The sequence below is a fragment of the Citrus sinensis genome, chromosome 1 (genome assembly GCF_022201045.2).
Source record: "Citrus sinensis cultivar Valencia sweet orange chromosome 1, DVS_A1.0, whole genome shotgun sequence".
Lineage (NCBI taxonomy): Eukaryota > Viridiplantae > Streptophyta > Magnoliopsida > Sapindales > Rutaceae > Citrus > Citrus sinensis.
Window position 1 is genome coordinate 12,624,231 of NC_068556.1, and position 72,089 is coordinate 12,696,319.

Consider the following 72,089-nt stretch of genomic DNA (forward strand, 5'->3'; position numbering starts at 1 on the left):
TAGACCTTTTCTGACACTTCACTTGCGAATATATTCCAATATAGACATTTTGGTCGGCATGATCATTTTTTTTTTTTTATTGAGCCTTAATTTTGATTTAGAATTTATCAATTTCAATTTTTTTTGGTGCTTTTATTAAGTGTAGAACTCAAGACTCCAAATAAACTATTGTCCATGTCCACAAGGCTAAACAAATTTAATTATCAAGAAATCATAGTAATAATATATAAAGACTAAAATAACCCATAGTGCTTTTAATTAATTTATTAATTTGAGACATATTAATTGCTTTTAATAAAACAAATAAAAATTAAAAACATACAGATGTACTATAACCTTAATAAGAGTATATTATGCCATCCTCATACAGGCTCGTGCCATGCCCCTTGGGCCCTTGAGCTGATACAACTCAATGACCATCTCTATTCCAATATTTTTTTCAATTAAATAAAACTTCATGTACTCACATTCATTAAATTTATTATAAGTTGTGCTTGTCAATTACCTTTCTTTTTTTCTTTTAAAAAAATTGAAGATAAAAATTTGTAATTTAGTTCTTATAAAAAAAAAATCGTATAATGATACACTAAACTCTTATACAAATTAATTTTTTACAAACTGATGTGGCATAACATGATAGTTGAATAAAACCATCAGAGGGCCTGCATGATTTATCTTTATTATTTTATATTTTCACTCAATCAATAATGCTATGTCATATCAATTTATACAAGAATAATTTATTCTAAGAGTATGTACCTCCATTATTATTTGTTGAAAACTACGTGGGAAGATTAATTGTTTTGACATTAGTTGATATAGAAAACAAACAGAGTTGGGAACTTGTGGTTTCTTTAATAACTTGTGAAATAAAATGTAAAAGTTGATACTGTAAAATAACAACATGAGCAAATTGGCTCCTTTTATAACTTGTGATATTTGTACTTTGGGTTTAATAGAGTAATTTACCAAAACTAATTTTAATGGGAAAAATATATAACATAATTGTGGAATGTAAAATTGGGTCATAGTTTTGACGAGAAGATAGAAAGTTAGGAAAACAAAAACTAAATAAGGATGAAAAAAAAATCTTAATTTTCATAGCAAAAGAAAGAACGAGAGAAATTAGGATTATTAATGTAAGTTGCGGCTTGGTATATTTACAAAAATAGTTGTTAAATAATTTAGGGAAAAGGACACCTATACCATTAAGGTTTAGGAAAATGGTCATGTATAGTTTCAAGTTTTCAATAAGAGACACCAACACTCCCTTTGACTATAATACATTTTGGCTCTATTAAATCAAAAAATTGACTCCAATATTTTATAATAAATAGAAATATAATATTACATAAATGTAACAATAAATACAATTTAAAATAATTTTAATATTTTCAAAAATATTTTAATACTTTACAATCATATATTATATTAAACTAAATTTTATAATAAATAGAAAAATAATATTAAAATAAATATTTAAAATTTAAATTATTTTCAATATTATATAAAATAATTTTAGTATTATTAATACATGAGATAAGTTATATTAATTGTAAAAAAAATTAATCCAAAGATTTATTTAAAATTTTGTAATAAATATAAATATGTTATTAAAATAAACATTAAAATTATTTTATATAATAAAAATATTCTAATATATTAGTCTATTAGACAAATTAACTGTTCGGATTATATCTATATTTGTTAAAAATTTTAAAGTCAATTTTTTTAATTACCATCTACAAAAGGTATTATAGTCCAAATAGGATTTCAGTGTCCTTTATTAAAAAATTAGGAGTCCATATAATTATTTCTCTAAACCTTAAGAGGTATTGGTGTTCTTTTTTTAATAAATTAATCACCAGATAACTAAATATAATTCTTAATTAATTTTACAATATTATCATAATTATCTTCGATTAACAATATATATGAGAAAATTATGTTTTGATGTTATATTAATCTTTTTTTAATGTTATATTAATCATTAGTTTAAAAAATAAAAATCTTTAGTTAAATATACAATTACAAATATTGGGTTGGTTATTTTACAAGAGTTTGTTAAGTTACATATAGCATACATTAACCCAACAATTACTATCAATAACACACATATAATTTTTAGGGTAATTATCCACCGACCATTAGTTTTTTTTTTTTTTCTAAAAATACATAAATTCTTTTTTTTTACCGCGCTCCACCTGAAGTTAACATTTTTTTCACTGTTCCACTCCCGCTATAACACTGTTAGAACTTTGCTAACATCATAAGGGTAAAATTATCATTTCACAACGACATTGTTTGAAGATGGAAGTTGACATATGCAAAACAATATAACTTTAAATGGAGTTCAGTAAAAAAAAATTATGTATTTTTTAAAAAATATGAAAAAAAAGTAGTCGGTGGATAATTACTCTTTTATATTTGGGAGTAAAAAATCATTTATACAATATTTCGTTAGTTCTCTTAACAGTTTGAAGACGGAAGTGGATATGTGTAAAACAATATAACTTTGAGTGAAATTTAATAAAAAAAAATATTTTAAAAAAATATAAAAAAATAAGTAATCGGTAAATAATTATCTTAATTTTTATTATTTATGATCTTATGTTACAGCATCCGTTGAGTTAATGTATATTACATAAGGCAATCTCTATCTTACATGCATGTAAGATACATTCCCCTCACATGAATAGTGTATGTATGGGACCCACACACTATTCATGTGAGAGGAGTGTATCTTACATGCATGTAAGATAGAGGGACCCATTACATAATTATATAACTTACCATCTCCCAATTTTACAATCATTATTGGACGCATTTAATAATTGCATTAACTGCATGTCTGTCTTGTCAAATCGAAGCTTGATGCACCAGATGTACTGTAGTCGGTCTTACATTAACACCAGCCGAGTCAACCTACAGTGCAGCGCTGTATCTCATACAGCGCATGCACGCAACCAGTACAACCGGTTTTTAACCGGTTAACATAATAAATATTACATTTTAATTTGTTTTTAATGCGAAAAAAATATGAAAAAAATAGGGAAAAAAAGATAAAATTGTAATTAAATGAAGCAAAAGAATATAATAATTTTAAATTTATAAATAGCACAAGAAACTATACAAGTATTATAAACAAGTCACAAAATAACTATATTCCCACTTATTTTGTCACATTTCAATATTTATAGTGCATGTTTCGAGTTTACTTTTCAAATTCCTATTTTTTTGTTACGATTTATCTAAATTTTGGTAAGTTATTTCAACTCATTTTTCCACCAGTTTTTGGTTCTATATTTTCACTTTTTTCATTAAATTCCAACTTTTTACGTGGATATTTTAAGTTTACTTTCAACATTCCTACATTCCATTAGCCTTTATCTAATTTCTGGTAAGTTATTCCAACTCATTTTCCCACCACTTTTAAGTCCTAGATTCCAACTATTTTTATAGAGTTTCAACATTTTCGGTAGATATTTCTAGTTTACTTTTAGAGCCCTACTTCGCATTGGAATTTATCAAATTCTTAGTCCATTATTCCAATTTTTGGGTTGAGTTCATCAACTCTTGTTGCCACTACTTTTTGATTCTATATTCCTATTCCTTTTATTGAATTCTAATATTTTGGGTGAGAGTTTCAAGTTCACTTTTTAGATCCCCATTTCCTGTTAAAATTTATCAATTTCTTTGTTAGGTTATTCCGACTTTTAGGTTAAAGTTATCAACTGTTATTACCACCAGTTTTTCCTTTTATGTTTCTACTCTTTTTATGGAATTTCAATATTTTGGATGGATATTTTAAGTTCATTTTTAGATCCCTACTTCTCTTTAAAATATATCGATTTCTTGCTAAGTTATTCCAAGTTTTGGGTTAGGCTCTTCAATTCATATTCCCACTACTTTTTGGTTATTTATTCCTGCTCTTTTTATTAAATTTCAATATTTTGGGTGGATGTTTCAAGTTCACTTCTTATATCCCTACTTCCTGTTGAAATTTATCAAATTCCTGGTAAATTGTTCGTACTTTTCGGTTAAATTCATCAACTCTTTTTCCTACTAGTTTTTTGTTTTATATTTCTACTTTTTTTATTGAATTTTAAAATTTCGGGTGTATGTTTCAATTTCACTTTTTGGATCCCTACTTATAGTTGGAATTTATCAAATTGTGGGTGAGCCGTTTCCAATTTTGCGTTATGTTCTTCAACTCTTGTTCCCACCACTTTTTGGTTCTATATTTCTACTTTTTTTAATGAATTCCAATATTTTGAATAGAAGTTTCAAGTTTATTTTTTAGATTCCAACTTGTCATTAGAATTTATCAAATTCTTAATAAGTTATTCCAACTTTTGTGTTAAGTTCTTCAACTTTTATTTCCAGTACCTTTTAGTTATATATTCCAGGTTTTTTTTAATGAATTCCAACATTTTGGGTGAAAGTTTCAAATTCAATTCTTAGTCCCTATTTCCCATTGGAATTTATCAAATTATCGTTGCGTAATTCCAACTTTCAGGTTAACTCTCCCACTTTTTTCCCACTATTTTTTGGTTCTATATACCAAGACTTTTTATTGAATTCCAACATGTAGGTGTGTGTTTCAAGTTTATTTTTCATGTCTCTAGTTCCCATTGAAATTTACCAAATCATCAGTAAGTCGTTCCAATTTATGGGTTCAGCTCTTTAATAGTTACTTCCACCATTTTTTTGGTTTTATATTCCAAATGTTTTTACTGTATGCCAACATTTTAGGTGGTTGTTACGAGTCGCATTTTATTATAGTAAAACATTAAAATATTGAGGTAAATTACGTTTGACCCCGCTTTTTTTTAATAAATATCAACTTACAATATAATTTTGAAAAATCATTGTTGCAACCCTCAATTTTTTTCAACACTATGAATTTGTATAAGTCCACTCCCCTCCCCCCCGGCTCCCAACGGTCTTTGTTACTTCATGGTATTTCTTGAATTTAATCGTATGTATACTTTAAACTTTTGATCTTTTACATATTAATGCTCATTTTATTATTTTACATAATTGTGCTTAGATTTTTTTAAAAACAATTGTGCAACATATAATTTTCATCATTATATTTAGTTTTAAAAATTATTTCTTTAATCTCTCATCAATCTTTAGCTTAAGATTGACAAAGTAACATTGACTTAAATCCAGTTCTATTAAGTCGCCATTAATTTATCTTTACCAAGTACATTAAACACAATAAAAGTAACTCAAATTAAACAATAATTTTATAAACACATTAGAAAATCATTGCAATCAAGGAAAAAGAAAATATATTAAATATTAAAATTAATTTTCTCTAATAGAAAAATTCAATGCTATAATTTTTAAGAGAAATTATTTCTACACCATCTTTCTTTTGGAGAACAAATTAAAAAAAAAGTTCATTTACAACCAATGCCAATTCTTGTTCACTACTCAACTATGCACCATTAGAGAAAAAAAGATAAAATAATCCCAAGGGATTATAGAAAACTAATTTTATTATTTCTATTTCCCCTTTGATCTGGAGACAGCCAGCTGAAGCTTGGGCTGCTCACCAGCCTTACTTGGATTCAACCACTTGAGAGGATGCCAATAGCAGTTTCTGCGTCAAATGCTTTGCAATATTTTCCCTTGCCAATCATTCTATATTGGAAGCATAAAACATTAAAAAAAAAGACTTATAAAAAAATGAAATGACAATTCAAAATGTTATACAATTTAAGTTAATTACAAAACTTTAACAAGACAAGAAAAAAATTAAGAACATTAATCGTGAAAAAAATTAATAATGATTAAAAAATATATATTTTAATGTATGAAGCGACAAACGAAACCTTAGGCCTAAAGGATATGTTTTTTGATGAAATTTTAAAAAATAAATTTTATATTTTCTTTTTAGGTTTCTGAACAATAAATAAAGTTATTTTGAAAAAAAAAGTATCAAGAATAATAATATAAAATATGAAAATTTAAATAATATACAAAAATTATTAGAATTAAAAATTGTGAAAATGGGTAAATATGTTTTCATTTAGGCAGTAGTTTTCCTGCCTAGATGAAGCAAAATTCTTTTAGTGTTATATCAAAATAAAAAAAATTAATTGAATACTATTTAGAGTAATATATTATATAATATTTTTAAATTTACAATTTATATGTACATTATAAACTATAATTTAATGGTATTTGATAATCTGTATACATGCACTTTATGGTAAAGTCCAACGATCCACCGAATATTAACTCAAAAACCTACTCCCATAAATATACAAAGAGATACATACTTTATTTTAAATAACAATGTAATATTATAGTTACATTATTAATTATTTAGCTTTTATAATATAATGTCGACAATAATTTACAATGATAATTAGCAACATTTCTCAATAAATTATTAAAAAGTTTATTACGATAAAATGTTGTTATATTTAGAACATACGCTCATTTTGATTAAAAGAAAAAGTGATATTGATAAAATTATCATATATGTGTTCAATTTACCAATAATAATAGTAAGGCTAACAAAGATACTTATTAACAACATTAGTAATGGATATTAAGAGTTATAGTATCATTAATCATAATACTAGTAATAAAACAATATCATTAAATATTAACATTACATGTAATCATGTATAAGCTCCTATAACAATTCATAGAATTTTTTGTGACTTCAAATTAGTGAGTAAATGAGACCATAAAAAGTAATTTAATGAATTTCTTAGAAATTTGTGTGAAATATTTTTAATAAGATTTTTCATCTTATAGTTACCCATATCCAGAACTAAATTGTACTATTTATATTAGTCACTAGTACAAATAATATTGAAAACAAAAATATTTTGAGTAATGACAATACTTGGTACTATCAATAATATAGAGTTGACCAAATAGGCAAAAATTTGCAAAAGAAAAAAAATTAAAGAGGTCTCACTAATTTTTATATTGCAAAACATTTGTAGATTTATAATGTCATAATAAACAATGATATAAGTTGTTTATGATCAATTTCATTATTAAAAATGATTGCATTGATTTATAATTAATATAGTTTACACTAATATAAATATTATTCACGTTATTTACAACATTACATGTTTTAAAATATATTATTATGTTAGGGGGTCTTTGATAGTCGTCTAAATTAAATGAAGTCTTTAATATTTAGTTAAAAGATGAGGGAGCAAAGTGATAATTACCAGGATATTTGCCGATTCCAGTGTTCCACCATCTGTTTCGGTGACCTATTTTATGCCTAAAATTACGAAGCCGTTGGATTGCTTATAAAGTAATCTAACGGCCAATAAATTTAGAATAAAAAATTAAACTTCCGCTGTATCTTATGCAGCGCTTTATTACAGGCGGACCCAACACGAGCCTGGCATCCTCCAACTGTAATCAACCCGCACGCGCGGGATTCTGCTTTAAAACTTTTATACAGAGAGCAATTACAGCGTGTGCATCAGCATTACTCACTTCTCAGTTTGCCCTTTTTTTGTTTTTTTCAGACTCTAAAATCAAAAATCAAAATCCAATTCCAACCGTGTCATTCGGTTTTTTTTCTTCTTTATGCTCTGTTTATATTCAGATCCGTACATAATATATATAAAAATAAGCACAAGCCCAAGCACAAAACACAAGCCAGTCGTCCATTAAGAGAAAACTTTTCTCTTCTTTTATACTTCTCTCTCCATTTCTTCTTCTTCTTCGCATGATCAAGTTGCCTAGTAATTAATGTGTCTTTGGCAGCTTTTGACATTCTCTAAGCAGACACAAAAGCTCTTACCTCCATTAAACTAAATCCACCTTGTCTTGTTGTTTTAAATTTAGCTCTTCTTAGTTTAATTGCTTGCTTCCACTATAAATTAATCTTAATCTGTGTGCACTGTGCAGCAAATTAGAGATGTATCAAAGGAGAAGGACCCCTTCTTTTTCTTCTTCTCTTCTTGATGCCATTTACCATTCAATTGATGAATCGAATAATAATAATAAGAGAAAAGAGGAGATGGGTTTTTGTTGTGATAAAGCCCTAATGACGAGACAGAGGAATTCCAGAGTGGAACAAGAAGCTCATACTCTACGAAGAGCCATCATGGTGGAGAACTGGATGGAGAAGCAGAGTAGCCTCGACTCCATTTTGAATTTAAAAAATAATTCAATTTCAAATTCTTCATCAGATTCTACTAGCTCTGCATGCGCAGACTCACGCAGTTTTTATAAAGAGAGATCAAGAAGATCGAAGCCGGTTCAATCCGTTAAATGCATGCAGTTCGATAGGAGAATTATCGATGAAGAAAATCCAAAGCAAAAGCAAAAGCCCGAAGGCGGTTTTACAAAGACTAAACTCAAAGCCTTGAAAATATACGGTGAGCTCAAGAAAGTGAAGCAGCCCATTTCACCGGGCGGTCGCTTCACTAGTTTCTTGAACTCGATTTTCAGTTCGGGAAATGCAAAGAAAGTAAACGTATGCACCGTCAAAGCTATGGAGGATGTGAATTTTGATCGTAAATCAAAATCCACTCGTTCAAGGTCATGTGTGAGCAATGCCAACACACCTCCTCCTTCCAAAGGTAACATTATCAACAACTATGGCATTAAAAGGTCTGTCAGGTTTTATCCTGTTAGTATCGTCGTTGATGAACACTGTAGACCTTGCGGCCATAAATGTATTTATGAAGATGATCCGAGCTTACTGCCTTCATTAAAAGATCGAGTGCTCATGAAGAAGAATGAAATTGGAGTAGGCAGATTTTTATCAAACAAGGAAATCAGTGAATTTGTTTCAAGAGATTTTTCTCCTAATCATGACAATGACGATGATGACGAAGATGAAGATGACGCTTTTAGCTATTCAAGTTCTGATCTCTTTGAACTCGATCACTTGAATGGAATTGGAAGATACAGAGAAGAGTTGCCAGTTTATGAAACTACTAATTTGAAAAAAAATAAAGCCATCGCTAAAGGCCTTCTGTTCTAGTTCATTTGCATTAATCATTGTAATTAATCGTTAATGGAATTGAAAAATTAATAAATTTCTTTATCTTAATTATTAAATTTCTTTAAACTTTTTGCTTGATGTAATTAATAAGATGGCATTTACACAGTGAAAGTTTAGGCAAGAGACAAGGAATAACTAAAAAGTGAAAAAAGTATCCTAAAGCACAACACATCTTCCACAGCCATGATAATGGAGAAAGTAAAAATTCTCTTAACTTTTTTTCTCGGTTAGCACATGGCCTCAACGTCTTAATAAATTAAATAATCTCACTTCGACATCATTAATTTAACAATGAACCATGATGGAAAACACGGTTTATTGTCAACCGCCAAACTGGGTCACTATATATTTTTAGTACAGTTGTAATATTTGGGTTTGTATTCATTTACGGATAGGTCTTTCATTGTATCAATTATTCGGCACCCCATTAATTCGGTGTTCAAATTACAAAAAAACAGGCTAGCTAGGGTATCAATGACATATATTTATGTTGCAGGCGCCAAATAATAGAGATAAATAATGTTAAAGATAATGCAAATAAGTAGGGTCACAAATGAAGAATATTAAAGTCAAAATACAGCAAGATCTGAAATCCAATCTAACTTTTGCACCAAAGTGGAAAATAAATATCCACTTTGTTATCAACAACACATATGGGAATGATATCAGACACGCTGACTAGTGACTGGCTAATGGCCACCATCGTTGACTTGAATACCATCATGCAAAAGAATACAGCACAAACACCATTCAAAACAACAGATAAAGACTGCACTGAACGGGAAATTTTTTTATTTTTTATTTAAAAAAAGAACACATCGCAACTTAATGGAAAATAACTCTTTAAGCCTCTACGGATTTGACCAAATATCTATTTTAACCCGTTGGAAAATATCTCGCAATAATAAAAAAGAAGACCACATACACACCATTTTCAAACAGTATTTTTTGACTGGCTGGTGGAATTCAAATCAAGAAGAAATTAGAAAACAAAAAGTTAATTTAAACTTTACGTACTTAAAAATTAAAAACCTCCAGTGCATACAAATTGCCAGTAAGTAGCTGCGGGTTTGTTTCTCATCAACCAAGTACAAATTCATGCTATATAAATATGGCATAGAAGGATTAACAAATCGTATTGAAGTTTTATAACGAATGCAAGAGACCCGCAAATCATGGTAAATATTAAGCCAAGGACCACATACAAGTTACAACCTGAATGGTCCTAATACTTTATAGATTAGGCTTCTGCATACATTTTGTCTTATATGCATCACAAGAGTGTTAGAATAAGAAATTTTTTGGTGAAAACTATCACCTATAACCTAAGAACATTTATTTTATATTACCAAGAATCAATAATAAATTATACGGAAGCATATTTGAATTTATAATGGTGAATTATTCTCTAGAGTTGTGTGATTGACATTCTAGATTAACACGATCTCCTAGAGAATCCTTTAGGTTTCTCACTGCTCTCTCTCTAATGATGGGATGTCAGAAAGAATAGAAAAATACATGTAACTTGGGTCTTTGCACATTAAAGGCCCACACCCTATTAGATACATTAAAACTCATAATACTGAAAACATTAATAGATCACTTTTAATTGAGCTTAACCTTACATGACAGTCCGCAACACATAATTATTCACATATAAACCCAATGTTGGATTAAGGATCCAACAATGTTAGATTAAAAATCCAAACAATCTCTCGCTTGAGCTATATGTGTAACCTTATAATTATGTATTACAAAAATAATCGTATGAGCTCAACCTTATTGTCATTACTAAAATGTATTTATAACCAATTTGGTCCATCAATCATACCAACATAAGATCAAAGCGGCCTTCATTATAATTATCACAACTCGACTCATCAATGGTCACTATGCCAATATAACTAAATTTCATGAATCATGTAGATGTGCAACATGGAAATTTTATGCAATGTGATCTTACACATGCCTATTTCCAACTGCTCCACCTTAAGCATTAGCGAAATCAAATCATACCAAAATCAGAGTATGAATAAACTAAAACTTTATTTCTGCAGAAAATAACCTAAAATATCCATAAATCGAAATAACTGAAAATGTCTATAATATAAGAGCATATGAAATCACAAACTTCCAATAAAATTGAATATCCTTTAATGACACGACACATATACGAGGAGTGTGCTCATGAAATATTTTGGGTGGCAATCCCTTAGTAAGCGGATCTACAATAATGGAGTTTGTTCCAATGTGCTCGATGGACAATTGTCCACTCTAAACTCTTTCTTTAACAACTAGGAACTTGATGTCTATATACTTGGACTTCATAGAGCTCCTGTTGTTATTGAAATACAACACTGCTAATTTATTGTCACAAAATAATTTGAATGGTCTATCAACACCATTTACCATATGCAGCCCTGTGACAAAATTCTGCAGCCATATTCCATGATTGGATGCCTCATAACATGATATAAACTCTATTGCCATCATAGAAGAGGCTATAAGAGATTGTTTAGCACTCTTCCAGGAGACAGCACCCCCAATTAGCTGATAGATGTAACCGAAAATGGATTTTATACTATCTTGGCATCTAGCAAAATAGGAGTCAGTATACCCAACAATCTCAAGTTGATCCGACCTTCGATATATACACATGTAGTCTTTTGTCCTATGTAAGTACCACAAGACTCGTTTGACTGCTTTCTAATGGTCTACTCCTGAATTACTTAAATACCTGCCCAACATCCTAGTAACGTACACAATATCCGATCGTGTACAAACTTGAGCATACATCAAACTTTCTACTACTGACGTATAAGGAATATTCTCCATTTCTTTTTCCTTGAAATCATTTTTCAGGCACTAGTTGAGACTAAACCTGTCTCCTTTAGCCATAGGGGTATCACCTAGTTTGCAATCTTGCATGCCATATCTCTTGAGCATTGTTTTAATATAGCTCTTTTGTGATAATCCAAGAATACTTGGGAGCGATCCCGATGTATCTATACACCTAAAACAAAAGAGGCGTTACCAAGATCTTTCATCTCAAAATTCTTAACTAGAAATCTATTGGTGTCATGCAATAAACCTATATTGCTGCTGGCAAGCAAAATGTCATCGACATATAAAACCAAAAAAATATATTTGCTCCCACAGAACTTATGGTATATGCAATCATCGATAAAATTCATTTCGAAACCGAATGAGATGATCACTTGATGAAACTTGAAATACCATTGTCGAGATGCTTATTTGAGCCCATAAATGAATTTCTTAATTTTGCAAACCATACTCTTTGGGTCAGTCGGGGGTCAAAGTGTGTGGCGTTGTTATACCAGAACTATAACAGTTAAAATTGTTCTTTGGACCAATAGTCTGCAAGTTCGGGTTTCCAGCCGATATACCCTAATCCTTTAGATATCAAACCAGTGGGAGAAAACCACTGCCCACGATACCACCCAAGGATGAGTCATCTCTTAGACTCTTGAAGAAGGTGAACATTGTGAGAGAATAGTTTTGATAAACTGGTTCGAAGATAAATCAGGACTTTTCTGATACACAGGATCCTTACATAAAGGCAAGTGCAGAGCATACTCAGTATAGAGATTGAGATGAACGCTCTTAGAATAATGGCTTAAGTGTTAACTTGCTTCCTAGAAGAAGAAAAGGGTTTAGAGAGACATCGGAAGATTAAACAAACTTTCAAATGTTTATTGAAGATGTTCTACTTAATACAAAGGCTTGAGAGCTCTTATATAGAGCCTCCAAAAGCAAAAGATAAGACAGGACCCTTATCTTTGAGAGCAAACGACAAAATACTTAAAGAGAAAGCATAAAGAAAAAGTATACACGTGAAAAGCATAAAAACACACTTTAGACAGGACATGACCCCTGTCATCTTTTATTAAAGCCAAAAGATCCAGAAAGCTTCTATAGCCATGTGAAAAGCTTGAAGCTTTATAGAGTGGAGGGAAATCTGGATGGAGCTATGTCTCCTGTCTCTTTCTCATATTGTTTTCGAGCTTTGCATATCTCTTGGTAGATTAGATAATCTTCATCGAGCTCATCTTTTTCTGTAGTGGTCGAAACTAACTGAGAAGATGTTGCAGTGGTCAAATTTTGGGGTTCTTAGGATGGAAGTAGTGAGTGGAAATCTTCCCAAGGATCTTGAGCATATTGAAAAAGGACATTTGTGTAGTCCGGGCGTTATTCTCTGACAAGAATACCATGTGGACTGGAACTCGAACCTGGAGTGTTCTCATGAGATTTTGATAAAACCTCAAGGGAGTGAGATGGCCCTATGGATGTGTGGCAGATGTCTGTGGGAGCTGGTTGGACATTGTTGAGTTCTAAAAGAAAAGCTTTAAGGACTGAGATGATAGTTAGATCATGGCTGAGTAGAAATGGATGTGGAAATGTTTTCCATTCATATGCCTGGTCTTGTGTCCAGTAGTCTTTTGTAACTGGATGCTGGAAATATGGCCTGTGAATGATGAAAACTGAGGTAAACAGATTTGCTTCTTGGTCAGGGAGTCTGTTTAACTGATGATGGGTTGAAATATTTTGGAGTTGTTTACGCTACCAGGTGAGTGGTGAAAACCATTCAAATAATGTCCAGAGAAGGGATGGTGCATGATCAGGAGTTGTGATGTGCCTGAGGGTAGGTTGAACAGGGAGGACAAGTTTTGTAACATACAGAATTGTGGACTGTAAGACACCAAACGTACCATAATTCATCTTCTGAAATTGTTAGGGTTGGGTTGAGAGTGAATCCTATAAGAAATAGGTGTTCTAGGTGAAGGGATGGAAAATAGAGTGGTTGGGTTCTGTAGACATTCATGAAATACCTAAAAAGGAATTTTTTGGCAAAATCTTGGATTTGGAAGATTGAACTGAAAGAGAGATTGAGAGGAAAGGTCTTTTGGGTTAAGGCTTTGAAAGGAAGAGAGCGATTCATGGCTATGATCGGTATAGTCTGGATATAAGTGATGAGGGTAGGTTTATTTATAGATGGACGGGTGAGGAAATCAAGGATCATATTTTTATCACCTTTGATGTGCTGGACTGTGAAGTCATATTTGGCGAACCAAGCTTTTAAACTGAGTAATTACTTGTCTAAAAGCAATTTGTTCTTGAAGTCAAGGATTTTTGGGAAAGAGGAGTTGTCCATTTTGATAAGGAAATTGTGACTAACCAGATGGAATTCAAATTTCTTGATTCCATACTTGACTGCTAAAATCTCCTTGTAAATGACATGATAATTCTTTTCTGCATCCTTGAATTGTCCACTTGCGTGAGCGCAATAAGACTCTGTTTCTCCAATTTTTTCTAGGAGAATGGCACTCCAGTATTCATTACTGGCGTTTGTCTAGAGAATTCTTTGTCCAGTTGTGGGAATCTTGAGTGGTGGTGGTGACTGGGAAATCTTTTTAAGTTGTTTGACAGCTGTTGTCTATTCAGGGCCCCATGGTGGGGGTTGTTTCTTTAGCATACGAGACAATTTGCTGGTGTGGACTGCAACTTTGGGAATAAAGTCTCTCAAATAATTCACAATTCCAAAGAACTGTTGAATTTGCTTTTTATTAAGATCTGTGTCCGGGAACTTTGTCAATTCTTCTGCAATGTGTGGTCCTGGATGGTAGTGACCATCTTTTAACACCATGCCTAAAAAGTCGATAGATTCCTTTCCAATGCTGCTTTTCTTTTCAGAAAGCATTATGCCATATGCTTGCACAATGTCAAAGAAATCTGAAAGCAATTTTTGGTAGGTCTGGTGGTTGGTGGAAAATAACAAAATGTCATCGATGTATACCAAAGCATGATGGAGGATGGGAGAGAATATTTTGACCATGGCTTTTTGGAACAGGGAAGGAGCAACTTTGAGACCAAAGGGCATTACTGTCCATTGATAATAGGCATTGGGAATACAGAAGGTTATTTTGGGTATATCAGAGGGTGAAATGCCGAGTTGCCAAAAACCAGCTTTAAGATCAAATTTGGAAAAGATCCTAGCATCTTGAAGATGGACAAACAAGGACTAGATTTTTGGTAGAGGAAATTTTTCATCTCTGAGAAAAGCATTTAAAGGCTGATAATCAATTACCAACCTCTTTTATCCTCAAACTAACTCTGAACTTTGTTCAACGTAAAAGACTTGACATGCCCAATCTGAAGTTGTTGGCTCAATGAGACATTGCTGAAGCAATTGGTCGCATTCTTGTTTAGCTAAAAGAAGGTCAGAAAGTGGCATTCCTAGATGAGTTACTTTTGTTGGATTGATGTCTTCATTTAACTTAAAGGGGAGTTGAATGAAGAACTTGTCATTTTTCCAAAGAGGAAAAGGATGACTGAACTGAGAATGATTTTCAGGACAGAACTAGAAAAGTTTTTGGGTGATAGAGGCATAAAGAGGAGTTGTATCTGAGAGAGTATACAGACGAAGAATATCTGTATAAGACAAAAATATTTGTTTGAACTTGATTCTAGTTGGTGTAATGTAGAGATTTCTTACCAGATGAAGGATATCAAATCCTATGAGACGATCATTGTCTGGTAAATCTGAACCAACGATTTTTTGCCATATGACGTAATTCGGAAAAAACTGAATCCCAATGGGTTTTTTGGTAATTAGTGAAGTTTTAAAGATTTCACCATTGGCTGCTTTAAAGAATTCAGTATGATTTTCCCAATAAGAATGAGGGAGAACGGTGGGATTGAGCATACTGCGTTGTGCACCAGTATCAAGGAAACCAATAACAGGGATAGGTTTATGAAATTTGGAAGGAAGGACTGAAATTTTTACTGAAGGAGCAGTTGGCTTAGAATTGACCTGGTTAACTTCTTGAACAGTATAAATGACATAAATTTCATCTATCTCAGAATCATCTGTTGATTCTGTGAGGATGAATGTTGCATGATCATCATAATCTGTCTGTTCAGAAAAATTGGACTCAACATCTTTATGATCAGAAAGAATGGAAGATTTTTGTAGATGTTAAATGAGACGAACAACTTTGGCAGACTTGTTTGGACAATTTCTGGCAAAATGACCTCTTTTCTTGCAAATGAAACAACGATTATGTTTCTTTTTGCTGAACTGTGATGGGTCCTTCTTTTTGAAATATCTGTAAGGTTTTTTGCCTTTTCTGGAAGATCTGTGAGGGTGCTTTTGGAAATGACCTTTTTTCTTGGTTGGACAAGTGCATTTTTTGTCATCTTTGCACTGAATTTTAAGGTATGGTTTTTTGCAGGCTGAGGCAAAGGGCTGTTTATTCTCAACGAGGTCTTTAAAGAAGTCTTTTTGTTCACACAATCTGTCAAGACATAACATAGTCAAGTGGAAGATTTTTCCAAGAGAGATGTTGGCTATGTCCAGATTGAAAGCTGTAAGCTGTCTCTGGAGTTCTGGCTGAAGTTTTGGAGGAAGTGAGGCAATGAAAACATGCTTTAAAGTTGGATCATTGAATCCATTTAACTTGTAATAGAGCATGCTCATTCTTTTGTAATGAATCTCCAAGTGGTTGCGCTTAAGAGAGCAACATTTTATCTGATGAAATTCTTTTCTGGAGGCTTCATTTGCTGCAGCTGGTTCTCCAATGAATTGTTCATAAATGATTGTAAGAGCTGTAGCGACTATGGTTTGAATAAGTTGAAGTTGTCTGTATTCTCCCAGACTTTCAAACCAATCTCGCAAAGAACCAGTGAATCTGGAACAGAACTCTTGAAGAACTGTTTAAGATTGTGCATTTGGTCGTGTCATTTGGACATCAACCCAAGCAGCAAATTCCTGGTGTCTAGCTGGCCATTTATGGTGAGGAATGTCATCAAATGTGAACCACGATGTCGAAGATGGTTTGGAAGAGGTTTCAGGTGCTGGAGGATTTGGGGGAATTGGTTCAATTTGTGAACTGCCTTAATCAGCATTTTCATCATCAGATTCATCTACAACTGGTGTAGATGTGCTTGGTTCTTCCGTCTTTGTAGATGGTTGAACCATGAGTAATCCAGAGATATCTGCATATTGAGATTCTGAGTCTGAGGAGGATTGCTCATAAGAATTAGAACTATCTTTAGAAGATGAGTCTAATTCTAGATCACTGCTTTGCATACCAACACTTTGGTAAAAGTATTGGTGTATAGGAGCTTTATCTTTCTTTATTGGCTCGGGAGTTGCTTTTGGAGAGTCGTCAGGTAATGGAGAGCTTTCTTTTGGTTTTGGTTATGAGATTTTGACTTTTGTGGCTGGCTTTTTGGATGTTGATGGTGGTGTGGGGAGTTCTTTGTTTCTGTAAAGGAGATGGGAAAGACCAAAGAACTTGTTATAGTCCATTGGTGGTTTAGATGGATTATAGAAAGGTTGATATGTATCAAATAGAGGGGCAGGAATGGGTAAAGATTGGGTTTTGGTAAAGAGGGATGACTGCTCTTTATCTGCATCAATCCTGGTTAGCTCAGCTTTTAGCTTTCTAATCTTTGTTTCTTTTTTGTTGAATTCTGGACCCCATATGTGATTGTTAATCATCGTTCTGAGATCAACATCTAATTCAGAGATTCTGTTTTGCAAATTCAGATAGATCTGTTCTAACTGAGCATTGAGAGAATCCACATTTGTTTTAGTTTTTGTCACTTGAGTTGTGACTTTGTCAATGTTTCTCCCAAGATTATGAAGTGCTTGATTTTGAGCATTGGCATTTTGAGTTTGCCAATTTAAGATTGATTCATATTGCTTTGGAGCTTCTGGTTGACCATAAGAAATGATAGGTGATTGCACAAAAGGTTGGGAAAGACTAGCTAAAGGAAGAGAACATTAGGCATGACTTGATCTTTGGTGGAGAAGGAATGGGTTTTTCTTCTTTTTCTATCCACTTGAGGGCCTTTTTGTAGATTGGTAAAGGCTGGCTTGAGCTTGGATCATTTGGTGGTTCAGGAGGATAAGATTTGCAAGGAGTCATTGGATAAGAAGGTTTCTTTTTTCTCCTTTGTCGTCTCCTCATGATTTCAAAGTCTTCATCATCGTCATATGGATCTTCAAGGCAAGGGCAATCAGGATTGCACATATGGGCTTCTAGAACATCCCATAAGACTGGTTACTGCTTTGATCATAGCAGAATATGAAAGCCTTGGAGCTTCGAGATCTGAAGATTGTCTTGGAGTCTGGAAGGACATCTTAACTTGGCCATTAGATCTTCTTTCAAAAATGGCCTCAGAAGTCTGAATTGGCTTAGAGTTTTGGTGAAATTGCTCATAGTTGGAAAGCCATTCAAGGGGCATGAGTTGAACCAACTCTTACTTTTGAATCTGTTTGGGGATTTGGATTATTGTTGGGATTGTATCGATGTCTGCAAGGATCATTAATGCATATGTGGTTGTTTGTGAAGTGGGTTGATCTAGGGCATGATTCTGTAATCGATACACTATTTGGTGATAGAGAGTGGCTATTTTTGAAGTTGTGTTTGGTCTGCTCCTTGGAGCTGGATCTGTACTTTTATGGTGGTTGGAAGATTTGGATCTTTGAGGGACATGTTGAAATTGGGGTAGAAGGTTAACAATACACTTCCAGCATGGAGTGTAGTCAAAACGGTTCCAATAACAACATGTTGGTATTCTTTGAATCTAGTATCTAGCAAGGCCATTCTGGCAGTGACTGGCAGGCCTTTTCTTCCATGTAAAGTGAGAATTAGCCTTACACCTCCAAGCTGAAGGTGTGTATACCCTTCTCGTTTCCAAGCAGCTATGAGATCTGTAGATATTTCGAGTGTAACATATTGTTCACTCTGTGAGGCTTGGAGAGTACATTGGTCTAGTCTGGAAGACTGGATGTAGTCTTTAGGTAGAGGCCTTTTGGTAGAAATTAAGGTTCTGATGCTTGGCTCATTACTGGGAACTGTGATTCATTGATATGGGCAGATTTGAGGATATATGAGTATTCAACAAGGTTTTCTATTTTTGAAGCAGCATGTTTTTGACAAGAACAAGGTAAAGAAAGAGTAGAAGAAAGAGAAATATGAGAAGATTCAGAGGAAACTGGATTTGTAGATAAAGATGCCATGTTGATGAGATTTCTTCTAAGTTTACAACTAACACTTGAATACATTAAACTATGATACCACCTATGTCACCATTGAAAAACATTGTCTTAACAATGTAACTCAATATCGAAATGCACCATTAATGCCATTATTATCATGAAAGAGTCTTTCGAAGAAACTGGAGAGAAAGTCTCTTGAAAGTCTATGCTTTCTTTCTACATAAACCTCTTAGTATTGTGATGGAAGAATATGTGGGTTTAGCATGCTACGCTGGGTGCCAGTGTCGATGAGACCAATGGCTGGGACGGGCCTTTGGAATTTTGAGGGCAAGATCTGGAGTTTGATGGAAGGTATAGGAACAGTAGTGTCGAGGGACAGTAACTGTTGGTGGAAAATCACTTGGGACTGATCACTGTCTGAATCATCAGAGGAATTTTGCAGTGCGAACACAGTTTCATCATTGGGTTCATCTTGTTCAGAGAAATAGAATTCTAGTTCATCCTTCTCGGGAGAGTAGTCTGTAGTGGCTTAAAGATGCTCAACTAGCCGAATAGATTTTTCCTGTTTGTTAGGACAATCTTTGGCGTAATGGCCTTTTCTCTTGCAGATGAAACATCTGCTTGATTTTCTCTGTTTAAAGTCTCTGGAAGAAGATGACTTCTTTCTGAAGAATCTGTAAGGCTTTCTAGATCGGCGAGGTCTGAATGAAAATTCTGGATTTTTAAATTTCCTAAAATGCCTTTTCTTCTTAGAACTGCAATCACAATCCTTTTTCTTCTGACATTTGATCTGCAAATAAGGCTTTTTGCAAGCACTCCGAAATGGTTATTTATCTTTCAATAGTTCTTTGAAAAACTGTTTTTACTCACAAAGTTTGTCAAGATAAGTTTTGGTAAGTTGGAAGATTTTGCCAAGGGAGACGTTGTCAAGAGCAAGATTGGATGCGGTGAGTTGTCTCTGTATGTCTGGTTGGAGTTCGTCTGGAAGGGAAGCTAGAAAGACATGCTTTAATATCGGCTCATTGAATCCATTAAGCTTATAGAATAGCAAGGACATTCGTTTATAATGGAAGTCAAGATCTTTAGCATTGAGTGAACAACATTTCATGTTGAGATAGTCTCGGCGTGCAGCTTCAAAAACTGCAGAAGGGTCTCCAAGGAATTGATCATGGATAACCGCAAGGGCACTTGAGACTTCTGGTAATTGAATAAACTGTAATTGTCTGTAGTGGCCTAAAGAATCAAACCAATCTCTTAGAGCACCTGTAAAACGAGTAGCATATTCTCTAAGGACGGATTCAGTTGTGGCTCCTGGCCTTAGCATTTGGAGGTCAATCCAGGCAGACATTTCATTAAGTCGGTCACGCCATTTATGAGATGGAAGATCATCAAATGTGAACCATGGACCATTTGACAATTTCTGACTGGGTGGATTAGGCTGGGCCTGGGCTGGAGGGGGTTGGTTTGTGGCAGAAGATTCAGGCATTTCTTTTTCAACTTCTGAGGGAATATCAACATATGGTTCTGTATGAGAGGTTTGGCCTTGGGCAGCTTGATCAGGTTGAGCCATCAAGATTCTGGTGATATCAGCATAGGACTTTTCAAAGTCACTGGTGGATGCTGAAGATTCTGTGGATGCTGAAGATTCTGTGTTAGTTTCGGTATGGCTATCATAAACAACTAGATTTGAATCAGAAGTTTGGTCATCTAGGGAAGATGAGTGGTCGACTTGGGCACTAAACTGGTGCATAGGTTCTTTATCCTTGGATTGAATAGGAGGTTGGGATAAAGATGGTGATGGAGGTGCGGGCGGTGATGCCGGCGTATAACCAGGAGATTGTTGGCCAGGGATGGAAATGGATGACTGATGAATTGTGACGGGTCGCAGTTGTGGTTTAGGTTTAGGTGGTGGTGGTAATGGATTATCCCGAAAAAAGAGTATGAGTCATACCAAATAACTTGGAAGGATCATACTGTCGGATAGGAGAAAGCATAGAGGCAAATGGATGATAAGTTGGACCGATGGAAGGGAGAGGAGGTGATGTGGTAAAAAGGGTAGGTATTTGTTTGTCAGATTCAATCTGAGCAAGCTCAGCTTTTAAGCGTCTGATTTTCCTTTCTTTTTGATCAAATTCTAGGCCAGAATAGCGCTAGGCCAGCATGGTTCGTAACCCAGAATCAAGTTGAGTAATTATGGACAAGAGATTTTGGTGGATCTGCTGCATCTGTGCAGTGATGGAATTAACTTTTGTCTCAAGTTGTTCAGTTCGTAAACTGATTTTCTCAACTTTTGAATTGATATTTAACAAAGTATCATTCTATGCTCTGGCATTTTGAGTTTGCCAGTTGAGGACTAATTCAAAATGTTTAGGTGGTTCAAGATGACCGATCGAGGTTATGGCTGAAGGGATAAAGGGTTTGGATATAACGTTCCGTTGTGAATCTGTGTGAGTGTCTAAAGGAGGAAAGGAAGAAGAGTAATTTGAAGAAGTAGAGGAAAACATCATACAAGCCAGTGGTTGTACGAGAGGTGGTGAATTTGGGAGAGGAGATGGAACCTCAGGTTTGCAATGCTTTGCAATCCATCGGAGTTCTGCTTTGTAGATGGGTAATGGGGCTGGTGGAGGTGGAGGATCTTTTGGAGATTTGGGTTCACAGGGTTGGTATGAGATTGGAGGTTTTTTCTTTTTGGGTTTCTTTTTCCTTGTGGTTGCATAATCATCGTCTTCGTCCCAATCATCCTAGCAAGGACAATTAGGGTCACACATGCCGGAGCCAGGGGCATCCCATAGGAAATGGCCATTTTGCTTGGCTGGATAAATAGGGTAGCCTTCAGAATTGAACCCTGTAATGGGCAGATCTTCCTGGGCTGTCTGAACAGCTGTGATCATTGAAGAATAGGTAAAGGAGAGCCGAGGAGGCTCTTGTGGAGCACTTGGAGGTGGTTTAAAAGCCATTCTGATTGTGCCATCTTGTCCTCTTTCAAACATACTTTCAGATGTCTGAATTGGAGCGGTATTATTATGGAACTGTTCATAGTTGGAGATCCATTCAAGAGGCATAAGTTTGATGAGTTCATGATGAGGAATTTGTCTTGGGATCTGGATGATTGTGGGAATTTGGTCAGAGTGGTGTTCTGGAGTGGGTAGATCTAAGGCATGACCCGTCCTTGAGACTTTTGTCTTCTAAATTTCAGTTTTCATGACCAAAATGGTATGATTTAATTCTTTGTTCTACTTTGATTTCTAGTCCTTCAGGAGCAGAGAGATTTCTTCTTCATGGCTTCCACTTTCTCTTCAACTTCTTCCAATCCTGTTACTCTTTCTTCTATTCTTTCTTTGCCCAAATCTTGTACTTCTCATACCACCAATAAAATCGAAAACCTTGTAGAATATTCCTACATCCCTGAATCAGCCCAAATCAGTGAGTCCTCCTACCCTCTCATCAGCCCTTACCAGTTATATAAACGCCCCAGTTCCTTTACCCGTAGTATTCGCACCCTGATCTCTACCAGACGGCCACACCCTAAAGAATATATCCAGTCTTCTCGCCTGGATCAATGTGCTCTCCAAGCAACCTCTGCTGACCAATATGTCACTTTGGAAATACCCTTTGAATTGCTTTCTAATTGGAAAAGAGAAGGCTATACCCATCTCCATCTTGGAGGCATCCGATTAATCCTTACCCTTCATGGGAGAAAAGGGTTACCGGTCACAGCTCGCATTGCTATGCTTGATACCCGGTTTAAACAATACCAAGATGCTGTTATAGCCACTGTCCTTACAACTCTCCATGCAGGAAGTGTTTTACTCACCTTTTATCCAAACTTCAACCTTTCTCTTCAAGATCCTAACTTGCCCACAACCTTGAAAGTTCAAGTCCAAATTCAAGGTGCAGAACAAATTTCCTCAGCCAAAATTGCCACTCTCCATCATCAATTGGTCTATAGGCTTCAAAATCATGCCTTAGATCACATATGTCATTGTCCTTCATGACTTCATCTCCACATTACCTTTCGAATCCCTCTTAGTCTTAAATATCGATTTGCAACCAATAGGTTTTTCGCCTTCTAGCAATGGGACAAGATCACATACGTCATGGTCCTTCATGACTTCATCTCCTTATTCATGGCATCTATCCACTTCTGAGAGTTTGAACTTTCCATGGCTTTACGAAAATTGATCGGATCATCTTCCATCACGTTGATGTCTACCTCATGTTCTTGAAGTAATACAATGTAGTCATCTGCCACTACACTTCTCCTTTCTCTAGTGGATCTACTTGATGGTACAAGTTCTTGAGATGGTAGAGTTTGTTCTTCTAGACAACTTCGTGTATGAGGGGTTCTCCAACATTGTCTTGATCTATTGTGTCTTGAACAAAGTCAGAAACAAGACCTTGGTCAATGCTAATAACACCTATGGGAATATCAATTTAAGTTGAAAATTGACTTAGTCATGGGATCATAAAACTTGTAACCCCTGGATCGTTCTGAGTATTCAATTAAATAACAAGTCATTGTCTTTTAGTCCAGTTTCTTCTCATTAGGCCTATAAGGCCTTGCCTCAGCTGGACATCCTCAAACATGCAAGTGCTTTAGACTACACTTCTTACCCGTCCAAAGCTTGTAGGGGGACTTGACAGTCGTAGAACTTTATTAAGGATATACGTTGCAGCCTTAAGTGCTTCTCCCCAAAGTGATTCTGGTAAAGTAAAATGACAAATCATACTTCTCTCAGTACCGGAAGAAAAAATCCAACCGTTGTTTCATTTGCAAGAAACGCGGTCACTTTGCCCGCAATTGTCCCCAAGACGATATCGCATTCCTCTAGGAATTTGGAAAAAAATGTCATGGACATTGTTCACCTGAACCATCATATCTGCCATAGTATTCACCACTATGATCAGATCTGACGCTTTCCATTCTTTTGTCAAGTTGGTTCTCAACTTCAGCCTTAAAGTTTTTGAATATATCCAAGGATTATGACTTTTTATGGAGGAGCTATATAGCGATATCTAGAAAAATTGTCTATGAACATCATAAAATATTGTTGACCATTCCAAATGGCTATAAGAAATGGCCAATAAATGTCCGTATGTATGAGTTCTAAAACATCAAAAGTCCTGATGGTTTTAAATCTCCTTTTATTGGTTTGCTTCCCCTTGATATGGTTAACACAAATATCAAAATCTATTAAATCTAAGGGGTTAAGAATTTCATGTGACACAACTCTCTCTATTCTCTGTCTGGAGATATAACCCAATCTCTTATGCCATAATGCAGCTGAATTCTCTTTGGTTAATTTTTTCTTTAAATCTCGTGTACTTAATTTAAGGGATTCATTAAATAAAGCAATTGTATCAAGTTATATAAAGATTATCATTGCTTGACAAAGAAACTAAAACCAACCAGTTTTGAATCATGAAACAAACTAAATTTTATTCCCAAATGAGCAAGAAGAACCAAATTTGTCCAAAGAAGAAATAGAAATCAAATTCCGTTTAAAAGTCGTAACAACAAATGTTTCATCAAGATCCAAATAAAATATAGTCTTCAACAATAATCTAAAATTTTCAATTGCTTTTACTTCAATTGTCTTGCCATCACCTACAAAAATATATCTTTCACCATCATTAGATTTTTGGCAACTCAGGCAATCCTGCGTAGACACACTGATGTGAGTGGTAGCACCAGAATTTATCCATCACGTGTGTCTAGGTACTAAAGTTAAATTGACCTCAGAACAAACCAAACTAAAAAGCATACATTTCTTACCACGCTATACATGATAATTAGTACAATGCTTCTTCTCCCTTCAACCCTATAGAAAAAACAACCAAGTACATTCTCAATCACTTGTTTTTTTTTCTTTCTTTTAGGTGTTGTAACTACGGCTTCTTTATCCTTCTTTCTTTTCTTGCCCTTAAAGGTAAAGGCTAGGTGAGCACTTTCTACATTATCTTTCTTCAGCCTATCCTCTTCCTAAACATAGTGTGATATGAGCTCATTCAGAGACCAAGTCTCTTTCTGACAATTATAGCTCACCTTAAACTGGTTAAATTGTGTTGGTAAGGATATTAAAAACAAATGCACTAGCAATCCCTTAGAGAGTTCAAGCATAAGTGCTCCTAACTTAGAAGCAAGATGAGACATCTATATAATGTACTCCCTGATATTGCCTTTACCCGTATAAGTCATTGAAATTAGGCTTGTCAAGAGCGTACCAATTTAAATCTTTTCATTCTTGACAAACATTTGTTCAATTTGTGCAAGGAACTCCTAAGCCCCTGAATGCTTCTGGAATGGTCTTCTTCATGGTCATGATACACATGCGATTTGATCTCTCCCACCTTTCAAATTTTCCTTTTATCATCAAGGGTACTCTCATCTATAAGAGGTGGAGGAGAATCAACCCTTAACACAAAATTGGGAGAACTATTAACATGTTCTCTTACCGTGATTTGAAGTTAGACCCATTTAGTATAGGGCTAGAATTGATGTTGGTAGCAATATTAGCAGCAAACATAACTAAATAGAGAACAACAAACAAACAAAACAAGCTCATATTAGTTTTAAAACAAAATTAAATTCAAATAAAGGTAAACCCTATCTCAAGATACCAGACACTCCATTAATATTTCATTTTTGGACAAAATATGGACTTTCCTTAGGTCCAACCGATATTTATAGAAATTACATACACACAACCATTTATATTCCAAAATAAATTAATTTCCACAAGAGAGGTTACTTTGGCGACATGTTGTTTCAATTAATTTATCTCAAAAAAAATATAAACATACCAATATTTAAATTTAAAATTGCACAAAAAATTACCAAAAATTATCTAAAAAGTTGGGTCAAAGTCGAATCAACGGTCAATGGTGAAAGTCAACAATCAATGTTGACCCTTTACTGGTCAACCTTAGACCAGTTCGGGGCTGGACTAGTTCGGTTGACCCGAATAGGATCTTGAACCAGTCTAGAAATCACACCTTAACCCTTATTTTTATTTTATTATTATGGGAAATTATCAATCGTATACCCTATAGTTACTCTGTTATAAAAAATACTACAACACTTTAAGGGTATATTAATCGTCCACCCTAAATTGACAAAAGCTATCTACCGAGCACCAAACCGTTAGCTGCAGTTTGACAGTTGACGGAATTATAGTGGATTGACAATTTTATCCTTGAAACTTAAATTAAAGTAAAAGAAAATTATCACTTGTATACCCTTAAATTCTTTTATTATCACTTGCATACTCTTAAATTATCACTTGTATCATATGAAAAGACCAAATTATCCCTCTGGCGTCATCCTATTTAAATGGAAAATAACGGTTTGGTGGACGGCATATACATTCTGTCAACTTAGGGTGGACGATTGATACACCCTCAAAGTGTTATAGTATTTTTGATAACAGAGCAACTATAGAGTATACGAATGATAATTTTCCTATTATTATTAATTTATATAAGGAGAGTTATTTTGAATAAAAGATCAAGAGGTTTTCGATGATATTTCAAGTTTCAATATTCCACTCTATGAATAACTAAAACCTTCATTTCTATTCTTTAATCCTAAGATTCCTAAGGCATAGAACTCTTATAACCTATACCAACATCTCAGAATTTCGTGTATGGCTCTGATACCAACTAGGGGATTCTAAGTACGTGGCGTTGTTATACCAGAGCAATGATAACAAAGTTATCCTTTGGACCAGTAGTTCGCATGCTCGGGTTTCCAGCCGATATACCTAGAAAACGAGAATTACGTGGTTGTGAGATACCAGACATTCTGTATCTTACGATGAACTAAGAACCTACACAACCCAAAAAGACATAGACTCTCCTTGGTCACTTAGTCTAAAGGCAGGGTTCCGTCTATTATCTCAGAGCAAAGAAAGAATAAGAGCCTGACTAGCTTTCTGATGCACACGATCCTTTTTCAAGGCAAGTGCAGAGCATACTTGCAGAAGATAGGCATTGAACAAGGGTAAGAATTCTAAAGCTAAAGAATCTTAGGATTAAAGAATAGAAACGAAGGTTTTAGTTATTCATAGAGTGGAATATTGAATCTTGAAATATCATCGAAAACCTCTTGATCTTTTATTCAAAATAACTCTCCTTATATAAAGATAAGGAGGAGAAAAGATAAAAACTGGATCAAGATCATTCTAGCTGGACAAGCACACTTATTTTACAAAAGTAGGTAGGGCTCACTAGTATAGTAGTGGCCGACAAAAGCAAAGTGCACGATTACATAAGGACAAACAACTTTTAAAAAGTTAAAGCATAAAGCACACAGTATTTTACATTATTACAAAATGACAAATCTCTTAAAGAGATATGGTTCCATCCTCAGATGATGATTCGGTCTTGTCAGGGTCACGATCAGGGTCCTTGTCTTTTTTTAAGATTCTTTCTGGATGAGAACAACCTGGAACACATGGCCAAGGGCAATCTCGGGCTCTTGGTGATAGAGGGGCTGGCTGAGGAAAAGGCTCAGGTTGAGAGGAAAATGGCGGATACTGAGAGGAGGATGATCTAGGGAAATTAGGGAAATCATATGGTGATGGTGAGGGTACCAGGGTAAAATCTTCATAAGGATCCTGAGAATCTTGGAATAAAAAGTCAGTGTAATCTGGCTTTTTTTCTTTTATGATGAGTCCACGATTGGGAGGTTGGGAATGTAAGGATGGAGTAAGGATCATAAACATTTCATGTGTTGGTCTAAGAGATGTGTGGAGGATTTCTGCCTGGTCTGGAGGTATATGGTTGAGTTCTATAAGAAAGTTCTTTAAGGAAGTCTTGATCTGGAAATCTTGTTCGAGACAGGTAATGTGAGGGACTGTCATCCATTCACAACTCTGATTCTAGGTCAAAAAATCCTTGGTATGAGGATGTTGAAAGTATGGACGACCGATGATAAAAACAGAAGTGAACTGTTTTTCTTCGTAGTCTGGTAGGTCTAGAAGATGATATGTGTCAGTAATTTGTTGTAGCTTTCTGCGCCACCATGGTAATGGCGAAAACCATTAAAAAAGAGTCCAAGTAAGAGAAGTAGAAGACTCTAAATCATTGAGCTTGGTGAGAAGGGGTAAGATTGGGAAAACCATTTTTGTGGCATACAAAACAGTAAGACACCACGTATACCAAAGTTCATCTTCAGTAATATCTCTGTGAGGTGTAATTACTAATCCTGTGAGGAAAAGATGATCAGGATGAAAACTGGGAAGGAACATATGTTCTTTACTCATCTGATAGATGTTCATAAAAAACCTAAAGAGGAATTTTCTAGCAAAGTCTTGAATTGCGTAAGGTGACTGAAAAGTCATGTTGAGTGGGAAAGACTTCTGGGTGAGAGCTGTTTTGGGGAGTGAACTAGCCATGGCAATGATCGGGAAAGAAATCTGAGAAGTGAGACAAAAGAACTGAGGAGGTTTTGATTTTAGAGGTTTGGATAGGAAGTCTGGAATGAGGTTATGATCGCATTTTATATGCTAGACATGGTAATCATATCTTGAAAACCATTCTTTAAGCCGAAGTAAGGTTTTTTATGGAACAGCCTTCTACTTAAAGTTCAAGATATTGGGAAAAGCTGAATTATCTAGTCTAATCAAGAACTTATGACCAATCAAATGAAATTTAAATTTTTTTATACCATTTTTCATAGCTAAGATTTCTTTGTAGACTGTGTGATAATGCTTTTATGCATCAATAAATTTTCCACTTGCATAGGCAATCAAGTGTTCTTTTCCATTGCATTCTTCAAGGAGGATAGCCCCCCATGACTCATCACTGGCGTCTGTTTGCAGGATTCGTTTGCCGTCTGTAATTAGCTTTAAAGGTGGAGGATTCTGGGCAATCTGTTTTAATTGCTTTACAGCATCTGAGTGGATTTTTGACCAGGATGGTGGATTCTTTTTTAGAAGGGCAGACAACTTGCTTGTGTGGTGATTGACATGTGGCAGGAAATCACAGATGTAATTGATGATTCCAAGGAATTGTTGGACTTGCTTTTTGGTAAAGTTACTGTCAGGAAAGTGAAGCAACTCTTGTGCAATGTTGGGTCCAGGCTGATAATGGCCATCTTGGATTTTCATGCCAAGAAAGTCAACAGAGGTTGTCGCAATCGTACTCTTCTTGTCAGAGATCATGATTCCATGATCTTGAATGATCTGGAAAAACTGTTGAAGTAACTTGTGATGTTCATCATGAGTACCTGAAAAAAGAAGTAAATCATCAATGTAAACAAGGGTATGGTGGAGGATTGGCTGAAAGATGGTGGTCATGGCCTTTTGAAAAATGGAAGGGGCAGTTTTGAGACCAAAAGGAAGGACTGTCCATTGGTAATAGGCATTTGGAATACAAAAAGCAGTTTTGTATCGCTCGGAGGGGTGAATGCCAAGTTGCCAAAAATTGGACTTCAAGTCGAATTTTGAAAAAAATTGAGCATTTTTTAGGTGGGCAAAAAGGATGTGTCTGTTGGGTAGTGGAAATTTTTTATCTTGGAAAAAATTATTGAGTGGCTGATAGTCTATGACCAATCGTTTTTTGCCACGAAGAATTTTAGACATTTTTTCAACATAGAAGGCTTGACAAGCCCACTAAGAATTTGTGGGCTCAACGAGGCCTTGTTTTAACAATTGGGCACATTCTTGTTGTGCCAAGATAAGGTCTTGTGGAGTCATTCCTGTATGGGTAGCTTTGGTTGAGTTGCTGTCTTCATTTAGTTTGAAAGGTAAGGTTATGAAGAACTTCAGATTTTTCCACAACGGGTTTGGATGGGTAAAAATGCTATGGTTTTCAGGGTAAAATTTTAGGATCTGATCTGTAATGTCTTGATATGAGGGTGGTGAGTTGGCTAAAGAATAGATCTTTAGAGTGCTGGTGAAGGGTTTAATCATGGATTTGTAACGGAGACCAGAGGAAGTGATCTGGACATTTTTTGCTTGATGTAGGATATCAAACCCTAGAAAGAGATCTTTGTTTGGCAAAGATGAACCAATTAGTTTTATCCAAACAATACACTTAGGAAATAACTGGATTCCTATTGGATGTTTAGTAACTAATTTAGTTGTAAAGATCTTTCCGTCTGCTGCTTTGAAGTGTTCCTCTTGAGATTTCCAATACTCAATAGGAAGAATAGCAGGATCAAGCATACTTCGCTGAGCACCAATGTCGATGAAACCAATGGCTGTGATAGGTTTGTGATATTTGGAAGGGATAATTTGGATTTTAACAGAAGGTATGGGTATTGAACGGTCATGGATAAGAATGGAGGAAGGTTGGACTGTGTAAATAGGTTCAAAATCAGAATTGTCAGAATCACTGGATTCTGCTGGTAAGGCAAAGATTGTATCATCATTTGGCTCTTCTTGTTCAGAAAACAAGTATTCAACTTGGTCTGTGGTCGGGGAAAATTCTGTAGTGGATTCGAGGTGTTGAATAAGGTTTGACAGGACAATCTTTGGCAAAATGACATTTCTTTTTGCAAATGAAACACCTGCTTTTCTTTCTGTTAGGAAACCGTTTGGAATGGGATTGCCTTTTTCTGAAAAAGCGAAACTGTTTGGTACGCCATTTCCTGGATGGAAATGGGAATCTGGATTTCTTGAAGTGAGACTTTTTCTTGGGTGTGCAGTCACACTTCTTTGGATCTTTGCACTTGATAGCCAAGTAAGGCTTTTTGCAAGCAGATCTGAAAGGTTCTTTGTGTTTGATGAGTTCCTGGAAGAACTTCTTTTGTTCACACAATTTGTCAAGACATCCTAGAGCAATCTAGAATAATTTTCCCAATGATAATGTGCCAATGTTGAGCCTGTGAGCAGTTAACTGGCGCCGAATTTCTGGTTGTAATTCTTCTGGAAAAGATGCCAAAAATATATGCCTGAGTGTGGGATCATTGAATCCACTCAGCTTATAATAGAGCAAAGACATTCGCTTGTAGTGGTAATGAAGATCTTTTGTGTTGAGAGAACAACATTTCATGTTGAGATAGTCACGTCTTTCGACTTCAAAAGTAGTACCTGGTTCTCCAATAAATTGATCATGGAGAACGGCTAAAGCCTGAGAGACATCAGAAATCTGGATGAACTGAAGTTGTCTATACTATCCAAGACTATCAAACCAATCTCGAAGAGAACCCGTAAACCGAGTACTAAATTCTCTTAGAACAGATTGGGTTGTTGCATCTGGAGCTAACATCTGGAGATCAATCCAAGCAGACAACTCTTGTAGTATTTCTCTCCATTTTGTTGGAGGGATATCATCAAAAGTAAACCATGGACCATTGAAAGGTTTAGAAACTTTTGGCTGAGGTGGGATTGACTGAGAAGATTCATCGGTTTCACCAGTTTCTTGGTTTTCTTCATCAGTGTCAACAGGTTGATTTCTTGGGCCAAGGTTAGTGGCACCAGACTGTTCAGTAGGTTCTGCTATGAGGAGTTTGGAAATATCAGCTAGATTTGAATCAGAAGTGTCTGAATCAGACAAATCGGATGACTCAATGGATGATGAATCTAATTGTGAAGGGCAATTTTCAGTAGAGGAATCTAGAGATGGTGAATGGGAAAGTTGTTGAGCAAAATGATGTGAATCCCACAATGAAACTTTGAAACCCACACTTAATTTGTAGTTTCAACTTCCCAAGAAAGTTCTAAACAGATTTATGACAAACAAAACCTTGACCCAATGCTTAAGAAAACATGAACTAAAGGTATAAAGAATGATATTGACGCCACACTCAAGAAATAGATGAGAAGGTGAGTGATAAGTCTAAATTTAGAATGCCACAAGAATGCAAATTCTTGATAAGTTCACTAGTTCTTAAAAGAACCAAAGAAAGAATAATCTTTCAAATTCAAATAACATTAATCTCTAATATTATTACATAGCAAGGTTGCTGAATTTAAATAGACTAAAAGAAACCCAAGATCCTAAAAATACAAATGGAAACATTGGAACAACCCTCCAAGTAGGTTTGTCAAAGGATGTTTCAAAAGTCTTCACCAACCCACCATAATCAATGCTATCTTTGACAAACTTAATGCTAGCCTACTATAATTAATGCTATCATTGACAAACTTAATGTTAGCCCACCATCATTGATAGTAGACTTACCTTACACCTTGACAAACTTGAAACAAAACAAACAAATGAAGTTGAAAAACAAAGGAGTCGTTGAAAATCCCAAGTCTGAACAAGCTGTAATGAATTGGTCATAACTCCTTTTAGAGAACTCCAAATCCAGCTCTGTAAAATTTATTGGAAAGCTAACTTAATTATCTTTCCAACGGTATATAACGTGTACATTACTTCTACCTCAATCAATACAGTTTTTATTCTGAATTTGACATTTCTGCATTTGATACAAATTGTGTATTTGGCTGCCCAATAACTTGAATAATGCCCACAATGCCTTGTCTTCTCTTTAAGCCCAATTCATGATGTCTTGCATCTTGAATTGCATTTTCAATCCATATTTTCTCAATTAATCCATTTAAAGCAGCTTGAATCTTTTTGGCTCTTGCTCTTGTAATTGGGTCTCCATGAATGTGCAAAGGATCACTTGAAGTTTTAATGGTATTCCCTTGATGGTTCTCATCATTCCCCCTCTCCTCAAAAGGATTCATCCTCGAATCTTCACCTACATCGAAAGGAGAAAGATCAGAAACATTAAAAGTAGCACTCACATTATACTCACCAGGAAGATCCAATTTGTAGGCATTGTCATTTATCCGTGCAACCACTTGAAATGGACCATCTCCCCTTGGAATCAACTTAGAACGCCTTTGTGCTGGGAACCTCTCCTTTCTCATATGGACCCAAACCCAATCTCCAGGCTGAAAAACCACTTGCTTACGTCCTTTGTTGGCTTGAGTAGCATATTGTTCAGTTCTCTTTTCTATGTGTTGAAGTGTTCTCTCATGCAATTGCTTGACAAATTCAGCTTTAATTGCATGACAAATTCAGCTTTCTTTTTACCATCCATACTAGCATGCTCATCAATAGGTAAAGGTAATAAATCCAAAGGAGTTAATAGATTAAAACCATATACAATCTCAAATGGTGAAAATTTAGTAGCTGAATGGACAGTTCTATTGTAAGCAAATTGAACATGTGGCAAACATTCTTCCGAAGTTTTCAAGTTCTTTTGAATAATGGCACGCAACAAAGTAGACAGTGTTCTATTTATAACCTCAGTTTGTCCATCAGTTTGTGGATGACAAGTAGTAGAAAACAAAAGTTTAGTACCCAACTTACCCCACAAAGTTTTTCAAAAGTGGCTAAGAACTTAGCATCTCGATATGAAACTATGCTCCTTGGTACTCCATGCAACCTGACTATTTCCTTGAAAAACAAATTAGCTATGTTTGTTGCATCATCAGTTTTGTGACATGGAATGAAATGTGCCATCTTTGAAAACCTTCTAGCTAAAGCATCAGCCACCACATTCTCCTTACCTTGTTTATATTTGATCACATAAGGAAATGGCTCAATAAATTCAACCCATTTGGCATGTCTCTTATGTAACTTACCTTGCCCTTTCAAATGCTTCAAGGACTCATGATCAGTGTGTATAACAAACTCTTTAGGTAGAAGATAATGTTGCCAAGTCTCCAATGCTCTCACCAATGCATACATCTCCTTGTCATAGGTAGGATAGTTTAGGGCTGCTCCACTCAATTTCTCACTAAAGTAAGCAATTGGACGCCCTTCTTGCATTAAAACAGTTCTAATACCTATACCTGAAGCATCACACTCAATTTCAAAAGTTTTAGTAAAATCAGGTAAAGCAAGTAATGGTGCAGAAACCAATTTCTCCATAATCAGATTAAATGCCCTTTCTTGTTCACTACCCCACTTAAATCCCACATGTTTCTTCACAATTTCAGTTAATGGTGCAACAAGGGTGCTAAAATCTTTCACAAATCTTCTATAAAAACTAGCCAAACCATGAAAACTTCTTACCTCACTTACACTTTTAGGTGTAGGCCACTCTTTAATAGCCTTTACCTTCTCTTCATCAACCTCAATTCCTTTAGCACTTACAACATAACCAAGAAAAACAATATGATTTGTACAAAAGGAACACTTCTTCAAATTAGCATACAACTTTTCCTTCCTTAAAACAGTCAATACACTTTGCAAATGTTCAATGTGCTATAGATCAAAATATCATCAAAATAGACAACTACGAATTTACCAATAAAAGCAAGCAAAACATGGTTCATTAACCTCATAAAAGTGCTAGGTGCATTAGCTAACCCAAATGGCATCACTAACCACTCATATAAACCATATTTTGTTTTAAAGGCAGTTTTCCACTCATCTCCCTCTCTAATCCTAATTTGATGATATCCACTTTTAAGCTCAATTTTACTAAACACACAAGAACCATGCAATTCATCAAGCATGTCATCAAGTCTAGGAATAGGATGTCGATACTTTACGGTGATTTTATTAATTGCACGACAGTCAACGCACAACCTCCATGTTCCATCCTTTTTGGGCACTAGTAAAACTGGTACCGCACATGGACTCATGCTCTCCTTCACATATCCTTTTGCCAAGAGTTCTTCAACTTGCCTTTGAAGCTCCTTTGTCTCCTCGGGGTTACTTCTATATGGGACAAAGTCTATTTGATGCTCAATTCCCCTAATAGGTGGCAAACCATAAGGGACTTCATTTGGAAACACATCATCAAAGTCCTGCAAAAAAGTCACAATAGCACTAGGCAAAGAAAAGTTAAGCTCATTAGTTTGTAAACAAGCCTCGTTGCACAAAAGTACAACGATAGGCTGTTTTGAAAAGAAAGCCCTCTTAACCTCGCTCTCTTTTGCAAACAAGTTCACTTGCTGCCTCTCTTTTCTCTCAAAAATATTTTTTTCTATCTTTTCACTTGCTTTTCTCTCAATCTCTCTTTCTTTTGTACTCTCATTTTCATTTTTTGTATCACTCTCTTTTTGTATTGACATTTGATCCTCATACACTTGCCTAGGTGTTAATGGTACAAGAGTGATTTGCCTTTTGTTCATTACAAAAGAATATCTATTTAAGTAACCATCGTGTGTCACACGCCTATCATATTGCCAAGGTCGACCCAAAAGAATGTGTCCAGCATGCATGGGTACTACATCACATAGAACCTCATCCTTGTATCTCCTAATAGAGAATGGAACCAGCACTTGTTTATTTACTTTAACTTCCCCACAATCATTCAGCCAGTGTAGCTTATATGGCCTCGGATGTTTCAAAATTTTCAAATTTAATTTTCCAACTAAACTAGTGCTAGCTACATTAGTACAACTTCCACCATCAATTATCATACTACATACCTTATCTTTGATGTGGCATCTAGTATGAAAGATGTTATCACGTTGTACCTCCGCATCCTCTTTTACTTGCATGTTGAGAGCACGCCTAGCAACCATCAGTTTACCATCAATAGGATATTCTACACCATCATTAGCATCCTCCAAAGGTGGCATAAGATCATCATCTAATTCACTGTCGGTTTCAACATCACCATCATCCCTCAAGATCATTACTCTCTTATTTGGGCATTGAGATGCAATATGACCTGTCCCCAAACATTTAAAACACTTAATATCTCTATTTCTAGAGTGTTGGGAATCAGATTTACCTTTGCTTTGGTTGCCTCCCTCTTTGTGATCCTTGATTGGCTCAATCTTAGGTTTTGAAACAACCTTTTCATCTTTACTCCATTTTGACTTCCATGAGGAAGATGAACCCAAATTGGTTCTAGTGGAACCTTTCTTTTTTAGTTGTCGTTCCACTTTCATGGCCATGTGAACCATGTCTTCCAACTCAACATAGTACTGCAAGTCAATCACATTAGCAATATCTTGATTTAAACCATGTAAAAATCTTGCCATAGTGGCCTCTCGTTCTTCTTCAATGTTGGCTCGAATCATGATTATTTCCATCTCCTTGCAGTAATCTTCCACACTTCTAGAACCTTGTATAAGACTTTGAAGCCTTTGGTGCAGCTCCCTATAATAATGACTAGGAACAAATCTCCTCCTCATGATGGCCTTCATCTCCTCCCAAGTGTTTATAGGCCTTTCACAATTTCGTCTCCTACTCAAAACAAGTTGATCCCACCAAATAATAGCATAATCAGTAAATTCAACAGCAGCTAGTTTTACCTTTTTCTCCTTAAAATAGTTGTGGCAATCAAATACTAGCTCCACCTTTTTTTCCCACTCCAAATAAGCTTCCGGATCATTTTTACCTTGAAAAGAAGGAATTTTCAGTTTGATACTCCCCAAATCACGATCTATACGTCTTGCCCTTCTATTATCTCTTCCACGCATGTCAACGGTGGCCTGGTCATCAAAATCATCTATGTCATCGTCATCTTCTTCTCCCATGACAACACTCTCTTGATTACCTCTTACATTATGAGCTATTGGTTGTTGCCCCCTTTGTAGATTGGCTATAACAGTGTCTTGCCTCTCCAATTTGTCACGGATCTCTCCAAACATCAGATTCATGTGCTCAAATTGTTGTTGTATGGCTTTGAGCATGATTGATTGGTCTATAGCTTCTTGATCTTTTGACATATTTGTGATCTGAAAAGATTGTTAGCAAAATGACCTCACAACACTCTCTCACATGTTTCACTCAATTTGATGTCACTTAACTCTCGTGTTTAACATACAAATTGGCTTTTACCCTCTAATGATCTCACAAACTTTTTCCTTTTACCACACTTAATTCTCTCTTTCAATTCTTGTTTAAAATAAATAAACAAAATCAAGAAAAAAAAAACCCAAGTGGCACACCCAATATGACAATCCAGCACACTAACAAAGAAAAGAAATTAAGAGGACACAAAGAATGAAAAAGGAAATTGAAGAAAGGAAAGCAAGCAACCAAAGTAACACAATTGATATGTGTGTAAACTATGTCAAGGAAAATGAATAATTAAAATTCAATTTGATGAAAGTAGAAATACTTGAATCCTTTTGTAATCTTTTTTTTTGTACGTTTTTTCTCTTTTTTTTTTCTTTTTTTTCTTTTTGATAATCAAAATAAATAAGACATCAAAACTTGATTACAAACTAACTCTGATACAAAATGATGCGAATCCCACAATGAAACTTTGAAACCTACACTTAATTTGTAGTTTCAACTTCCCAAGAAAGTTCTAAACAGATTTATGACAAATAAAACCTTGACCTAATGCTTAAGAAAACATGAACCAAAGGAATAGAGAATGATATTGACGCCACACTCAAGAAATAGATGAGAAGGTGAGTGATAAGTCTAAATTTAGAATGCCACAAGAATGCAAATTCTTGATAAGTTCACTAGTTCTCAAAAGAACCAAAGAAAGAATAATCTTTCAAATTCAAATAACATTAATCTCTAATATTATTACATAGCAAGGTTGCTGAATTTAAATAGACTAAAAGAAACCCAAGATCCTAAAAATACAAATGGAAACAATGGAACAACCCTCCAAGTAGGTTTGTCAAAGGATGTTTCAAAAGTCTTCACCAACCCACCATAATTAATGCTATCTTTGACAAACTTAATGCTAGCCTACTATAATTAATGCTATCATTGACAAACTTAATGTTAGCCCACCATCATTGATGGTAGACTTACCTTACACATTGACAAACTTGAAACAAAACAAACAAATGAAGTTGAAAAACAAAGGAGTCGTTGAAAATCCCAAGTCTGAACAAGCTGTAATGAATTGGTCATAACTCCTTCTATAAAACTCCAAATCTAGCTCTGTAAAATTTATTGGAAAGCTAACTTAATTATTTTTCCAACGGTATATAGTTTTGACATTACTACAGGCTCAATCAATACAGCTTTTATTCCGAATTTAACCTTTCTGTATTTGATACAAATTGTGTATTTGGCTGCCCAATAACTTGAACAATGTCCACAATGCCTTGTCTTCTCTTCAAGCCCAATTCATGATATCTTGCATCTTGAATTGCATTTTCAATCCATATTTTCTCAATTAATCCATTTAAAGCAGCTTGCATCTTTTTGGCTCTTGCTCTTGTAATTGGGCCTACATGAATGTGCAAATGATCACTTGAAGTTTTAATGGTATTCCCTTGATGGTTCTCATCACAGAATACTGGTACATGGGGTGTTTTTATAAAGAAACAGTAGTTTGGATTGGTGGTGGTTGCGTAGATTCAGGTAAAGAAGTTGGTGATGGAGAGGGTGATGGTTCAAACCTGGATGTTTGAGGATTTTGCTGAGGAATGGCTTTTTGAACTGGAGCTGGTTTTGGTGTCTTCTTTGGTTTTGGTTGAGGTTGTGGATGTGGAGGAAACAAAGTATGGGTCATACCAAAAAGTTCAGAAGGTTCATATGTTCGGGAGGAAAAAGATGGCAAGAAGGGATGACAGGTAGGTTTAATTACTGGTAATGGAGCAAAACTTGTAAACAGGGTAGGTTGGACCCTTTCTGAGTCAATTCTGGCAATTTCAGCTTTCAAAGCTCTTATCTCAGCTTCTTTTTTGCCAAAATCAGGACTATAGACTCATTGAGCAAGCATAGCCGGAAGTTCAGAGTCAAGTTGAGTAACTCTGTTATAAAGATTTTGATAAATCTGATTTAACTTGTCTGAGATAATATCAACCTTTTTTTCAACCTGGTTGGTTTTGGGTGTAATGTAGTCTACCTTATGATGCAAGGTAGTGAGTGCTTGGTTCTGTGCAATAGCATTTTGAGTTTGCCAATTTAAGACTGCCTCAAAAGAACGAGGTTCTTCTAAATGGCCAGCAGGAGTTACTGTGGAGGGGACATATGTTTTGGAGATGAAATTCTTTTGTTGGTCAGTTTGTTTTTCCAAAGATGGGAACTGGGCTTGGTATTCTGTAGATGTTGATGGGGGAAAACATCATACAGGACTGTATTTTGGGAATGGGACTAACATGGGTAGTCTCATGGGTTGATTGAAGTCTGCAGTTGAGCAAAGCAGGTTCATGTTTTCGGATCCAGGCAAGACCTTTATCATAGATGTGTAAAGGTACTTGAGAATCAGGTTCAAGTGGATCTTCAGGATGAGCAGCATAATAGCGGCAAGCTGGACAAATGATCTTTTTAGACTTGCGCTTGCGTCTTTTTGGTTTGTCATCATCTTCTTCAATATCTTCCCAACAAGGACAGCCTACATCACAGTTGCCAGAGGCTGGGACATCCAATAAGAAATGTCCACGGAGTTTTGCTGGGTAGATAGGAAAACCTTGATCATTAAAGGCTTGAATGGGTAGGTTTTCTTGTTATGTGTGTACAGAAGTGATCATTGAAGAATAAGTAAAAGATAATCTGGGTGGTTCTGAGGACGAACTAGGTGGTGGTTTGAAAGTAAGGCGAACAGTTCCATCTGAATTTTTCTGAAAATGACTTTCAGAAGTTTGTATGGGTTCAGAATTTTGATGAAATTGTTCATAATTGGACAACCATTCTAAAGGCATGAGTTTGATTAATTCCTGTCGAGGAATTTGCCTTGGGATTTGAATGATGGTTGGAATCTCTTTAGATTATGCAAGAATCATTAAAGCTTCTGAATTTGCAGTTTGTGGGGTTGGCAAATCCAAAGCATGATTTTGCAACCTATAAACCAGCTGATGGTGCAAGTAGCTATTTTAGCTGAGGTGATTTGTTCAGCTCCTTAAAGCTAGATCTGAACTTTTAAAGTGGTAGCAAGGTTGGAATCAAGAAGTGAAAGATTAAAATTGGGATAAAAGGTAAGCAAAGCACTTCTGGCATAGAGGGTGGTTAGGACTGTGCCAATGATAGCATGCTGATATTGCTTAAACCTAGTGTCAAGTAAAGCAATTCTAGCTATGACAGGTAAGCCTTTTCTCCCATGAAGAGTGAGAATAAGACGAACACCTCCAAGGTGAAGATGTGTATAGCCTTCACGTTTCCATGTAGAGATCAATTCGGAGGGGATCTCAAGAGTGACAAATTTCAGCTGTGGTAGCTTGCAAAGCACACTGATCAAGTTGGGATGACTAGATATATTCCTTCGGATGGGGTCGTTTGGTGGAAATCAAGGTTTTGATACTTCTGGGAAGGTAGACCACATTACACAGAACCTCGTTCTTTTGAGGCAGTCTTAAACTGGCAAACTCAAAATGCTATTGCACATAACCAAGCACTCACTACCTTGCATCATAAGATAGACCACATTACACATAAAACCAACCATGTTGAAAAAAAGGTTGATATTATCTCAGATAAGTTAAATCAAATTTATCAAAATCTTCATAACAGAGTTACTCAACTTGACTCTGAACTTCGGGCTATGCTTGCTCAACGAGTCTATAGTCGTGATTTTGACAAAAAAGAAGCTGAGATAAGAGCTTTGAAAGGTGAAATTGCCAGAATTGACTCAGAAAGGGTCCAACCTACCATGTTTACAAGTTCTGCTCCATTACCAGTAATTAAACCTACCTGTCATCCCTTCTTGCCATCTTTTTCCTCCCGAACATATGAACCTTCTAAACTTTTTGGTATGACCCATACTTTGTTTCCTCCACATCCACGACCTCAACCAAAACCAAAGAAGACACCAAAACCAGCTCTAGTTCAAAAACCAATTCCTCAGCAAAATCCTCAGACATCCAGGTTTGAACCATCACTCTCTCCATCACCAACTTCTTTACCTGAATCTACTCAACCACCACCTATCCAAACTACTATTTCTCTAGAAAAACAGCCTATGTACTAGTATTCTACTCAACAACTTTTTCATTCACCATCTCTAGATTCCTCTACTGAAAATTCCCCTTCACAATTAGATTCATCATCCATTGAGTCATCCGATTTATCTAATTTAGACACGTCTAATTCAAATCTAGCTGATATTTCCAAACTCCTCATGGCAAAACCTACTGAACAGTCTGGTGCCACTGACCCTGGCCCAAGAACTGAACCTGTTGACACTGATGAAGAAAACCAAGAAACTAGTGAAACTGGTGAATCTTCTCAGTCAATGCCACCTCAGCCAAAAGTTTCTAAACCGTCCAATGGTCCATGGTTTACTTTTGATGATATCCCTCCAACAAAATGGAGAGAAAGACTACAAGAGTTGTCTGATTGGATTGATCTCCAGTTGTTAGCTCCAGATGCAACAACACATTCTGTTCTAAGAGAATTCAGTACTCGGTTTACGGGTTCTCTTCGAGATTGGTTTGACAGTCTTGGACAGTATAGACAACTTAAGTTCATTCAGATTTCTACTGTCTCACAGGCTTTAGCCGTTCTCCATGATCAATTTATTGCAGAACCAAGTGTTACTTTTGAAGCCGCAAGACGTGACTATCTCAACATGAAATGTTTTTCTCTCAACACAAAAGATCTTCATTACCACTACAAGCGAATGTCTTTGCTCTATTATAAGCTGAGTGGATTCAATGATCCCACACTCAGGCATATATTTCTGGCATCTCTTCCAGAAGAATTACAACCAGAAATTCAGCGTCAGTTAGCTGCTCACAGGCTCAACATTGACACATTATCATTGGGAAAATTATTCCAGATTGCTCTGGGATGTCTTGATAAATTGTGTGAACAAAAGAAGTTGTTCCAGGAACTCATTAAAGACAAAGAACCTTTCAGATATGCTTGTAAAAAGCCTTACTTGGGTATCAAGTGCAAAGATCCAAAGAAGTGTGACTGCTCACCCAAGAAAAAGTCTCACTTCAAGAAATTCAGATTCCCATTTCCATCCAGGAAATGGTGTACCAAACTGTTTCGCTTTTTCAGAAAAAGGCAATCCCATTCCAAACGGTTTCCTGAAAGAAAGAAAAGCAGGTGTTTCATTTGCAAAAAGAAATGTCATTTTGCCAAAGATTGTCCTGTCAAACCGCACAAGGCAATAAAACTTATTCAACACCTCGACTCCACTACAGAATTTTCCCCGACCACAGACCAAGTTGAACACTTGTTTTCTGAACAAGAAGAGCCAAATGATGATACAATTTTTCCCTTACCAGTAGAATCTAGTGATTCTGACAGTTCTGATTTTGAACCTATTTACACAGTCCAACCTTCCTCCATTCTTATCCATGACCGTTCAATACCCATACCTTCTGTTAAAATCCAAATTATCCCTTCCAAATATCACAAACCTATCACAGCCATTGGTTTCATCGACATTGGTGCTCAGCGAAGTATGCTTGATCCTGTTATTCTTCCTATTGAGTATTGAAAACTCAAGAGGAACACTTCAAAGCAGCAGACGGAAAGATCTTTACAACTAAATTAGTTACTAAATATCCAATAGGAATCTAGTTATTTCCTAATTGTGTTGTTTGGATAAAACTAATTGGTTCATCTTTGCCAAACAAAGATCTCCTTCTAGGGTTTGTTATCCTACATCAAGCAAAAAATGTCCAGATCACTTCCTCTGGTCTTCGTTACAAATCCATGATTAAACCCTTCACCAACACTCTAAAGATCTATTCTTTAGCCAATTCACCGCCCTCGTATCAAGCCATTACAGATTAGATCCTAAAATTTTGCCCTGAAAACCATAGCCTTTTTACCCATCCAAACCCGTTGTGGAAAAATCTGAAATTCTTCATATCCTTACCTTTTAAACTAAATGAAGACAGCAACCCAACCAAAGCTACCCATACAGGAATGACCCACAAGACCTTATCACAACAAGAATGTGCCCAATTGTTAAAACAAGGCCTCATTGAGCCCAGAAATTCTCAATGGGCTTATCAAGCCTTCTATGTTGAAAAAAGGTCTGAAATTCTTCCTGGCAAAAAATGATTGGTCATAGACTATCAGCCACTCAATAATTTTCTCCAAGATAAAAAATTTCCACTACCCAACAGACACACCCTTTTTGTCCACCTCAAAAATGCTCAAGTCCAGTTTTTGGCAACTTGGCATTCACCCCTCCGAACGATACAAAACTGCTTTTTGTATTCCAAATGCCCATTACCAATGGACAGTCTTTTCTTTTAGTCTCAAAACTGCCCCTTCCATTTTTCAAAAGGCCATGACCACCATCTTTAAGCCAATCCTCCACCATACCCTTGTTTATATTGATGATTTACTTCTTTTTTCAGGTACTCATGATGAACATCACAAGTTACTTCAACAATTTTTCCAGATCATTCAAGAACATGGAATCATGATCTCTGACAAGAAGCGATTGCAAGAACCTCTGTTGACTTTCTTGGCATGAAAATCCAGGATGGCCATTATCAGCCTGGACCCCACATTGCACAAGAGTTACTTCACTTTCCTAACAGTAACTTTACCATAAAGCAAGTCCAACAATTCCTTGGAATCATCAATTACATCCGTGATTTCCTGCCACATGTCAATCACCACACAAGCAAGTTGTCTGCCCTTTTAAAAAAGAATCCACCATCCTGGTCAGAAATCCACTCATATGCTGTAAAGCAATTAAAACAGATTGCCCAGAATCCTCCATCTTTAAAGCTGATTACAGACGGCAAATGAATCCTGCAAACAGACGCCAGTGATGAGTCATGGGGGGCCATCCTCCTTGAAGAATGCAATGGACACTTTATTGCCTATGCAAGTGGACAATTTATTGATGCACAAAAGCATTATCACACAGTCTACAAAGAAATCTTAGCCGTGAAAAATGGTATTAAAAAATTTAAATTTCATTTGATTGGTCATAAGTTCTTGATTAGACTCGATAATTCAATTTTTCCTAATATCTTAAACTTTAAGCAGAAGGTTGTTCCAGAAAAACCTTACTTCGGCTTAAAGAATGATTTCCAAGATATGATTACCATGTCCAGCATATAAAAGGCGATCATAACCTCATTCCAGACTTCATATCCAGACCTTCAAAATCAAAACCTCCTCAGTTCTTTTGTCTCACTTCTCATATTTCCTTCCTGATCATTCCCATGGCTAGTTCACTCCCCAAAACAGCTCTCACTCAGAAGTCTTTCCCACTCAACATGACTTTCAGTCACCTCACGCAATTCAAGACTTTTCTAGAAAATTCCTCTTTAGGTTCTTTATGAACATCTATCAGATGAGTAAAGAACCTATGTTCCTCCCCAGTTTTCATCCTGATCATCTTTTCCTCACAGGATTAGTAATTACACCTCATAGAGATATTACCGAAGATGAACTTTGGTATACGTGGTGTCTTACTTTTCTGTATGCCACAAAAATAGTTTTCCCAGTCTTACCCCTTCTCACCAAGCTCAATGATCCAGAGTCTTCTACTTCTCTTACATGGACTCTTTTTTAATGGTTTTCGTCATTACCATGGTGGCGCAAAAAGCTACAACAAATTGCTGACACACATCATCTTCTAGACCTACCAGACCAAGAAGGAAAACAGTTCACTTCTATTTTTATCATCCATTGTCCAAACTTTCAACATCCTCATACCAAGGATTTTTGGACCCATAATCAAAGTTATGAATGGATGACAGTCCCTCACATTACCTATCTCGAACAAGATTTCCAAATCAAGACTCCCTTAAAGAACTTCCTTATGGAACTCAACTATATTCCTCCAGACCAGCCAGAAATCCTCCACACATCTCTTGGACCAAAACATGAAATGTTTATAATCCCTACTTCATCCTTACATTCCCAACCTCCCAAACGTAGACTCATCATAAAAGAAGAAAAGTCAGATTACATTGACTTTTTATTCCAAGATTCCCAGGATCCTTATGAAGATTTTACCCCGGTACCTTCACCATCACCATATGATTTCCCTAATTTCCCTGGATCATCCTCCTCTCAGTATCCGCCATTTTCCTCTCAACCTGAGCATTTTCCTTAGCCAGCCCCTCTATCACCAAGAGCCCAAGATTGCCCTTGGCCATGTGTTCCAGGTTGTTCTCATCCAGAAAGAATCTTAAAAAAAGACAAGGACCCTGATCGTGACCCTGACGAGACTGAATCATCATCTCAGGATGGAACCATATCTCTTTAAGAGATTTGTCATTTTGTAATAATGTAAAATATTGTGTGCTTTATGCTTTAACTTTTTAAAAGTTGTTTGTCCTTATGTAATCATGCACTTTGCTTTTGTCGGTCACTACTGTACTAGTGAGCCCTACCTACTTTTGTAAAATAAGTGTGCTTGTATGCCAGCTGGAATGATCTTGATCTAGTTTTTGTCTTTTCCCCTCCTTATCTTTATATAAGGAGAGTTATTTTGAATAAAAAATCAAGAGGTTTTCGATGATATTTCAAGTTTCAATATTCCACTCTATGAATAACTAAAACCTTCATTTCTATTCTTTAATCCTAAGATTCTTTAGGCATAGAACTCTTATAACCTCCACCCAAAATCAAATTTTATTAAGCCCAGATAAATTTAGGACTTAAATGAGAATATTCTTAATTATTTTACCTAAATTTTTTTAATACCTTAGGGACCTTCACGATATAAACCATGAAGCCCTAATTCTCTTTTTCTTTTCTTCATCTTTTATGCGGTAGTCATGCCGCCGCTTCTTCTTCCTAATGCAGCGGCCATGGCCATTGCTCTAATCAAGCTGCTGCGGCGTGGTGACTGTAAAGGCTTGCTTACCAGAAGCCATCCACTTCCTTTTTTTATGCCTTTTATTTTTTTCCTTGAGGTCGCTGCTTTTACCTTCTCAGCATCGCCGACCTGGAGACACTGCGGGTGGTGGCAGTAACTGTCACCGGCCCTTGATTCTTGTTTAAACGGAATAACCAAATTTGAAAAAAAAACCTTATTTTCCAAAAAAAGAAAAGGTTCTCAAATTCAGAATTTATTTTGCTTAATACCAAACATCAACCTCAAATTTGATTCAATAATTATTAGATTCAAGAACATAAAAAATTATTAAATCCTAAATTTGTTCTCAAATTCAGTAATTTTAATAATTCTGGTATTATTAAATTCGAGAACACGAAAGATTTAATCATTAATAAAAAATAAATTTGATTCTCAAGGATTCAACATGAAGAGACTTTGATACCACTTGTTAGAATAAGAAAATTCTTTGGTGAAAATCATTCCCTACAACCTAGGAAGATTCGTGTTGTATCACCGAGAATTAATAATAAATTATGCAGAAGCGTACTTGAATCCATAATGCCGAATTATTTTCTAGTTAGCATTCCAGATCAATAAGTTCTCCTAGAGAATCCTTTAGGTGATGGAGATTGAGGACAAAATTATCATAAGCACATGAGATTAGGTATATTCAGGTCCTATTCAAGTTCCTGTCGGACCCGTCACAAGAGCTTGAACAAAGAAATTCAAAGAAGCGCTTAATGGGTTGATTCAAGCAATTTGGGTTCAATCAAATTTGTGAAGGCCTGTTGAAGGGATCGCACATGATTACAGAAAATTGAACTCAAAAATGAATTCAGGGATGCCAAATTAGGGGGGGAGAGCCCCCCTTTTTATAGATGCACTAAGTAAATCATGGCCATCGGATTAAAAATATTTTGGACGCTCAGGATTGCGCCACATCATCAGTCAACAGTACACGGTTTGACCACGTGGTTTGAATAGTGACGCGATTTGGTTGTAAATAATTCCGTGTACATGCATGTACCGTACACGCGATTTTTGGTCCACTAACATGCTGCCACGTCACCAATCCACAGTACATAAGAATTTTAGTCCAATAGAATCGTGACACCTCATCATTCAATGCCACATCATTGATCAATGCCACGTCATCATTCCATATATGTGGATAGTACTGTACATGTGAACAATGTCATTTTTCCTTTTATGCTACTCCTAAGGTTTTTGACTGTCCTGAGTTCAAAAGTGATGTCCGTTTTATTGTCTGATCTCTTGTTTATTGTGAAATAACCATGATGCCTCTAAAATACATAAAATACTTAATTAAAATAAAACACACATAATAAAATCACAACAGACTTAAATACATAAAAGTAAGGGTGTCTGACATGTAAAATACCCCCCAACTAGCTTATTGTTAGTCCCTAATAATTAAAGTAAAAACAAAATTCAAACACAAAATGAATTTTTTTTAAACAACCGTGTTTATTCAATCACACTAATGATAGCAATCAAATTTATTTATTTTTTATTTATTTTTTTAGCCCATATAATTAGCTTCTTCTACTTCAGACTATAGCTCTCTAAAATCATGAAGGAATTTTATTAGGATATAACGTAGGCTAGGGACATGGCTAACAAATGAAGGAAAATAGAAAAAAAAAAAACAAAACATATGTTTGAGAAAAAGTAGAGATATTTTTGAAATTACAAGGTGCATTTTGCTTATTTATTATTATTGTTATTTTTTTCTCTCTTTTTTTTCTTTCTTTTTTTTCTTTTTTTTTTTTTGAAACAATATATTTTTTTGTATGGCACAACTTTACTGCACAAGATAATTATTTACATTTTTCTCAAACATAAATAGTTGATGGAACTTGTAAGACATCGAGTAATACTCCAAATCAGAGTGGGTCAAGATGATGAGTTGACAAAAGGGTTAACTATAAATATTTCACAAAAGGGATGGCTAAAAAGGCTCAAACAGGTCAAAGATGGCATTTCCATCTTCTTTTGGGGCTCTAAATAATCTTCCATATCTACTAGTTAGATGGACCTTCAGATGTAGCAACATATTTTTTTCTCTTTTTATTTTATTTAACCTTTTTTTTTAGGATTGACTCAAAGGAAATCTAGAGATCATGTATAAAAAAATAAACTACTAAGCTGTATGAAGAATGAGCAAAAAGGGGTTACTCTTCAAGAAAAATGACAGGCTCAAAAACTTACTTGGTATTCATTATGACATGTGCATTCCTTCAAGCAACTCATATTTGTCTCCGACATCAAAATGTAGAGTAGCAAACATGGCGTAACATCACTTAAGACCAAAGATAATACAAATACTAAAATTTGAAAGTCATCATGTCATCCAATGTTAAAAAAAAAATCACACTTTTTTTTAAGGTTCAAATGACATTCTACCCCCCAACCTATTGCATGTAGAAAGGTCAAAATGATGCAGAAAAACTAATTAGAAAAGTTATAGTTAAAATGATAGAAAAAGAAAATTTTTTTTTAATTATGAAGATGTGTTTCTAGAGTCATTTACACTCCATATTCAGCTATCTTCGACTCAAAAATTTGAAAGTGTATATTTATAAAGGAGAAATTAGAAAGAAGAAGTTAGAAAAAGAAATAATTGTCAAAGCCTAATAAAGAAAAAGAAAATGTCTAGAATTTTTTTTTGTTGTTTTTTAAATGAAGAAGATGCGTTTCTAGAGTAACTACACTCCATATTCAGCCATCTTCAACACAAAAAGTTAGTCGCGGTTAGTCTCTACAACAAAAAATCAGTAAAAACTTAACCAAGATTCCACAATTATCAACTATTCCCTCCCCCTAACTAGAACGAAACATTGTCCTCAATGTTTTAAAGTAAAGAAGTAGAGTTTAGAAGACATCACCTGGATGGTGCAACATAGAAGAAAATATTTACAAGCGGAGAGTTAAATCTAATTTGCACTTCTTACTGAGGCTATTGTTACCATCATTATTTGGACACTTCAACACAAAGGTCTTGGGATCTGGCTCTGGTTAATAAGCTTGTAACATATCAAGTGGCTCATTAGCAGTGTGAGCACAAATAAAAAGTTTTTTTCGCTGTGGAATGAATGAAATATTTTTTTATTGCATGGTTAAGAAATGCGATGAAGCCATCATAAAAGTTATTGATATTTAACAAACTGATGGGTTTCTGGTGAATGTTCAGATGGCCCAAGATGCTAATGTGATAAATTAGCATGATTAAGCATTTCAGTTATTCTTTCTTGCATGCCTGAGACGACTAACTCTTCTCTATTCGGTGAGTCAGACAAACTGCCCAAAGGTTTTAGGGCTCTTGGAATGATGCCTAACACTTGGCTTTCTCTGACAAAAGCAGCTTCTGAGACCAATTTTGATAACCCTCGGTTACCTCCTCCATACACCAAGTATAATTTTCTCTCTGCTATGATTCGACCAAGATCTATGGCTGCCTCAACGAACTCTTTATGTTTGCCATAGTTAAATCCAGAAAGCACACAAATGTTCTTGAATTGTTTATTGGGAGTAGCTGCCATTTGGATACTTCTCAAAAATAATTTGTGAGTGCTTAATAAAAAGTCATATTTAAGAATCTTGGTGATAGTGGGTCACAGTTTTGTATGAGGTAGCATGTCAATGTCAATTAACGCGTAAAGCACATGGCTCGACAGTCAAAAAGGAAACAGTAAAAAGAAAAAGAAACAATGATAAAATAAAATTATTAAAGACAATAATGCAAATGATAAAACGATAGTGAAATAAAACAACAGTGAAGTAAAAGGATATTTACAGATAGTTGCGACTGTGGCTCACATCTTCCTCTGGTTTTACGTCCTAAAACGGTTTGAACGCACTCTATGGGTCGAGGATAGGCTTCCCATCCAGTTTTCTTATAAACTGGCAAACAGGGTCGTTTATAGTTAGATTCCCGAGACTATATCGTGCATGCTCTTTCTGGAATAATGGTCATAACTGGAGAACCGCTCCTTATACATATCCACTGGGATGCGTTTCAAAAGAAAAAAGGATATCATCCAATGACTCCTTATTCAAGCCATCCCTAATTAATTTAATCTTATTTTCCCTGTTATCAGACATCATTCCTACGATTTTTTATCGTATCTCATTCTGGTGCACTTCTGACAAGCAACAAAAATTCTTCGAGCTCTTCGTTTTCTTGCATAATTTTCTTTCTCACAACCAAGCATGTATGCAATAAATTTAGGAGGTAACTCTCCTGTCAATTGTACTTTGGCCTCGATTGTAATGTTATTTCTCATAAGCAATCGCATGCATTCGAACCGAGCTTTATAGATTGTAAGGAGGACATTCTGATGAAGTGAAGGGAATCGATTGTGAAGCTTTGCTAGAATATCATTTCTGTCCATACCTTCGCCTCAGAATATCAGTTATTATGGGAAACTAAAGTAACCGAATTGATTATCACAGAGTACCATTATCCTCCACTTCACCAGGGTAACAAACTAAAGCACACAAACAAAGTAACAAACTAAAACAAATAAAGAAAATTACAATCGTCCTCTTATCTAATTTGCCTCAAGCTCCAACTGAATGCCGAAGATACCTCCAACAATGTCTCTGAGTTGGCTTTCTAAATCCTCAACATGGGATACTAACTCTGGTGGTTGTAGAGCCCAAATATGACGTATTTTACAAAATTGAATCTGCCTTTTAAGATGAGATTTTACACGTTGAAGTCGTCTAAGAATGTTCAGGAGGAGCTGTTTAGCTGAGGCACTCATGATTAACAATGATAAGAGATAACTTAATGATAAGAGATAACACACTTATGCAAAAATAATTTCAATTAGCACAAGAATAGTAAAAAGAAAGAAAAATCTCAATTCAAATCTGGTGAGTCACTCAAATTTATTTCGGTGTCCTCTCCATGTGGTTGGTACTCTAGATATGGCTTTAATCTTTGACCATTAACTTTAAAAGTGACACCGTTGTTTAGGTCCTTAATTTCAATTGCCTCATGTGGAAAAACAGTGTGAACAATAAAGGGGCCAGACCATCAAGAGCATAGCTTACTTGGGAATAGATGCAAGCGAGAATTGAATAAAAGTAATTTCTGACCTGGAGTGAAAGATTTTCTCATAATTTGCTTGTCATAAAAGATTTTCATTCGCTGCTTGTAAATATTGACATTTTCATATGCATCATTGCGAATTTCTTCAAGTTCTGCCAGCTGTAATCTTCTTTCTGAGCTAGCTTGCTGCATGTCAAAGTTGAATTTCTTGATGGCCCAGTACGCATGATGCTCGAGTTCCACAGGTAGGTGGCAAGCTTTTCCATATACTAGCCTGTAGGGTGACATCCCAATCGGGGTCTTGAAAGCCGTTCTATATGCCCATAATGCATCATCGAGTCTTAATGACCAATCTTTTCTGTCTAGCCTCACCGTCTTTTCTAATATGTACTTTATTTCTCGATTGGACATCTCAACTTGGCCACTGGTTTGCGGATGATATGGGGTCGCCACTTTGTGAGTGATGGAATACTTTGTCAAAAGAGCTTTAAATACTTTGTTACAAAAGTGGGCACCACCATCACTGATTATTACTGGAGGGAATCCAAAGCGTGAAACAATGTTACGTTTCAACAATCCTATCACCATCTTGTGATCATTGGTTCTACATGGAATTGCTTCTACCCATTTCGATACGTAGTCAACAGCAACCAATATATATTGATGGCCAAAAGAAGGGGAAAAGGTCCCGTGAAGTCAATACCCCACACATCAAAAATCTCAACCACTAAAATTGGATTTAGTGACATCATATTCCTTCGTGTAATGCTACCCATTCATTGACACCTATCACATCAAGAGCAAAAAGTGTAAGCATCTCGAAATATAGTTGGCCAATAAAAACTACATCGCTGAAATGGCCTCCACAAGCTTGTTCATGGCAGAATGAAAGGATATTTTGAAATTCATTTTTTGGGACACATCGTCTAACAATTTGATTTGCGCAATACTTGAACAGATAAGGGTCATCCCAAAAGAAATTCTTTATTTCTGTGAAAAAATTAGCCTTGTCTTGCTTGGTCCAATGCTCTGGAAGTTGACCTGTAATAAGATAATTAACCATATCAGCATACCACGGTAATACTTCCACACTCATTAATTGTTCATCTGAAAATAACTCATTCAGTGTTAATGGTTCTGTAATTGTGTCAAAATTAAGACGAGAGAGATGGTCAGCCACAATATTTTATGTGCCTTTCTTATCTTTGAATTCCAAGTCAAATTCCTACAGAAGTAACAACCAACGAATTAGTTTAGCTTTTGCATCTTTCTTTGTGAGAAGATATTTAAGAGCAGCATGATCCGTGAACACAATTATTTTACAACCAATGAGATAAGATCGAAATTTCTCTAATGTAAACACTACTACTAGCATTTCTTTTTCAGTAGTTGAATAGTTCAACTGTGCATCATTCAATGTCATACTAGCATAGTAAATAACATGGAGAATTCGATCAACTCTTTGTCCTAATACTGCTCCTACTGCATAATCAGATGCATCACACATGAGCTCGAATGGTAAGCTCTAGTTTGAGGGCTGAATGATAGGTGATGATGTCAAAAACTGCTTTAGTTTTTCAAATGCTACAAGACATGAATCATCAAAGATAAAAGGTACATCCTTAACAAGTAAATTGCATAAGGGTCTAGAAACTTTGCTAAAATCTTTAATGAAACGTCTGTAAAAACCAACATGCCCAAGGAAAGATCTTACTTCTCTGACTATTTTAGGTGGAGGAAGATCGGAAATGAGATCCACCTTGGCTTTGTCAACCTCAATACCTTTGCTCGAAATGATGTGACCGAGAACAATACCCTATTTTACCATAAAATGACATTTCTCCTAATTTAAGATTAAGTTATTCTCTATACATCTCTGCATAACTAGTGTTAGATGATGTAAATATGATCAAATGAGTCACCAAAAACAGAAAAGTCATCCATAAAGATTTCAAAGAATCGTTCAACCATATCAAAAAAAATGTTCAACATGCATCGTTGAAATGTAGCAGGTGCATTACATAATCCAAATGGCATTCTTCTATATGCAAAAGTGTCAAAAGGGCAAGTGAAAGTAGTTTTCTCTTGATCTTTTAGTGCTATAGGAATCTGATTATATCCTGAGTAGCCATCTAGAAAGTAATAAAATTCATGGCCTACTAATCTATCAAGCATTTGATCGATAAATGGTAAAAGAAAATGGTCTTTACATGTGACAGAATTCAACTTTATATAATTAATGCATACACGTCATCTTGTAGTCACTCTAGTGGGTATCAATTCATTATCAGCATTGGTAACTACTGTGACTCCTAACTTTTTAGGGACAACTTGCACAGGACTGACTCATGAACTATCAGAAATGGGGTAAATGATACCTGCATCTAATAGCTTAAGAACTTCAATTCTAACAACTTCTTTCATATTAGGATTTAACCGACGTTGCATTTCCCTAGTAGGTTTAGCATTTTCATCAAGGTGAATGTAATGCATGCAGTCTACTGGGTTTATACCTTTTATGTCGGCTATGGTCCATCCTAATGCTCCTTTGTGCTCTTTTAAAACTTCCAACAACTTACCTTTTTGTTTGTCATTTAGGGATGATGCGATGATTACCGGCATAATACTTTCTTCTCCCAAAAATGCATATTCCAAAGTGTTGGGTAATGGTTTGAGCTTGAGTTTCGGTGGTACTTCTGATGATGGGTTGAGTTTCTTCTTTGATGGTGCTAGTTGTTCAACTCTTGACTTCTAATTATTCGTGTCCATGGATGGTGCTGAGTCAAGTAGGGCGTTGACCTCATCGACTAATCTATCAATATCAAAATCAAAATCAAAGTAAGTTAAACATATTTGTAAAGGATCATCACTAAGGTTTGAAAGAAAAGTATTATCAACTATTTCTTCTATTAAATCCACATAAAAAATTCCATCATCTGCATTGTGAGGTTGTTTGGCAATATTGAAGATGTTTATCTCCATAGTCATGTTGCCAAAGGACAATTGCATATTTCCAATCCTATATTGAATGTGAGCATCGGCATTTGCCAAGAAAGGTAGGCCTAAGATAATGGGGATGTGCCTCCTTGAATCCTGAATTGGTTGAATGTCAATTACAATGAAATCAACAGGAAAATAAAACTTGTCTACCTGGATAAGCACGTTTTCCACAATACCACGAGGTATTTTCGTGGATCGATCTACAAGCTGTAACACTACTGGAGTTGGGTGTAATTCTCTCAGTCCAAGTTTCACAAATACTGAATAAGGCAATAGATTTACACTAGCTCCTAAATCCAACAATGCATTCTCAATTGTGTGGTTCTCTATTCTACATGAAATAGTGGGGGAGCCTAGGTCTTTGCATTTTAGAGGAATTTTGTGTTAAAGTATAGAACTAACGTTTTCTGTTAAAAATGTCTTCTTTTGAACGTGAATGTTCCTCTTTTTAGTACAAAGGTCTTTAAGAAAATTGGCATAAGATGAAACTTGTTTTATAGCATCAAGTAAAGGGATGTTAACACTTATCTGTTTGAAGATTTCAAAAATCTCACCTGTAGATTTTTCCTTCTTTCCTTTATCTAACTTCTGAGGAAAAGGAGCTTGGGGAACGTATTCTCGTGGATTGATTTCTTTTTTCTCCTCCGATGATGATTCCTCAGCATTTACAGGTACAATTTGATTTGTTTTTGTCACCGGCGTCTCCACTTTGTTGTCGACTTCTTTCCCTTTTCGTAAAGTCATGACAACTTTGACCTCTCCATGCTGCTGTGGTGAACTGGTACTTGCTTCATGCACTTCTTTAAGATTAGGCACTAGTTGACTTGAAAATTTGTCTTTCTCAACAGTTATTGCCAAAGTTTGAACTGAAGAAGCAAGTTGTCCCACCATCTTCTCGAGGTTTGAAACTGATTGGGCTTCTAAGTGAATGCATGCTCTCATCTCATTTCGTAGTTCATCAATGGTGCGATTTTGTTGCTCAATCGTGGAGTGAGTAAGATTCTTGAAGTTTTGCAATGCATCCTCCCATGGTCTGGGTTGAGAGTAATTCTAGTTCTGATTGTATGGTCTAAATGGTGGCTGAGAGGCTTGAGAAACTTGAGGAATTGGTTGCATTGGTGGAGCTGGAGCTGCTAGTCCATTCTGTGAAATCCTTGAGATTATGAAAAATTAGGGTGGTCTCTCCATCCAAGGTTGCATTGGTGGAGCTGGAGCTGCTAGTCCATTCTATGAAATCCTTGAGACCATGAAAAATTGGGGTGGTCTCTCCATCCAAGGTTATATGTGTTGGAGTATGGGTTATAATTTGATGGCTTTCTCATTACACTTATGGCATTGGCTTGATCTAAGTATGAGTCATGGTCATGTGCTTATGTTGATTTAGCAATCGTTAACGATGCTATTTGTTGGGAAAGACTTTCAATTATCTCTTTGACTTCTTTAATTCCCAAACTTGACTCGCCAATGTGAACCTCATTTACTCCCTTAATTCTTTTAGTATTCCTGAGCAATTGACTCAGTTGTTGGGAATTATCCGCTTGTCGTTGGAAGAATTCCCAAATTTTTGATGCACTTTTTGACATTCGCTCTCCTCCACTTGTTGCCATAAAGCTTTAATAGGATGGGCAAAAAAGCTTGGACCGGCCCAAACCCAGTCTGGCCCAGCTTGGTCTGCGGGTTTTGCCCCGGCCCTCACACATCAGGGCTTGGACAATAGCTCAAGGAAAAAAGCTTGAACTAAACCTAGACCCACTATTTTTAAAAAAATAAATTTATATATTAGAATAATATAATTAAAATTGAAAAGTAACTTAAAAATAAAAAAAGAAACTTAAATTTTTAATTTATAAATCAATGATAATTTGAAAAAGCTAAAATTATGATATTAAACTCTCTTTTTAATGTTAATTAATTAAGAGAGCGTATGAATTAGAGAATTCAGTATTAAAGAAAATTAAAGTTATGAGCTTTTATTTGTTTTATTTATTATTTTACTTTAAAATATTTATTTTCTTTAATTTATCTATGATTATAATAACTTTTTTTATCATTAATTTATTTAAAATTTACACTAATTTTAAAAATTAAAAAAAATAAAACCCAAGTTTGGCCCAAACGCTCATGATAAACTTAAAGTGGGCTTGGGCTTGGGTCTGGGCTTGAAAAAGCATGGCCCAAGCCCGCTTTTTGTCATTCCTAGATTACTATAATTGGATAAATTTTTACAAACCTTGCTTAATAGTTGAGTTTGATTGAATTAATTAAGATGAATCCATGTAACCAAACCAATCCATATAAAAAAAAAATAATCCTTAATTATAAACCCTAAAGATCTAAATAACTAACCTGATTTTTAACTTGTTAAAATTCATGATTTCATTTGAGTATCTACTATATATTTTAAATTGAAAATAAAAGTCAAACTTTGCCATACCAAACATATTTTAAGTTGATATGATTCTGCGGTAATTATGACCGTAGATGTAATATAAAACTTTTCATGAAGAGCAATAGACGATTAATTTGGAAGGTCAACACTAAGCTAGATTGACGTTTTTTTTTTCTTTTTCCCTCTGATAGGATGGTGGTGGATTTTTTACACCACACTGCTGCAACAGAGGGATGGGCGAAAAATAGTGAGGAAGAACCAAAGTAGAAGATTAGTGGAGATACGAATAAGGGTTATTTTTGGAATTTCGATCGGTTAATAGAGTATAATTTTAGTTTTTAAATTCTATACGTGGGTGTGTAAAGAAATGGGTGCGGAGAGTAGAATTGTCAGTTCAAAAAGCCTAAGGGATTTTAAGTAATTTTTGGAGTGGGGTGCGAATAGTTCAACACTACAAAGAGTAGAATTGTCATTCCCTTTTCCTTAACCAATTTGTATTCTGTAGCCAATACCCACCGCGTTGCAATTAGCATGCCGCGTAAGCAACTTGTTTTTGTTTGTTTGGACTTTGGACGATCAACAAAACCATTGAATTGAAAGAGGACTGAAGCTTAAAAGCATATACCTTCAGATCAGATCATCATCAGATCGGAGATCGAAGTCGTTTGATCATCGTCATGAGTTTCCTCTTCGGCAAGAGAAAAACTCCCGCGGGTTCGTTTGTTTTGTTTGCAATTATTTAATTTGTTTTTCAAATTAACGTCAATTTATGGATGTGGGTTCTTATTGATTTGTGGGTTTTATAGAACTTCTGCGGGAAAATAAGAGGATGCTGGATAAGTCTATCAGAGAAATTGAGAGGGAGAGACAGGGCCTACAAACCCAGGAGAAAAAACTTATTTCTGAAATTAAGAAATCTGCCAAACAAGGCCAGATGGTGAGTCCCTTTTGCCTTTAGATTTTATCAGTGCGTATGTATTTTCTTTCTGGGTGTATCCCAGATTGTAATTTTGCATGCTTTTTGCATTATTTTTGTGTCTGTGTTGTATCATTTTAGTTGCTATATATGTCGTGTAATGGAGAAGATGTTAATCTGAATGCGATTAAATTGAAATTAGAAGGCTTCTGCCTAGATTTTAGATTAATATTTCCAATTGATTTAATTCGTGCTGGTTGTTATTGACACTGTCAATTGACGTACGAGATTCTGGTCTGGACTCTCTTTTGCACTTGCGAACATAACATCCTCTGCCTCTGTATGATTCTTCATTACATTTTTCCATTTGTTTCACATTACTATTGGGAAGATTTTGGTCAATATTTAAACTATACTATCATTGGTTATGCTGGTTTCTGAAGTTATTAGATATGATGTATATACATTGTCTAGTGAGTCTAGTGTTGATGGCCACCTAACATGAATATATTCTTATTTGCTGTAATCTTTGTACCAGGGAGCTGTGAAGGTGATGGCAAAAGACCTTATCAGAACACGACATCAGATAGAAAAATTTTATAAGCTTAAATCCCAACTCCAGGGTGTATCTCTCCGAATTCAGGTGTATTTGCTTTCTATTATTAATGCTCTCTCATTTTTATGGAAGATATACACGTCTGCAATTTGTCACTTAAAAAAGCTTTAGTCCTGCTGCGGTTGTTTTTTTTGAATTGTCATTGTGATGTATGGAAATTATATCATCATGTCCTGCTTAGATTATAGATGGAAGTAGCTGCATTCCCTGTAACAGACATTAGGCAGCTGTTTTAGACATCTTAAGGATTGGTTAATTGTGTTGGAAATTAAACATAAGAGATTGGTTATTTCTGTAGCCATTAGACCTTTTCTGGGTTCAGAAGTTTGTAATCTGCTTTTTGGTTAGTCTGGAAATGTTACTCATACATAAATTTTGAGTAATTCATTCAGCACGCCAGTTTGAAAGGCATGCAAGTGCTTCACAAAGTCGTTCAGGTGAGTTATAGAGTCCATATTGTCGCTTTGGTGAGTTATAGAGTCAGTATTCTTAGATGATAAAGGGATTCTGGCTTCTTCATGTGCAAATGACATCACCTTTTCTGCATTATTTCCCTGCAATGCTGTATTATGGCAGTAAATTCAAATTAATTTAGATTGTTTTGGTTATGTTTTCAGCACTGCTATGAGATACTGTGGTAGATTAATTACTTTGACAGTTTAGGATATGTTTCTTTTCTTGTATTTCAGACTGATGGAATACCCCGAATAGTGAAAATACTGAAACTAAGAATTTGAAAGAGGAAGAAATATGTATCTAACACTTAATCTTATCTGAAGTACTCTGGATAATCATATGAATAAACTTGATTTTGATAATGAAACTGTGTATTGTAGTTCCTTTTGAGCCCAAGATTGCAGTCGGTTTGACTTTAAAAACCTATTGACTTTTTATAGTTGTTCCATATTATATTAAAATTGGATTTTCCCTTAATGGTTGATAATTAGACACTGAAATCGACACAAGCAATGGGAGAAGCTATGAAAGGTGTGACAAAGGCAATGGGCCAGATGAATAGACAGATGAACTTGCCTTCACTGCAGAAGATTATGCAAGAATTTGAGAGGCAGAATGAGAAGATGGAAATGGTGACTGAGGTCATGGGTGATGCAATTGACGATGCTTTGGAAGGTGATGATGAAGAGGAAGAAACAGAAGAACTCGTGAACCAGGTTCTTGATGAGATTGGAATTGACATCAATCAAGAGGTATTAACATGCTTGGTGATTTAGACATGCTAGGCTTTTTTTTTTAGTTGAAATTTATCTGTTAAGTTATAATAATATTAATTCCTTTTGTGTAATTTATTTCACAGCTTGTGAATGCACCATCATCTACTGTGGCCGCACCAGCTGTAAAGGGTAAAGTCGCACAAGCAGAAGCAACAGGAAACGATGATGGTGGGATAGATAGTGACTTGCAAGCCAGGTTAGACAATTTGAGGAGAATGTAATACTTGTCTTGTGTATAATATGGACATCGGCTCTACTATAGAAAGTTAGGGTTCATTTGAGCGATGTAATATATTTGTGAAATTCTGCCAGCGTTTATCAATGTGGATTTGAGACAATTCGAGATTTCAATGTATTGCTTTTCAGTTATTTTATTCACAATATTGTGCATGCATATGATTACTTTTTGGGATATGTTAATGCCTCCAGTAGATATGCTCTTTCTCAATCTTGGATTGCAAAGTCTTATCTGCTAGTCTATCTCAGTACTTTTGTTCACTTTTGTGTATAATTTATTGTGATTTCAAAGTGAACAATTTATTATGATTCCAAACCAGCGATCGTATTACTTTCATACTTTGGATGTTGGACTGTGGATGTAGGACTGCGAATAATAAAATGCTAGAATTTTATCGTCAGCAGAGAGGATAATGACAAGCGCTGTTTAAGACACTGTTGGAGACATAAGTATTTATTTTTGAATTAAAGCAGCCATGGTTGTGACTATCATAATGAGAAATTAGAAACATAATTGAACTTTTTTTTATTCAGCCCAGCAAGATTTTCTCCAACTTTATATGGTATAGAATTTAGATCCCTCATGATCTGAGCATTATCAATTAATTAATGACATTTTATCTGTAGTTAAAAGTACGTAGCTATAATGATTTCACTTCTAAAATGACTGAATCTGAACTCATTTTGAATTTTTTATTTTCCTTTTCCCCACTTTTTCCTTTTGCTGGATGCGAGATATGGCTGTAATGCTGAAAAGAAAAATAAAAGATGAGCAGAAGGCGGTTAATTAATATGATAGAAGTAGAAGTTATGTTCGTAATTGGGGAGTTTTGATTTTATGAATAACATGTTAATGGAGTAAAATAAATTTCAAGCTGAAGCACAATAAATCTCGTGTAACAGCAGTATGTCATGGTTATTGAGGTAGCAAAGGCGATAGTACCCTCTTTTTTTTCCATTGATATGTATTGAACAAACTCCAAATACAATTGATGCTCTTTACCCACCAATACTTGTTAAAAAAAATACTACTATAAATTGAGTTCACCACCTGCATCCCATGAGGCTCATCTCAATTTCTCAAGCAATTACCGAGTGAAGAAACTTCATAAGTTCCAACTTGTTGAAGGATTGAGAGGTGCTAGCAAAGCACCATTCAAATCTCTATAGCAAAGATTCAACTAGTATTTCAGAACAAATAAAAGAGACACACCCCCAAATGTAGAAAAAACCAGCAGCAGATATGTATGCCAATTACAAGTATTGTTCGTGTATCCTTGCTCTATTCTCTTCCCACCACAGTCTAGCATGCATCTCCCCAAATTTTTCTCGGCTGCATCATAATTGCATACATCAGAACAGCAGATTAAGTCAATAGAATTGCAAACATAAAATCTGATTAACAAAATAATAAGAATTGGAGACCTACACACTTCTTCGCTAAAATGAGTCACGCTTAAAATTACATCAGCAAGATAAGAAAGTAAGAGTGTAACCAGAACTAGGCAGGCAGAGGCAGGTGGTAATTAGTTGCACTCATATTAGCCTTGAGTACATTCAGGATTGTCTGCCTAAAGTTGAACCCAATCCACTGAAGGATGTCATTTTTCTAAATTTCTTGAAAAGGTATTCAAGCTCTTTTGTCACATGGTGCAAACATCTGGAGCAGTGATCACAATTTCACTATGTGAACTAGAAAACATTTTCTACAGTTTCTGTGCCATAGCACTTTCACATGATATGCTTCCTCAGATATTATCATAAAATTTGCAGCAGAAGCTCTCACCTGAATCTGACTCGTCTGAGCTCTCTTTTGCCCCCTGGCAAGGCTCTGATGGTGATGTAAACTCCTGGCTCATCCTGTTCAACCCATTCAGTCTCCAGATCACTAGCATTACTGATAGATAGTTCTCCCGAGCGATCTGCATCCCTTGACGAGCTACTTCTAATAGAGGCATCCATGGATGATGTCTCTGTTTTGGCCCCACTGATGCTGGAAAGTTTTGGGGTAGATGTGAGGCCACCAGAGTCATAGTAATTACGTGCTTGCATTGGGTGATGATCTAGCGAATCTGAGGATGAGTATCCCATTCCCATCCCAGTTGGACGATACAAGTTACGAGGTAAGCGTTCTCTGGTCAGCGGCGGTGTTACAGGGCTCTCTTCTACAGATTCTATTTTAGAGCTCTGCAGCAAATTAAAACAAGTGAATCGTTAAAACTAAGAATCGATAAGAACAGATTCTTGAAATAGCAACTCTATAACAACTCCCCATTTACTACATTGAGGCGACTTAACATTGCCCTAAATTTTGTCAGCAGTAGAATGGGGTGTTATTGAAAGGTGAAACAAATTGACAGATACTAAATGTTGGCAACCAACCTCCACCAAATCTGTCTCTAAATGACAATGAAGAAATTTAAAGACAGTGTTAATTTTAAAAATTTTAACAATCATCATGTTTTGTTAGGTAACTAGGCTCAGAGCTCACCTCATCTTCAGATCTTGGTGGTGTTGGTAGTGGAAAAGCTTGGCGGTTAAACCTCTGTACATTATAAAGTTCCATGACCCTATCGTAGTTTTCAGCCCACCATCTTTGAGCTTGCCATTTGTTAAACATGTCTCGACTAATGAAACAAAACAGACTACAACTTAGATTAATTATTAAACATGAGGTAGTTGCATGAAGCATGAGGCACGTGCTTTATATGATATAAAAGTTAAGCAAGTAAAATTATGCAGCCATAGAATGATGAAAAAAAAGCAAAAAAAAAATATAATGCAACATGACATCAGCATGAAGCACAAAATTTGATTGAAATTGTGTAGATGAATGAAAAATAACATTTTTTAAGGTAAGGCCACAATCTAAGAGCTTTGACAACATACAAATTGCATAATCAATTGAGTCTAAGTTGTCTAAAATTTCTCCACGTGCCCAGTGCTTCTTGAAACCTGATCTCTATCATTGTGAAGTTTGAACCCGTTAAACGCTTTGGGCCACTAAATTAGACAAGAGTCATTTTTTTTACAAAAGGAGTCACCGGTCTTACTTTAAGAGCATTCAAAAGCTAAAACCTACCCAGCAATAGAAGTAACATCAAACATTTTATGTGCAACATTAGCTTAGATTATTTGAACTTCAAATAGCGGTGGATATCTACTATATCCACAACCGGTAAAGGTCGAATGAAACTGCTCATAAATCAATCACTGGCCTTGTTTCATTGAAAAAGCAAATAACAGAGGATTCAAACTTCAAATTGCTTTTGGACTAGCCATTTAAAAAGGAAAAATTAAGTTTAAATGATATAAATAACGAAATTATTTTGGATGCACTACTGTCGTTGTCTCATAAGAAACAAGAAAGGTCCATTCGGTTATTATATTTTGTCTTGTAGAGAGTTTATAGAGTGACAGGGAGATTGGGGCATTCTTAAATTATTGCAAAGTAACATGACAAAAATTGGTCACAAGGAGACAATGCCACGGAGAATCAGGCGTGAAGAAATTTTGAAATGAAATAAAAGGGGAGAGTCTTCTCCGACAAATCGACAAAGCTCAGTAAAAAAGCTTCCCAGCATAATCAATTCTGCCCCCACACACCACTAATAAGGCAAAATGAGAGAGTGAGTTCCCCTTTTGGACTTTTTCCGGATTGCTTTCATAAGGCGTGATATTTACTGTACATGTAGGTCCACGGTCTCACATCCACAGCGGTTTCTAAGGTTGCGTTTGGATTCTACCTATTTTCAAGGGAAGAAGACAAAGATACCCTTGAAATTTGGTGGAAACGGAGGTACCAACTTTATTATTTTTAGAAATGACCAAATTAACCAGTTTTAAGACTATTATACCCTTTTGCTATAATTATCCGAATATATTTCATTTAGACATAATTCCTGTTAAAATATAGATATATTTTTATATACATAAACACATACATATCAACAAAGTCATTTTTCCTATTTTAATTTTTTAACGATTGAAATCTTTACCAATAATCAAGAGTAATAATAAAAATACTTTATTATTTTTAGAAATGACCAAATGAACAAGTTTTAAGACTATTATACCCTTTTGCTATAATTATCCAAATATATTTCATTTAGACATAATTCGTGTTAAAATATATATACTTTTATATACATATACATATCAACAAAGTCATTTTTCCTATTTTAATTTTTTAACGATTGAAATCTTTACCAATAATCAAAAGTAATAATAAAAATATCCAAACAACACCCAACACCCAACATCCAATCAATTCATTAGCACGAGCACCTCCACCACACTTTCTCAAGTGACGGTGCAAAAACGTAATAAAGAAACTTTACTAAAATCACAATTCTGACCGTCAGATTTTAATCATGATGTTAATATGAAACTGAGCATACCTGAAGCGTATCCGCTTAAGATCATTGCCTCCACGTGGCAAAGAAACAAAGGTAATAAGCACACCCGGCTCCACCTGGGCCACCCATTCCTTCGGCTCATTCTCTTCAATGAACACGACCGGGTCAACACGGCGACCACTCACCGATTTTATCGGAGTGGCCTCGCCACTCGAACTCGATATTCCCTTAAGCCTGGCCTCCATCTCCTTCCCCCAAGTGGTCCTCGGTGTGGTGGAGCTAGAACTACCGGTCCTTCTGTACGACCACCTGAACCGGTCCGAATCGGCATCAGACTCTCCCGAGTTACTCTTGAGTCGACTCTGAGCCGCACCAGGAGCCGTGCATGGGCTGCAGTGTCGGTATGCTCCTGATGCCTTTAACGCCATGTCCTTTAGCTGAAATTACCAAAACACAAAACACTCAGAAAACGAAATTTGGCTGACTGAGTTGAGTTATAACATGTTAACTTGATTAATTACCTGAGATGTGAGAGATTTGATGGCTTGTTGTTTGGTACTGCCGCTGCCGGTCGATGAGTCAGAGTCCTCGGGTTGACTAAGTGAGTCATCCCCCGGTTGCTTCGACCGAGCTATGCACGTCAGCATTTTCTAGTTTTTACTCTCCAACTCAATTTCTGTGCATTGTTAGATTTTGATTTCAGAATTGGATTCTGCTTACGCTTCAAGCCTAATTATTACCCAAAAATTTTTAAACGAAACTACAAAATGAAAAGAGAAAGAAGGTGAGAAGTACATGTTGGAATTGTAGTGGCAGTAAATTCTGAATTCACAGCTTCAAAATCCGAGCGCAAGCATCGAGAAGCTTACTCCCTCACTCACTTTAATGCCAAGTTACAGGTATACCCATCAGAGATTCTCTGCCAAAATCGGAAGTAAAAAGAATAAACAAAAACTAAATAATAAAACTAAGAAAATTTAGAATATATGCAGATACTATATATACACACATAAAAGAAAATACCTTTAATCATAAGCGAAATGAAGGATTAGGTTTTAAACTTCATTAATAATAAAAGGAAGAGCAAAAGAAAAGAGAAACTGAGAAACAGAGGGCTTGCTTGCAATTGCTGCTGCTTTGCTGGCTGGCTTAATAGTAATGGGGGTAACAGGCTATAATGGCAAATAGGATACTGTTAAATTCAGTAGGATTAACTGTGTATATAGCTTTGCCAGTTTGCCCTTTCTCTCTCTACCGGTTACCGGGTGTTGACTGGTTAACTGTGTGTACGGACAAGCCATTTGCCGGTTGCTGATGCCTGGACGGGTCTAGTGTAGGTGTTTGAAGTCAATAAAGATTCCTCGTGTTTTTCTATGGACTCTGAACGGCCCGCTAGGCTCCCGTTGGGTTATTTCTGATTGGTGAAAATACGAGGAAGAAATTGTCCGAGTTGATTTTAAAAAGAGTGGTGCTGTTTAACACTTCCCTATTCTAATTCTTTTAATCAAAATTTTTATATATATGATGAATTTTTCAGTGCGAATACGTTATTTTTTTTACGTTTTTTTTTTTATCAACACACTCCATTAAGTCGTACAATTTAATAAAATCAATTTTCAATTAACAATTAAACCATAAAATTTAATAATCACTTTAATTAACTATTAAGTCATGTGCTAAAATAGCGCGTCCCAACAAAAAAAAATGAGGACACCTATATAATTCTTTACTCATGTCGATGCCCTCGTTTATTTTCATGCAAACATATTATGAAATCATATTATTTAATAAAATCATGCTATTAAATCATGTCATTATAGTTAACTACTGATTCTATTAAACCAAAGGATTTAATAGCGTATCTGCATGAAAAAAATGAGGATAATTGTAGTTAAGAATTTTATATATATATATATATATATATATATATATTCACATTTTAAACTCTATTTTAATATATTTTTAAAATGAAAATTAAAGTTAAAATTTAGTCATTTAGTTTTTTAAATTTTTATCTTAATTTTTTATTATTATTGTGTATATGGCAATTGAGGCCTTATAAAAACAAAAGTTTATTTGAAAGAAAATGTGTTATAGTATTATTAAACAAGAATTAATCAATTTTAATTAAAAAAATCAGTTGTCCGTAACTTGGCGTTGGGTATTTTAAAAATTAAAATTAAAAAGGTCATTTTATTTAAATTTTAGAGGATTGTTAAAGGTTCTCTTTTTTTTATTTCAAAATAAAATCCATCCCGAATAGTCAAATAAGATTTTAATATAGTATGAATTTCCTCCTGTTTGTGTATTCAGGATAAAAATTAGGACCAATCCTGAATCGCTCCAAGTCTCTTTCCATTCCAAATGTCCTACCCCATTAACATCATAATTTCCATTACCATTTTTATGAAAATTTAATCCATTGTTACCGCATATTAAAAAGAAAAAGAAAATTTTTGTATAGTGTTATCAATATATCAAGTCTTAACTAACATTTTTCAATAACAAAACAGCCAAAAGTTTAAGCTAGAAATGATACTAAACTAAAACATTCAAAAGTTGTCTTTGATCTTCAACTCCAAATTCTTACTTCTAATGGGTAAGAAACCTTTATTTTCACAAGATCTTTAACTTTTTGTTCACATATAAAAAATTTATTTAAAAAGTTAGAAAGAGAGAGTAAAGAATAAATTAGTAGGGGTGTTTGCGGAACGAATTTTGCAGATTGAACATTAATTCATATCCGATCCATGATTTTACAAATTATAAATTTTCAATTCAATCTAATACACGGATTGATTAAATTCAATTCAAATCCAATTCATATGTCTGCGGATCAAATGCAGATTTGACCCAATCCATATCCAATCTATCATTTTGTAAATTGGTTTGTAAATTAAATTTTTTTATTTTGTCGAATCCACGAACTAATTAAATAAAAAAATCTTATATAAATATAATTTTACTATCGATCAAATTTAAAATTGAATAAAATTTAACTAAATTAATTGTTTAAATAAAGGTAGAGTAATACATTCAAAGTTTTAAAATATAAAATAGTGAAAAAAAATCTCATTTGTTTAGATCAATAAATGAAAATTAACGAAAGTTATGAAAATCAATTGTTTAAGAAGCTATTTTTGTTTATTTAATTATTTTTATTTTATATTATTATCGGATACGTATAATATGTTATTAATATAACTATATTTTAACTTATTTATTTATTAGTGAGTAGTAATACTATATTTACAAGTTTTATTTTTTAATTAAATAATTTTTTTTGCGGATTCGCAGATTTTTGTGGATTTATGGAAGTAAATCCACATCCAATCCACCGACTACCGGATATTTAAATTTTCAGTACAATCAAATCCACCAATACACAAATCAAATTTATATGAATTGGATTTCTGCAGATCAAGATAGATTGAGCAGATCAGATTGGATTTTGAACACCCCTATAAATTAGTTTAAAAAAATGATATTATATACTGATCCAAAAGTTTTGTCTTTGTTCGTCAACTCCAAGTTCTCACTTCTAATTGATACGAAACCAACATTTTCACAAGGCCTTTAACTATTAACATGTAAAAATTAAGAAAAAAAGGGTAAAGAATAAATTAGAAAAAAAAACAAAGAATATTATATACTGATAAGTACATAATATGCAATTACTAATATTAAAGAAAAAGTAAAATATTTTACCTCTAGAATCTCCTCAATGCTTCTTCTTAGATCCATGTATCTAGGAAATTCATAAGAGCCACAACAAACTTGTAGATAAATTCGGATCTATGGGTGGATTACTTTTAATATCATTACATTATTTTTATGAAATTCATATGAATAGTATTTTTATGTACTTTAGAGTAATTTTACAATAAAAGAATCTAGGGAGAAGCTAAAAAAAAAAAACCTTCAATGCAATATATTTTATCTAGTTGGATATATTAAAATTTATATTTTTTCATTATTTGATTGTTGCATATTTTATTAAAGTATGAAATTCCCTTATTGTAAAATTACTCATGCATTCTATACGATTAATTGTATTACAAGAGATGGTTACGAGTCATCAAATGCATACATTATTGGTAAATCAAATCTAGAAAATTTATTTTTCTATTTTATAAAATCACCAAAAGTCAGGAACTTTTCTTAATTATGTACACATGCATAGAGTTAGAGAAGTACCTTGATTTTTTGTTAATATCTAAAGAAGATGACTACAATCTTTTCCATCACCATTGTTGGGATCTGCAAAATATGGTTGCAGTCTTTTCTACTATCACCAATCATCTCACTCACAAGTGTGGGCGTATAAAGAACCCCAATTACCGTACAATAGATGGAAACTCGAGAACTATATATTTCCTTTACAAGAAAAATCTATATGTAAAGTCATTCTCTCTATTCTAATTTCCTCTCTTTTATTTTTAAAGTCAAAGTTTGACTAAGAAATGAAATAGTAGAAGGGTTGAAGACCTCTGGGCTTTATAGTTTCAACTCAATAGTCAAGGTCCTGTTATTTCATGACAACGATTATTACTAAGTTAACCCTAGATTATTCTACTAAAAGTCCAAAGTTATACTCTAGTAACCCATATAATTAAATAAAAACTTAGTTAATAAAAAATCCTTTTAATTAATTTTAACCTTGGGCTTACACCAATAATACCACTTAATAAGCCCTCTACCTGATGCTCATAACTAAAGTTAGGCCTATAATAAATGTCGTCCCTCTGTAATTATATATTTACCCCTGAGTCACTATTTCTTATAGTGATCACTTTCAATTAAGACTTGGCAAAAAAACTGATCCGATCTGACCTGACCCGACTCGACGAAAAATTTTGGGTTCGGATCGGATTAGATTGTTTAGCAAATCCGATTGGATAGCATTTTGCCAACCTAATCGAATTATGATCACTCGATTCGATCCGAAAATCCGATCGAGTTGGCTAAAATAAAAAACAAAAAATTTATTTACAAAACCAAGATCAAACGACAAACATTGAGCCATCACACACACAACAGAACAGCACAACACAGTCAAGTCTTCACACACAATCACACGCAGCGTCAACCGGCGGCACTAACCATAGACGGCACAGCAAACAGTAGTCACGACGTGGCAGACATAGATGCTGAGACGCAGATGGCATGACAGCAAAGCAGCCTAGACGCGGTCCAATGCATCTGCGCAAAGCCACGCGATTTGCTGCCCTACACCGCGACTGCTGCTGCCACTCGATCCATTGGCCACTAGCCCACCGCAATTGATCTGCATCGCAACTTACTGCCCTCCACTCAAGCATGATTTTGCTCTCCTAATACATAATTTATGTATGTATTTTTTTGAATTCCTTTTTATTTTTTGCGTTTAGGTTTCTTTGTAACTTATAAATTAGTTTAAAATTGACGATAGAAATATAAATTTATAGGCCATGGTGAGGGGAAAAATTCAGATGAAGAAAATAGAGAATGCTACAAACATCTTTTGACATTTTCAAACTTCTATTTCTCATTTTGCCGTGTGTGACTCGATTTAACCGAACCCGATTTAATCCAAACTTAACTCAAATTTTTAATATGATCTTATCGGAACATATTTTGGATCGTATCGAATTGGATTACATATTCAAATTGAGTTCAGATGAGTTTTTCTTCAACCCGAAACCAGATTTTGCCCACCCCTACTTTCAATCTATCTATATTTGTAAATGGATATTATTTTTCAATGAACAATTTATTGAATAAACTACGGCCATAGATTTAAATGATGAAGTACCACAAACAACTTAAGCAAGCATCATTAGTATAGATTCCATTTTGTAAGTGTGTGCTCCCATGATCCATTAAACTACATCTCCAAGCTATCAAGATTTTGACCATTTATATAAATTTCATTCCATGATAACTCAAAAGACATAATATATGAATGCAAGTTCATTACTCACTCAAGATTAAGGTCGATTAAGCTTATTAAAGCTTATGTGAATTAAGATCAACGGCATTAGTTAAACTATATCATAATTCCACTCGAAGTCTCTACTTTAGTGATTAAGATAAAATCACTCACAATAGACGTAGAAAAGTTATACCCTTACATAATGAAATTCATATTTCATTAGTAGTTGTGAACAATCTTTTATTTAAAAAGAACCTGTAACTTATATCTTCTAATATTGACATCATATGCCCAATTCATAAATAACATATTTCGTAAGCAAGGGATAATAATATATGCTCAGATAAATAATGAATAAATAAATTTTATGAAATTCAAAAATTTTTATTTATCGCATGCTTCTTAGGCACAAAATAACAATAAGTGTAACATACATTTCCCCTTACATTCGTTGTTTGCATACATGTTAACATTTTTAGTAAGGATGACAAAAATACTTATGGACCCCCAAATAATTCGGGTCAAATATGGGCACCTGAAAAAGCCTTGAAATTGGAATCGATTCTATTTTGGGGATGAATCCAAAGCCTAAATAATTTTTAGGTTCAAGTTCAGGGATTTGGTAGGGCTCCTGAACCTGACCAAAATAATTTTAAAAATTAAAAAATTTATTAATTTTACTAAAACTAAACTTTAAATCCCTAATTTTATTATTTTCTACATATTACTCTCGACTGTCTCACTGTCTCACTGTCTCAAAGACTTTAGAGTCTCAGATTACAGCTTCCTCACTGTCTCAACCTCATATTGTCGTCTATCTCACCACCCTGATGAGATTAAGGATAAAACTATCATAAGCACATGGGATGAGGCATATTCAGATCCTATTCAAGTTTCCATCGGACCCGTTACAAGAGCTCGAGCAAAGAAATTCAAAGAAGCGCTTAATGGATTGATTCAAGCAACTTGGGCTCAATCAAATTCGTGGAGGCCCGTTGAAGGAATCGCGCATGATAAATGCATGATTTAGGCTCTTGAAGTTTCCAAATAGTCACTTCCATGAAATGGGGAGTTGGCTTGCACATTATGGCGGGAAAATATATTATTTTCCTTTTTAAGATATTTTCCTGTTTCTTGAGGAGGTTATTAGGGAAACAAATCAATTACTTATATTTTAATCACCCAGTTTCCATTTAATTGATGTAAGGCATTTAAGCCAATTAGGATCCTGATTTGATTTAGATTCTTTCCTATGTACTTAGATTAGGATTCTGATTTGGTTTGAATTCTTTCCTATTTACTTAGATTAGGATTCTGGTTTGATTTAGATTCTTTCCTATTAGGGAAGATTCAGATTCATATTTGATTTTTGGGTTAGGATTTATTTCCAAAAATTCTTGTAACCAACCCTATATAAAGTACTCGGATTCAATAAACATGGAAGAAGTTTTTGTTAACATGTATATGTTCATATTATTGATTTTGATGATAACAAAAATTTAAATGTTTTTTATTAAAATGTTGGAGCTATTCATTAATAAACGAAAGCCTTATAATCATTCCAATTATATTCATAAAAGTTGGATAACTGTTAAACTTGAAATTGAAAAATGAGTCTCTGCAATATCTGGCTAACACTGTGATTCTGGAATTAAACCATGAACCGTTTATTGAAACGGTTAATTGATTATTGAAACGGTTAACCGATAAAATCCAGAATGGAAAACTGTGTTCATCTTGTTATTGGAAACAAACGGCAAAAGTTTAACTTAAACGGATAAGGCTAACTTGTTCTACAAGTTACTGGAAACAAACGGCGAACCGTTTATTACAAACGGCTAACCGATAAATTCCAGAGAGGTCATTTCATACAAATCTTTAACCGTTTAATGTAAACGGATAACTGAAGTTTATCTTACAGGTCTTTGGAATTTAACGTCGAAAGGGTAATCCTAAATGGCAAACCGTTTATTTAAAAATTGGCCCAACGGTAACTTTGACCAGCCTAAACGGTTAACCGTTAATGATTAACTGCAAACCGTTTTCGAGCAGACAGTCTATAACGGCTAGTTTTTTAGCTCCAACTATAAATAAGCTCATTAAAATTCAAACAAAGTTGATCACAACACGACCATTGAGCTTATATTCGAGAATACAATCTTCATAGAGCTTTAAACACATTCTTACTTCATCTATTCACAAATTGGGCATTGATTTGTATTCTTAAATATTGTGTGAGAGAAAAACAATTTGTAATCTTTTATTTTAAGTGATTGTAAGTGTTGGGATACACTTGGGTTAAGAGATTGAGGATAATCTCTTGTTGTGAAGGTCTATTGACACCTTGGAAGTCAATTGTAAGCATTTGAAGTCTTGGAGGCTTGCTTAGTGAAATCCTCAAGTCCGGTGAGCTTGGAGGTGTGGACGTAGGCGGGGATTGCCGAACCACGTAAAAATCATTGTGTTTGTTTTCTCTTCCCTTAATCTTTTTATTGTGCTCAATTGATTTATTTGTTATTGCTTTATTTGTTATTGTTATTGATTTGCATTGAGTTTTGTTTTAAAATTGAATAATTTTTAATATCCCAATTCACCCCCCCTCTTGGGTTGTATAACTAGAATTTCAGTTTTTTTTATGCAATTGGTGAGAGAGTTAATTCTCTTTAGTTCTTTACAAACTCTTTGAACTTATCGGATTTTCGTGGCATTCAAACTCTTGACTTATCAATTAGACCATCCATCGC

At 35.0% G+C, this 72,089-nt stretch overlaps 4 protein-coding genes across 5 annotated transcripts; 2 read left to right on the plus strand and 2 right to left on the minus strand.

Annotated features, from left to right (window-relative positions):
• The first annotated feature begins 7,663 nt into the window (after positions 1-7,663).
• LOC102628009 (protein BIG GRAIN 1-like C) lies at positions 7,664-9,061 on the plus strand. Its single transcript, XM_006490776.3, has one exon. The coding sequence runs from the start codon at positions 7,919-7,921 to the stop codon at positions 8,990-8,992; it is 1,074 nt and encodes a 357-aa protein (XP_006490839.1). The 5' UTR covers positions 7,664-7,918; the 3' UTR covers positions 8,993-9,061.
• Positions 9,062-34,189: 25,128 nt separating this feature from the next.
• Positions 34,190-36,643, minus strand: LOC102609448 (uncharacterized). Its single transcript, XM_052443798.1, has one exon. It carries the CDS (start codon positions 36,641-36,643, stop codon positions 34,190-34,192), a length of 2,454 nt encoding a protein of 817 aa, XP_052299758.1.
• Positions 36,644-56,565: 19,922 nt separating this feature from the next.
• On the plus strand, positions 56,566-59,217 carry LOC102610845 (vacuolar protein sorting-associated protein 2 homolog 1). The gene is made up of 5 exons (XM_006490753.3): positions 56,566-56,786; positions 56,879-57,009; positions 57,527-57,631; positions 58,552-58,812; positions 58,920-59,217. Exons 1-5 carry the CDS (start codon positions 56,750-56,752, stop codon positions 59,055-59,057), a joined length of 672 nt encoding a protein of 223 aa, XP_006490816.1. The 5' UTR covers positions 56,566-56,749; the 3' UTR covers positions 59,058-59,217.
• A 766-nt stretch (positions 59,218-59,983) lies between these two features.
• On the minus strand, positions 59,984-64,850 carry LOC102610534 (protein Brevis radix-like 4). 2 transcript variants are annotated; one of them, XM_052434972.1, is made up of 7 exons: positions 64,455-64,850; positions 64,227-64,350; positions 63,953-64,107; positions 63,474-63,868; positions 61,565-61,718; positions 60,860-61,260; positions 59,984-60,406 (listed from the first exon to the last, which is right to left on the minus strand). In XM_052434972.1, exons 3-7 carry the CDS (start codon positions 64,076-64,078, stop codon positions 60,328-60,330), a joined length of 1,155 nt encoding a protein of 384 aa, XP_052290932.1. In that variant the 5' UTR covers positions 64,079-64,107; positions 64,227-64,350; positions 64,455-64,850; the 3' UTR covers positions 59,984-60,327. The 2 variants fall into 2 exon arrangements, with proteins under 2 accessions (XP_052290932.1, XP_006490815.1); XM_006490752.4 differs by having other exon boundaries at positions 61,565-61,700; positions 64,455-64,836.
• Positions 64,851-72,089: the final 7,239 nt, after the last annotated feature.

What these genes read in the sequence shown, in the direction of transcription:
- LOC102628009 (XM_006490776.3), top strand. Translation starts at nt 7,919, where the DNA reads ATGTATCAAAGGAGAAGGACCCCTTCTTTTTCTTCTTCTCTTCTTGAT.
- LOC102609448 (XM_052443798.1), bottom strand. Translation starts at nt 36,643, where the DNA reads ATGTCAAAAGATCAAGAAGCTATAGACCAATCAATCATGCTCAAAGCC.
- LOC102610845 (XM_006490753.3), top strand. Translation starts at nt 56,750, where the DNA reads ATGAGTTTCCTCTTCGGCAAGAGAAAAACTCCCGCGG. An exon ending in CAAGAGAAAAACTCCCGCGG is followed by an intron (nt 56,787 to 56,878) that starts GTTCGTTTGTTT and finishes TGGGTTTTATAG; the next exon opens with AACTTCTGCGGGAAAATAAG. An exon ending in GTGTATCTCTCCGAATTCAG is followed by an intron (nt 57,632 to 58,551) that starts GTGTATTTGCTT and finishes GTTGATAATTAG; the next exon opens with ACACTGAAATCGACACAAGC.
- LOC102610534 (XM_052434972.1), bottom strand. Translation starts at nt 64,078, where the DNA reads ATGCTGACGTGCATAGCTCGGTCGAAGCAACCGGGGGATGACTCACTT. An exon ending in CACCAAGATCTGAAGATGAG is followed by an intron (nt 61,261 to 61,564) that starts GTGAGCTCTGAG and finishes AATTTGCTGCAG; the next exon opens with AGCTCTAAAATAGAATCTGT. An exon ending in CTCAGACGAGTCAGATTCAG is followed by an intron (nt 60,407 to 60,859) that starts GTGAGAGCTTCT and finishes ATTATGATGCAG; the next exon opens with CCGAGAAAAATTTGGGGAGA.